Source organism: Marmota monax, unplaced genomic scaffold (assembly GCF_021218885.2).
Source record: "Marmota monax isolate L192 unplaced genomic scaffold, Marmota_monax_Labrador192_F-V1.1 WCK01_AAM20220418_F8-fsc00084, whole genome shotgun sequence".
Taxonomy (NCBI): Eukaryota; Metazoa; Chordata; class Mammalia; order Rodentia; family Sciuridae; genus Marmota; species Marmota monax.
In genome coordinates this window covers 4653333-4719229 of record NW_026694575.1, presented here as the reverse complement: position 1 = coordinate 4719229, position 65897 = coordinate 4653333, and the positions used below count along the sequence as shown (strand labels likewise).

The window sequence follows — 65897 nt, the reverse complement described above, 5'->3', positions numbered from 1 at the left end:
CAAAATTGCTACACTACCAAAAGTGCTATACAGATTCAATGCAATTCCTGTTAAAATCCCAATGACTTTCTTCATGGAAATAGAAAAAAAAAACAGTCCTAAAATTCATTTGGAAAAATAAGAGACCTAGAATAACCAAAGCAATCCTGAAAAAAGAAGAGCAATGCTGGAGGCATCTTAATAGCAGATCTCAAATTATATTACAGAGTTATAGAAAAAAAAACACAGCATGGCATTGACACTAAAATAGACCCAAAGACCAATGGACTAGAAGACACAGACACAAACCCACATACAAACAGTCATTTTTTATTTTTCATTTTTGTATCAGGGATTGAACCCAAGGGTCTTTAACTACTAAGCAAATTCCCAGCCTTTTTATTTTTTATTTTGAGACAGGGTCTTGCTAGGTTGTTTACAGCTTCACTAAATTGCTGAGATTGGCTTTGAACTTGTGATCCTCCTGCCTCAACCTCCCAAGATGCTGGGATTATAGGCATGCACCACCATGCCTGGTTATACAGTTATCTCACACTACATAAAGGTGCCAAAAACGTGTTGGTTAAAAGATAGCCTTTTTAAACCAATGGTGCTGGTATAACTGGATATTCCATGTGCAGACAAATGAAAATTGACCCCTATTTCTCACACCACACAAAAGACAAATCAAGCTGATCACAGACTTAGGAATTAGACCAGAATATGTGCAATTGCTAGAAAAAATGTAGGCCCAACACTCCAACATACTGGCCCAGGCATTGATTTCCTTAACAAGACTCCTAAAGTGTAATAAATAAAATCACAAATTAAAAAGTGGGATGGCATCAAATTAAAAAGCTTCTCCACAGCAAAGGAAACAATGAAGAATGTGAAGAGTCTACAAAATAAGAGAAGATCTTGCCAGCTATTCCCTGGATAGAGGATTAATATCCAGTAAGAAAAAAGAAATTTAAAATCTCAACACACACACACACACACACACACACACACGCCCACGAAAAAAAATAGCCCAATCAATAAATTGGCAAAAGAACTAAACAGACTCTTCTCAAAAGAAGATATATAAAAAATACAAATGGCCCACAAATATATGAAAAATGTTTAATATCTCTATCAATCAGAGAAATGCAAATTAAAACTACATTGAAATTTCATCTCACTCCAGTCAGAATTGCAATTATAAAAAATACAAATAAGAACTGTTGGTGAGGATGTAGGAGGAAAGGTATACTCCAATGTTGTTGGTGAGACTACAAATTAGTACAACCACTCTGGAAAGCAGTATGGAGATCCCTCAAAATACTAGGAATGGAACCAATATATAACCCAGCTATCTCACTCCTCAGTATATCCAAAAGATCTAAAATCTGCATGCTATAGAGATGCAGCCACATCTGTGTTTATAGCAGCACAATTCACAGTAGCCAAGCTATGGAACCAACCTAGATGCCCATCAACAGATGAATGGATAAAGAAAATGTGGTTTATATACATATGAGAGTATTAGCCATAAAGAAGAATGGAATTGTGACCTTTGCCAATAAATAGATGGAACTTGAGACTAATGTACTAAGTGAAATAAGCCAGACCCAGAAAGTCAAAGGCTGAATATTTTCTCTGATATGCAAAAGCTAGTCAAAAAAAAAAGGGAAAAAAGAGAAAAGAAAAGGGGAAGGATTTTATCAAAATAGGAGAAAGATCAGGAAGGGGATTGAGGAAGAAGCAGGAGGGATGGGATAAGTGAAGAGCAGTGGAATGAACAACTTTCCTAGGTACATATATGAATATACCTCAGTGACTCTCACCATTACATATATTCATAAGGCACTAATTGAAAAGAAAAAAATACAAGTAAATAGCAGAAAGATCAGTAAAGAAGAGGGAAGGGAATGGGAGAAGGGAGGATGGAAGGGAAAAGGGGAAATACTAGGGACTGCAAGCAAATTATATTTCAGACTTTTATAGTTACATCAAAACGGATCCTAATGTAATGCATAACTAAAAAGAATTAATAAAACTGAATAAAAATTTCTCCATGTGTTTAGAGCTGCTATAGCTGATTTTTAAAAATTCAACCTGCATTTGATAGGCAACTTTAATAAATTCCATCATTAATTTTAATAGATTATCTACAAAGTATTTTAGACTTTCTACAAAGCATATGCAAATAGTAACACTGAAAAGCTTCTAATTTTAACAGTTTCAGACTTACAGGAAATTTACAAGAACAATGGAGCCTGTAGATTCTTTACGTACCTTTCCCAAATGTTAACATTTCAATATAGTTGCTTTCATGTCTCTTTCAATATATAAAACTACTTTCTTTTCCCTGGACCACTTGTGAATAAAGTGCAGACATGAGAATAAGTAATATTCACTCCTAAATATTTCATTGTACATTTCTTAAAAACAAGGCAGTACAAGAATCAAAATCAGGGAATGAACATTCCCACAATACTATCAGCTAATCAAAGTACAAATTTGCCAGTTGTTCCACTATTCCTATCAAAAATTGCATTCATTAGATAGTATGTCTCTAATCAAAATCAGGTTTCCTACCTTTACTTATCACTCATGCTCTGCATTTTGAAGTATACAAACCAGGAAAGATGCTATTCAGTAATATTCTGAGGCTAAGTAAATATCCTATAACTTATTATACTTTTATCCCACTAATTATAGCATTTATTGGTGATTCTTGTCTAAATGACCTAGTATATGTACCAGAGATTTTTGAAATCTATTATCTCTTCTGAGCTCATGCAATGCAATTCTACTGTGAGCAAAAGGTTTTCTTTATTTATTCATTAGTATTTTAATTTTTTTTTATAATTGTATGGGCTTGTGGTTTCTTATTTTACTCAATGTTATGACCCATTACTATTGTCAACTTACATGCTCAAAATGTCCTCAGATTTGGCCAATGGGAGCCACTTCAAGGTGATAAGTTCATTTCGATGTGCCCCACCATTCTCTGAGCACGTTCTTACTTTTTGGCATAAGATGCTCAAGGCTCAGCTCATTCATTCCCAGCCATACTCCTGGAGTCCACTAATTTTCAAAAAATTCTGGTTCCTTTTTGGTGGAGAATGGTATTAAGAAATCAAGATCTGGGTGCCAAGGGTACTCACCAGTACTCAGGTGATACTGCTGCCAGGACCTCTCAGTAGACATATCCAGGAGTTCATAAAACTCAATTCCAATTCAACACCACAGAGTTTGTTTTAGCCTTCCTCCTTTGCACATTCTGACTCCCGTTATCCATAACACGTGTAGTTATTTTTCAATTTTTCAATCCTATTGCAAAAGTTATTCCAGGCATCTTCTGTTGTGATGATTACACTCTAGGAAATCCCTCCAGGAGGGTTTATGGCTACAAAATTCCCTGAGTTGTAACATATGAAATGATTTTCTTATAGCCTTTATAACTAAAGGATAACCATTTTTATTTTTTACAGTGCTGGAGATCAAACCCAGGGCCTTTCACATGCTGGGTGAGTGTTCTATCACTTTTCTTTTCCTTTCACTTTTTTTAAAAAATATATTTTTTAGTTGTTGATTGACCTTTATTTTATTCATTTATTTACATGTATTACTGAGAATTGATGTGCCTCACACATGCTAGCCAAGTGCTCTACCACTGAGCCACAACCCCAGCCCCTTTTCCTTTTAAAGTAAGAAAATACCAAGGCTTTATTTATAAAGCCTTGGTAATTTTATATATATATATATATATATATTATATATATATATATATAAAATATATATATATTATATATATATATATAATATATATATATATATATAATATATATATATATTTTATATATATATAATCTTCTTATTTTATTCTCTTTTACTGCTGAGTAATATTCTATTGTGCATATATGCCATATCATCTAGGTTGGTTCCACAGTTTAAGCGTGTGTGTGTGTGTGTGTGTGTATGTATATCAGCAATAAAAGAGAATAAAATGAGAAGATAGTACTAAGTGAAGTTAGCCAATCCCCAAAAAACAAATGCTGAATGTTTTCTCTGATATAAGGAGGCTGACTCATAGTGGGGTAAGGAAAGGGCGCATGGGAGGAATAGACAAACTCAAGATAGGGCAGAGGGGTGGGAGGGGAAGGGAGGGGGCATGGGGTTAGAAATGATGGTGGAGTGTGATGATCATTATTAACCAAAGTACATGTATGAAGACACAAATTTGTATACAGACGGATATATGAAAGATTGTGCTCTATATGTGGTAGTAAGAATTGTAATGCATTCACTGTCATATATAAATAAAAAAATAATTTAAAAAATAGCTCTACTTGCTGGGTAAGTGGAAACATTGTACACAGTTCTCATGAGTAAATAAGATTTATCTGCTTTGGGGGTGTATTTCTAATCTAAAAGAAAGCCCCTCTTGTTTTATTGTGATGGAAACTGTTTCTTTTTTAAAAAAATTAGTTTGTTTTTTTTGTAGCAGTTTTGAATTTATAGAAAATTGAGCCGAAAATAGAGTTCCCCTGTACATGTTCTTGCCCACAAGCAGTTTTCCCTATAAAATGGTGCCCTCCACCAACTTCATTGATATATCTAATTAATTAATGATTGTTTACAGTATTCTCTTATGATCTTTATATGTCTATAAAATGGTTAGTATTATTATTTTTGTATTGTCTTTCTGATTTTTTCTTTCCTCCTTCTAGCTTTGAGTTCAATCTTCTTTTTTTCTAGTTCCTTAAAGTTGAGTTATTGGCCTGAGATCCTTTTTAATTTATAGCCATAAATTTCCTGCTGAGTCCTTCTGACTTTGCCACACCTCCTCCTAATTCTATTACATTTTCACTTTCATTCATCTTAAGTATTTAACATTCATCTTTAAAAGTATTTTCTTCGTAATTCTTTGACCCCACTGGTGGTTTAAGCGTGTGCTGTGTAATTGCTACATGGAACATGTTAGAACATGTTAGAATTAATGAATCCATACTGATACATTATCATGGAGTCCACAGTTGACCTTAGGGACTCAGCTTCATGTTGTGCAGTTCCATGAGTTTTAACAAATGACAGACATGAGTCCACCCACACAGTATCATACAGAGTAGTTCCACTGCCCTAAAAACTCCCTGTGCTCCACCTCACCATCCCACTTCCTACCCTCTCCCCTCACTCCTGGCAACCCCTGGTTTCTGTCTTTGTAGTTTTGCCTTCTCCACAATGTCTTGCATTTGGAATCACAGTCTGTAGCAGTTTCAGACTGGCTTCCTTCCCTTAGGAAACCTTAGGTCAAAGGTTCCTCCATGTCTTTTTGTAGCTTGATAACATTTCTTTTTACCACTGAATAAGACTGGATGGTATGGGCATATCCATTTGTTTATCCATTCACCTTCTGAAGGACATCTTGGTTGCTTCCAAGTTTGGATGATTATAAATTTACTGTGAATACTTCTGAGTAGATGCACTGAATGTAGGTGTATGTGTACTATAAACATTTTTGTGAACATTTGTTGTTGTTGTTGTTGTTTTAATTCAGTTGGGTAAATGCCAAGAAAGGAGAGCAATTGCTGGATTGTGTAGTAATGCTGTATTTACCTTTGTAAGAAAACTGCCTTCCAACATAGCTTGTCACTGTGTACTTCTGTCAGCAATGGATAAGAGTTCCTGTTGCTCCCAATTGTCACCAGCATTTGCTGTTTTCAGTGCATTGGGTTTTAACCATTCTAATAGAAATTTAATGGGATCTCATTGTTGTTTTAATTTGCAATTCTCTAATGATACAAATGTTGAGCATCTTCTCATATGCTTATTTATTATTTATCATCTGTAGTTTTGTGTCTATTTAGATCTTTTACCCATTTTTAATTAAAGTTTTTGTTTCTCTCATGGCTTGTGCCTTTGGTGTTGTATCTAAAGGGCCATTACAAAACCCGAAGTATCCTATAAACTTGGTATAATTGCTTATTAGATTCAGCAGATTTTGTTTGGGGGTACTGGGAGTTGAACCCAGCGGCATTCTACCACACTGAACTATATCCTCAGCCTTTTAATTTTTATTTATTTATTTTATACTTTGAGACAGGTTCTCAACAAATTGGTAAGGATGGGCTTGAACCTCCTGCCTCAGCCTCCTGGTTCACTGGGATTACAGGTATGTCCCATGGTGCCCTGCTCAGCATGTATTTTTCTGTTGATTATCTGTGATTTTCTACCCAATGATGTCACCTATAAAACGTTTTACTTCTTCCTTTCAAAGCTGTATATTTTAATTTTCTTTTTCTTGCCTTTTTGCATTAGTTATATATAAACCAAAAACTATTCTAAGCCAGGTATGGTGGTGCACACTTGTAATCCCAGTGACTCAATAGTCTTGAGACCAGAGGATTGCAAACTCAAGGCTAGCTTTAGCAACTTAGTGAGACCCTGTCTCAAAATAAAAAATAAAAAAGGCTGTAGTTCAGTGGTTCAGCACCCCGCGTAACTACCAATAACAAACATACAAAAAAAAAAAATAATAATTTTAAGGTTGGTGTTGTTTTTAAAATGATTAGAAGAATGCATTCAAGTTTTGGGCCTAGAGTTTTCTTTATGGAAAAACATTTAGTTAAAATGTCAATTTAATATCAGGTAATTCAAATTTTCTTATGTTTTTTTTTTTAAATAGTGTTTTTCAAAAAATTTAATCAGTTTATCCTAATTGTCAGATTTGTTGGTGTAACCTGATCATCCACCTGTTATCTTTTAAAAATCAGTAAATTCTGTAATGTATTTTCTTTATTCCTGATATTATCAACTTGTATTTTCTTTTTTACTTCATAAATCTGGTTTGCAGTTTATCAGTTTTATAATCTTTTTAGATTAATCAATTTTTGGCTTTGTGGATTCTCTACTACATACTTATACACTATTTCATTGATTTCTTCTTATTAATGTACTTTCTTTCTCAAAAAAATTTAAAGGTTTAATTGCTAGATTTTCTTTTTACTTTCCTCAAACTTTAAACTGTTAATTTGAGGCCATTCTTTTTGCACACTATACATTCCGAAAGCTGCTTTCTACAAGATTTTAGGAATTTCTGTGACATAGCATAAAAGTCATCATTTTAACTGTTTTAAGGTGTCCAGTTCAGTAGAATTAAGTACATTCAATGTTGTGAAACCATCACCACCATCTAGTTACAACATTTTCTTCATTTCAAATTGAAATTGTGTCCATCAAGCAGTTTTTCCCTTTTCCCTTCTCCTCTCTGTCTCTGCCAACCAGGAAGCTGTTCTCTCTATGGATGAGCCTATCTAGATATGTCACACAAATGGAATTATAAAACAAATGTCTTTTGTGCCAGTTCTCAAGGTTCATCCACATTGCAGCATGTATCTGTCTTGTTTCCTGCAATTCTACAGTGAGTTTTGAAATGGAAATTTGTGAAAGACCTCCAACTTTCTTCTTTTTAAAGTTGAATTTAGCTATTGGGATGCCTTTCAATTCCACTTAAATTTTAGAATTAGCTTTTCTGCAAAAAAAAATGGCCATTGGGATTTTGATAGGAATTGCATTGATTCTGCAGATCACTTGGGTCATCTTATGGACCGAATGTGCCCTCTCCCCAGTCCTATGTTGAAATGCTAACCCCCACTGCCATGGTATGGGGGGGGGGTGCTTCAAGAGGTAATCAGGTCATGAGAGTAGAGTCCTCATGAATGGGACTAGTGACCTTATAAGGAGACATGCACTTACTTTCTCTGTTCTTCACCATATGAGAATATACAATGATTGCTCTGCACACCAGAAAGTGGGCCCTCATGACACTGCATCTATTAGCACCTTCGTCTTGAACTTCCAAGCATTCAGAAGTGTGAAAAATGTTGCTTGAACCACCCAGGATTCAGTAGCCCAAGCTGACTAAGACAGTGAGTACTGCCATCTTAACAATATTGAGCTTTTCAATTCCTGAACATGGGGTAGCTTTCTATTTATATTACATTGATTTTCACTTTAATCCAATCTGAATTCCTGGAACAAATCCTACTTGGCCATTGTGTTAGTCAGATTTTCATTGCTCTGACAAAATAGAACTTGGGGGAGGAGAGTCACTTTGGCTCAGTTTCAGAGGTTTTAGTCCATGGACAGCTTGCTACATTGTTCTGGGCCTGTGGTGAGGTAGGGTATCATGGCAGAAAGGTATGACACAGCAAAGCTGCTCACCTCATGGCAGCTGGGAAACACAGAGGGAGGAAGAGGCCCTGGACAAGATACAGCACTCAAGAGCACACTGCCAAGGACCCACTCTCTCCAACTAGGTCCCATCACTGTCCAATAACCCATTCAGCTATGGATTTATGGATTAACCCATATAGAAGGTCAGAATTCTCCCAATCCAATTACTTCCCCAAAGACCCACATCTGCACTGGGGACAGTCTTCAACCCATGAGCCTTTGGGGGGGCAATTCAGATGCAAGCCCTGACAGCCATGGTATCTATTCCTTTACCTTACAGAGTTCTGCAGCCACAGTCATCATTGATATTGGTCTATAGTTTTCTTCTAAAGTTTTTGTTTGGTTTTGGTATAAGGCTAATACTCTCCTAAAAGAATGAGTTAGGAAATGATCTTCTACTTTTTTGGCAAGGTTTGGAAAACATTTGATAGAGTTTGCTGGTGAAGCCAGCAGGTCCCAGAATCTTATTCTGAAAGTTTTTTAAAAAATATTATTTATTTTTAAAATTATTATTTAAACTATTGACTGTTACAATCTCTTTTTTGTTGTGCCATATTATAATTGTTTCTTCTTAGATTTTGGTAGTTTTTTTTTTTCTAGGAATTTGACAACTTCATTGGTATATCTAATTAATAACTGTTTACAGTAATCTTTTATGATTTTTATGTCTATAAAATGGTTAGTATTGCCCCAATTTCATTTCTAATTTCATCAGTTTGAGTCTTTTCTTCTTTTCCCTTGGTTTGTCTAATTGAGTCTGCCAATTTTATTGATTTTTTTTTTCAAAGAATGAACGTTTTGTTTCCACACATCTTATTATTTTTGTATTGTCTCTCTGATTTTTTCTTTCCTCCTAGCTTTGGATTCAATCTTCTTTTTTCTAATTCCTTAAAGTTGAGTTATTGGCCTGAGATCCTTTTTAAACACAGGAATTTACAGCCATAAATTTCCTGCTGAGTCCTTCTGACTTTGCTACATCTCCTCCTGAGTTCTATTACATTTTCACTTTCATTCATCTTAAGTATTTAAAATTCATCTTTAAAAGTATTTTCTTTGTGATTCTTTGACCCCACTGGTGGTTTAAGCGTGTTCTGTGTAATTGCTACTTATAATATTTGGTAGTGATCATCTGAGATCTCCTTCAATGCCGACACTCAGGCTGATTTTTTCCTTGACTGTTCCCTCACTGCTATACACTCTTGATCAATCTCCAGAGTTCCTACAGTCACATTATGCTTTCTACAATTCCTTAGTTAATTGGCTAATTTTGTAGAGGAACGGGTGGTCCATTGAAGCTCCCTATACACCATTTTTCTCTGACATCTCTCAGTATTCTATTTTTAATCTAAGAAAGGGAGTGAAAAGTCTATCTACCTATATTGTCTACATAAAGGTTAGGGGAGAAAAAGTAAGTCATACACAAGGATAAAAGCAACCTTTCTTATAAATGTATTTTATTTTGTAGATTATGGATCTACATATTATAAATAATTATAAAAAAATAAAATATTAAAAAAGCAATACACAGGAACTATGGTTATAGTTCAGTGGTAGAATGCTTGCCTAGCACGTGTGAAGGTGCTGGGTTTGATCCTCAGCACCACATAAATAAATAACATAAATGTATTGTGTCTACTTACAACTATTAAAAAAAAAAAAAAAAAAAAAAAAGCAATACCCAAAGCAACTGTTCCCAGAGACAAAGTTGCCCAAGTCTAACTTTATGCTGAGAAGTTGAGATTTGGGTTCAGATATCCTAGAATGCTACAATCTTATTATTATGCTAAGAGAAGCAGAACATAAAATATCTAGCAAATCAAACATTAGCTTCCTCCTACTAACACCTTTCTCAAGGAGGCAAAATAGTTTTGCCATCTGTACTCCAGGTTCTGTCTAATAGTGAATAAACCAAGGCTACTTTTTGGAGTAATGATAGGGAGAAATGTGCCTGTTAGAACAAGGCTATATGTTAGTTCACATTTTCCTTTCAAAATTAAGTTTCAATAAAAAAACTTACTTTTGCAAATCATACACACTATGGGTGCTCTACCACTGAGGTACATCCCAAGCTCCTTTAATTTTTGAGACGGTGTCTTGTAATCCTGCTGCCTTAGCTTCCTGAGTGGCTGGGATTATAGGTGTGTGCCATTTTGCCCAGCTCCCTGCATGTACTTGAGTAAAAGTGTCCACCCGAACTGAATCCCTCAACTCCTACATTCTATTACCACCACCATTTATCCACTAATATCTGAGTCCCACATCTCATTTTCAACCCTTACTGACCATTCTGCTCCTTTTAAACTGTATCTTGAATCCAACTCTCATTTTATATTACTGACCTACTGCCTCAGTCTGATTGTGTATTTAACTGTACTATCCAATGACAAACCTTGCCATTTCTGGCCTCCATTCTTAGCTTTTTTTAAAATCCATTTTCCATTATGACTTTGCAAAGCTTGCACTAAAATAAATTGAGTGAGGACACTATTGTTTATATCCATTATTTGTTTCCCATCATCTACAGCAGTGATTTTTCAATATATTCCTAGAAGACTCAAGATCAACAGAATTGCCTCAGTTTCTAGGGATTAAGGCAGAGCCTCAATGTATGAGATTACCTTGTTGGCCCTGTTCTTCAACCTTCAATTGGTTGCTTAATTTCTTTAAATATTTGTGCAAGTCTCTTTGTAAAAAAATTTCCCAAACTCTTTGTGGTGTTGCTCCTACATTTCTATTCAGACTTAATTTACTAAATGAAACATTTCTAATTCAGCACACTGGATTCAGAAATGCTTGTGAATATGAATGAATGTGAAAATATGTAGGTATATGTACATGAAAAAACCCTAATTCACCCACCTATAGAAAATATACATGAAATTGCTATGAACCAATCTATATTCATTTAGGTTTCATTTAGAAAGTTTAGCATTAAATCTTTTTTAATATATAGGTATATATTCACAAAATATAAAGTTATATATAAAATACATATAAATATATGTAAGATCATAGTTATCAAGGAATTGAGAATCCCTGAAGTTTTTTTTTTTTGATCACACCTTTATTCTTTTTTGATAATATCCTGTTATCCACACAGAATAAGAAAACACAAAGAGGAGAAATTGTTGCAATTTTATTTTACATTTAAAAATTATTTGTCTCATATGCTTCAGTCATAAAGTGAATATAAATAAAGATACATATAGGTGCTTTAAACACTGACAAAATCTATAACAATATATATTTTCAAATCAAACTTCCTATTTTTACAATACAGTGAAAAACTAAGTTCATAAAAAGATTACATACGAAAATATAATAGTAAATTAGTTCATTCTCTGAATATATGGCTCTGAAGGTAGGTTAAAGTATTCACTTCACTTGAAAAAAATCCAGACACTACACTGCATGTAGATTTAAATTAAGTATAGTCTTCCTTCCGTTAACAGTTTATTCAGTGTGAATCACAGAAGATCCATGAAGGGTCATCACTTAAGAAACTCTCCTTAGAATCACAATCAAAATTGAAAGCCTGGTTGAGAAGCATGGAAATGCCGGCTCTTGATACAATGTGGAGACAAGAGTATTTCGCACTCTGGCACCACTCTGGCTCTTAACTAAACTCCTCAGTAACCTCAGGGCAAGTAGTACCTCCCTCTGATCAGAGAGAAGCCCTTACTGCTGAGGACACTGGGTCTCCGGAGTGGATTTGGAGGACACGTATACAATAGGGTGTGATTTCTTACAAGGTTCTTTTTCCAATTTGCTTGCAGGTTCTTTCCCTTCATTAACGTCTGTTTGAAGCATTGACTCAGCGGCTAACCTACAGGCATTAAAGCATCCACTCTGAATTCAAATGTAGTTAATGAAAAAAATAGAGAAACAAACCCGTAATATATTGAGCCTCTAAGGAGGAATGGTGCTATTTTTTTTTTAATAAGGAAAAAAATTAGTTGACTCTAGTACCATTAAAATACTAAATGACTCTTGAAAGGAATTATTCTTATCAATAGACTTAATTTTTAAATGTCTAGTAAATATGTTAAGGTTGATAAAAAGGCTTGTTAAGGCCTAGATTAAAGAATTAAATTTGATGAGATATTTATCATGATAAGTACACATAACACAAAAATTGAAATGCTGGAGCAGTATTTTAAAGATAACATGACACACAAAAGGCCCATGCACAAGATGAAAACACCATGGGATCCTGGCTGCACAGATGTCTGTCTCAGACAATGAAAACACACTCAAACTGAGTTTCAACTAGGAGAATAGTTAAAGAAAAATATAAACAGTGGGGAGATACTAAAATAGGCCTGCGAACACTTTAAAGAAGAGCATCAATTAAATTTATAAAGCATGTGACAGTGAAGTTTCCAATAAAAACCACTTTTGTTATAAAATCATCTTCAGATTGTGTATCTAAGTTAAGCATGCAAGACACAAGGTTGGAAATGTCTGCAGTGAGCAGATGGACTCACACGCACGCAAAAAAAAAAAAAAATCAAGTGTTTTGTGGTATTTTATTTGTTTTTGTTTAACTAGCAAGGCAAATAGTTTCCAATATGCAATTTGAGTCAAACAATTTAACTAGATACATTGAAGCAATATTTTTTTCAAGCACAAAAGGGCAGAAGAAGAAATGAAGGCAACATAGCTAGCAAGATATGCACTGATCGGTTCTGGAAATCCACCTCTGGAAGACCATACAGGCCACACACACACCCACACTGTGAGCCACGCAAACCCGCACTGGCCATATGCACACTCCCACAGTGAGCAACACACACACATGCACGGCCTGCGGAACTCGCCTCAGTACAGTTAGCGCTATGGGTACTGTCAGGTAGCATCCATTTGTCATTTCCTCAAGAATATCAAGCTCTTATTTTATGTGACTTACAACATTATACAAAAACTCAAGGAAGGAAATAATTAATTAGTCTTCCTTACAATAACAACAGCAGCTAGAGTTTTATCATTGTTGAGTACATTTAGTAGCACTGAAAATTTAAAGAAAAATCAGATAAAACATACAAGGAAGTTCTTTTACATACGATGGACTGTTTTACTTTTTTGATTAAATGCACACAGAAAATGCCTGATTCTGTTCCCTTCTTTCTAAGAACAAAGTAGCCCTAGTAGCACCTTAAAAACCTCACTTCATTGGAGACAACCCAAGCTGGCTACTGTCACAGAAATAAGTTTGAATTTTACATGTCTAAAAGTGTTTATTTTTAATATACCTGCCATTGCATTACACAACCTTCATCTTGATTTCCCCTCCATTTCCCTCACTCACTTCTATTTATCTTACCCAGATCCTGCTGTGCATGCCCAGAACTCCAGCTGCAGCCAGTTACATCCTCTTCCCTCTGTTCACTTGCTCTTACCTTCTCACTTCTATTCCTTTTAAAGGACAAGGCCCTTCAACTGGTCCTTCAGATACACATATCTGACACTTTCTCTTTTAAGTCACAAATTCAATTATGCAGAAATTGGAGGCTTTGATGTTTTAGAAAAAATGGAAACAAATTACCTTGGATATTTAAAAATGTCAAAATAATTAAAAGTAATGTCTGAAGGACTGGTATAAACAACATCAAAAGCCATAGAAAACTTCACCTACATTTTCTTAACTAAACTGTCTTCAGACTACTGGAAAACCTTTGAGAAGGTAAGTTGATTGTTCCTTCATGGCTACTCCTTTACCAGGAGAAAAGTAATAGCACATTTATTCAAATCAATAAGAGAGATGTGTGGCTTTCTAATGACTCCCTTCTTCAGGAGTCCTTTCCCCTTGCAATCATTTTTGTCTTTTTCAAAGTTTTAGAGAAGTTGAAGGCGGGCAGATGAAACTGGGGGATTAGACTGCATGCAATATTGAGAAGACAGATAAAGAGACAAAGAGCATAGCTCATGCAGCGAGAAGGGAGAGAAAGGGAGGGCTGCTGGCTGCCTTGAAAAGAGGACACTGACCTGAGAGAGCCGGGCGTGTTCTCACTTCTTTCACTTAAGGCTTGAGCAAGCTTCACACATTTCTTCTCCTTCTTTGGCTGCACATCCACGGGCAGATTTTTGTGAGGAGAGAGAGGGGCAGTGGGAGTGTTTGCAGACACTGACTTTTCTAACTGCAAGTCACCTTCTGAAGGGTTAGGACAGGACTGTGTCTCCTTGTGAGGTGGGAATCTAGAAGTTCCTTCCCCGGCAGCACTGCTGGCACATTCGTCTTCAGCAGGGGTCACATCCAGAGGTAGCACCTCCCGCCTCTTTTTGAGTATAGGAACTTCGATTTTCTCTAAGAATGAAAACCATTAGAAAAATCCAGTCAATGAACAAAAGACAGACCAAGGGAGAGCAATTATATATGAAGTCTTTTCCTTTTTTCTATTCTTTCAAAATCCACTCATCTCCTCACTGAAATCTGTTTCTTTTTTTTTTCTTTCTTTTTCATAGATTGCATTAATTAAAGCTTTTATAGGTTATTTTGACCATAAGTCTTTCCTTGGGAACTCAATACAGGAATTCTAGGAATGAATAAAATGTTCTCTTGTAGTATTTTGATAAAAAATTCTAAGGGGAGATGGTTCCTAAGGGAGACCTTGGTGCCATGGACATAAAGATGCAGTGGCCAAAAGTCAGGGAGTTTAGGATCAAGTCTGGCACTTAGCAGCTGGATGACCTTAGGAAAGTATTTAATCATCCTACATTATAAGGTTTCTAAATCTGCAAAATGCAGATTAAAAATACCTACTTTGCTTTGTCTGTTACAAGGATTAAATGAAAAGAACAGGTCAAACTCTGAATATTGGATATCCCTTGCTGCTCCTTTGAAACCCACATCATCTGGATTTACTAACCATCCTCCTGTCCCTTTGCTGTGTTCAGTTCAGCACACTACCCCTGAAATTCCTAATGGGTAATTTTTACTCATAGGAACTTACTAGGATCAGGGAAGAGAAAAAGGACAAAAGAAAGAGAAGTCTTTTAAAACAATATAAAAAACTTATCATCGTTGACATTTTCCCCATTATTGACCACAATGAACAGAGTTCAGCCTGTTAACAGGGTGGGGCAGAAACCTGTTGAGAATCCTTAACCTAAAACATGTTGACAATATCTTTTGGGGAGGGGAGGGAGTTAGGACCATCACATTCATGGACTTCTTTACATTTGGCCTTTTATTTTAAAATTTATACATAGTAAAAATCATTTTTTGTAATATACAAGAGGCAGAGAGTGTATTGGGCTATTTTTTTCTCGGTGATGTGACTTGCTCTAATAACTGTCCAAACATTTTTCCTTAAAGGCTAGAACTGTAAGAGAAGAGGTTGGGTAGAAATCTCCAGTGATAAATCCCCCACAGAACGACCAAACTAAATAACTATATGCCACAAAAATACATTCATAAGAACTCAGAAAACCAGAACAGGTAAGTTAGACTGTGAAGCCCACAAGGGGAAAGGTTCCCTGTTACTGCAACCCCTTGTCCCCAAGCTTTCATGGTACCACCTGCAGAAAGCCCCCAGAACTCAGTGTGTACACTGAAAAAAGTAAGCAAGAAATAGATATTTGACTTCCTCACCACCAGAGTAACTCTGTGGGAGTCTCACTGCATGGGCTCACAGCAAGTACTGAGAACTCCGTGGGATGCTCCTGAGACCAGCTAGAAGGAAGGAGAAGTAGGGCTTGAACTAGCACACAGAACTTGGCACTGGCCCTCCATCCCTGCCAGAGGAGACATGCTAGCAGACAGAATGTTTGGGAATGTTTACTGCTGGAGGCGGGGTCCATAGATCCTCTGGACTCAAGAGCCTGACTGGCTCTCCCACATGCCTTGAGTGTATTCCATGAATCTCCCATGGGTCCATCCAGGTTGGAAACTGCACCAGCAGCAGAGTTGTCAAAAAACCTGCATCTAACCTGAGCTCAGGGTGCCCTCTAATGCTGAAATGGAATACCATAGGCAGTCTGCTAAAAATGTCTAAAAAAGCCCACTGAAGTAGAATAGTCACAAACAAGTCCAGACTGTAAAAAAAAAAAAAAAAAAAAAAAAAAAAAGGAAGAGATACCTAATTCATCAATGCAGAGACAAAGATATATGTTACAAGGACTAAGAAGAGCCAAGGAAAGATATCCTTATCAAATGGACAAAACATATTGCCAAAGATAGACCCAAAAGACATTCATATGCATGATTTGGTAGACAAAGAATTTAAAATATCTGGTTTAAAAAAAAACTCAAGAAACTTCAAGAAGACAGAGGAGCAATTAAGAAAATTTTATAAGGAGACATTTAACAGATTGAAATAATTTTTAAAAATCAAATTCTGGAGCTGATAAATAAATGAAATAAAAAAGCCACTGGTGGGCATTAATAGCAGAACTGATCAAGAAGAGGAAAGAATTGGTGAGCTTGATAATAGGCTATTTGAAAACAGAGGAGAAAAAAGAATGAGAAGGAATGAGGAAAATTCATGAGATCTCTGGGACACCATTAAAAAAGCAAATCTATGTCATTGGTGTCCAAGAGGATCTAGAGAATGACAAAAGGTTAGAATTAAGTTTATTCAAAAATATAACAGAAAACTTTCCAAATCTAAGATACAAACACCCAATTACAGGATAATCAAAGGTTGCCAATCAGATTCAACCCAAATAACTCTCAAAGGTCAAAGACAAAGAGGACTATGAAAGAAGCAAGAGGAAAGAAAGAAGCAAGTGACACAGAAGGGAATTCCAATATGACTGGTGGACTTCTCAGCAAAAACCCAAAGGACATAAGGGAATGAGATGATATCCAAACTGCTGAAGGAAAAACATCTGCCAACCAAGAATAATGTACCCACCAAAGCTTCTTCAGAAGTAAAGGGAAGACAGACCTTCCCAGACAAAACCTGAATGCACTCATGGCAACCAGACCTATCTTACAAGAAAGGCTGAAGGGAGTTCTTCAAATGCAAAGAGAAAAAAATAAAAAGGATGAGAATGTCTAATATGAAAACATCTGAAGGTATAAAAACCCACAGGTAAAAGTGAGCATTCAGATAAATCCAAAATAACATGGGAACTAGGGGATGTAAACCATTTATATCCTTAGTAAGAAGCCTAAAGGACAAAACTAATACAAATACAGTAATCTGCTAAGGGATATGTAATATAAAAAGATGTAAATTTTAACATCAAAAACTCAAAATATGGGAGAGAAATGGAGTTGAAGAGTAGAAGGCTTTTTTCTTTTTTTGCTTTTGAAATTAAGTTGTTGCAGCTCAAAATAACCTGTTGTAATTATAAGATGTTCTGTGAAAGCCTCATGGTAATCACAGAGCAAAAACCTTAAATAGATACACTGAAAATAAAAACCATGGGATCAAAACATGCTGATAGGAAAAAAAAAAAATCACTTAACAACAAAGGAAGACAGGAAGATAAGAACAAAGATGTACAAAACAACCAGAAAACAAGTAATTACATGACAGTACCCAAATCTGACTCTGCTGCCTACAAGACACTCACTTGTAAGGAATATAGAGAGAGAGTGAACAAATGGAAAAAGATATTCCATTCAAATGGAAACCAAAAGAGAGTAGGAGTGGTTATACTTAGATAAAATATGCTTCAAGTCAAAAACTGAGGAGACAAGGCCATTACAGAACAAAAAAAAGAGTATACAACAATTGTAAATATATGTCTAAATACATAAAGCAAGCATTATTAAATGTAGAAAGATAGGCAGCAATTTTTTTGCAGTGATAAGATACTTTAACAGCCCACTTCTAGCAATGGAAGAGCATCTAGCCAGAAAAGCAGCAGAGAAACATCAGATTTAAACTGTACTCCAGACCAAATGGAGCTAACAGAAGTTACAGACCTTTCCATGCACCAGCTGCAGCACATTCCTCTCAACTGCACATGAAATGTTCTCAAGGGTATCATGTCAAGCCACAAAAGAGAACATCAGAAACTGTACAAAGATGTAAAAATTAAACATACTTAGAAGCAACCAATAAGTCAATGAGGAAATTAAAAGATAAATTTAAATATTTCTTTTCACAAGTAAAAATGAAAATATACCAAATATGCCAAAACTTTATGCTTTCAGCAAAAGCAGTTCTAAGAAGGAAGTTTATAGCAATAAACTCCTACTTCAAAAAAAGAAGGAAGAGAACAGCTTAGTGGTGGAGTGCTTGCCTAGCACGTGAGATGCACTGGGTTCAATCCTCAGCCCTGCATATAAACAAAATAAAGGTTCAAAAACAATTTAAAAATTTTTTTTAAAAAAGAAGGAAGATCTCAATATCTCATGTCAATAAACTAGAAGAAATTAAGAAAAAAAAATAAGACCAAAATTAGTAGAAGGAAGAAATGGTAAGGATCAGAGCACAAATAACCAAAATAGAGGAAAAAAAAATAAAAGATAAATGAAGAATTGGTTTTTGAAAAGATAAACAAAATGAATAAATCTTTAGCCAGACCCAAAAAAAAAAAAAAAAAAAGTGACAAAAAACTCAAATAAATTTTAAAAAATCAGAGGTGAAAAAGGAAACATAAACTGACCCCACAGAAACAAAGAATTTTAAGAACTAGTAAATACAAACAAATTGGAAAACCTGAAAAAAAAAAAATTTCTGGAGAGCAGAAGGCAACAGCATATCAAAATAATTAAATACCATGATCAAATGGAATTCACCCTAGGATCTAAGAATGACTTAAAACACAAATCAACAAGCTGATATATCACATTACAGACAAAAGGGCAAACACCATACGATCATTTCAATAGGAAAAAAATTGACAAAACTTAATATTCTTTTTTGATAAAAACTCTGAATAAATTAGGCATAGAAGGAACACATCTCAGTATATTAAAGGCCACAGATGATAAACCCACAGACATCATACTCAACAGGGTCAAAATCAAAGTGTTTCCTTTAGGACCTGGAACAAGACAAGGATGCCACTAGCATTCACTGTTATGACTCAACACAGAACTTGAAGTCCTAGCAGAGAAATTAGATAAGAGGAAGAAATAATAGGCAGCCGAATTGTAAAGGAAACTGTCCCTGTTTTCAGATAATATAATCTTTTACAGAAAATTCTGAATACTCTACTTAAAAATTATTAGAACTAATAAATACAGTAAGGATATAAGATACTAAAGCCAATATATAAAAGTCAGTAGTGTTTCCATTCAACAATAGCAAATTATCTGAAAAAGAAATAAGGAAAGTAATCCCATTTATAAAAGCTATGGTTTTAAAAAAAAAAAAGTGAAATAAAATACCTAGTAAAAAATTTAATCAAGGAGATGAATGAGCTCTACAGTGAAAACCATAAAACACTGGTGAAAATTGAAAAGACAGAAAAACATGGCAAGATATCTCATATTCATGAACTAGAAGAATTAATATTATTAAAATATTCATTCTACCCAAAGCAATCTACAAATTCAATGCAATCCTCATCAAAATTCCATAACTTTCTTTACAGAAAAAGAAAAAAATAATCCTAACCTGTCTTAAACAATAAAATTTCAAATAGTCAAAGAGCAGAAAGAACAAAACTGGAACAATCCTAGTACCTGACTTCAAAATATACTACAGTGCTAAACTGACCAAAATAGCATGGTACGGGCACAAAAACAGTGAAGAGAGCAATGGAGCTCAGAACACACACTGGGGAAAGGACAGTCCTTTAATAAATGGTGCTGAGAAAACTGGATCTCCACATGTAGAACCATGAATATTCATTGTTTCTTCATTGAGAACATTCTCAACTTCTACAAAATCAACCTTTTTTAAATTTCACAGATGAATAGGATCGTGTAGTGTTTGTCTTTTTGTGCCAGACTTCTCTCTTATCATATACAAAAGTCAACTAAAAACTATAAAATTACTTGAAGAAAACATAGGGAAATGCTGCATGACCTCGGTCTGGGCAAAGGTTTTTTAGACAATCCCTCAAAAGCAGGAGAAACAAAAGCAAAAATAAGCAAACCGGATAATATCAAACTAAAAAGTTTCTATAGCAAAGAAAACAATCAACAAAGTGAAGAAAAACTACAGAATAGAAGAAATTGCTTGCAAATTATACAGCTGACAAAGCATTACTATGTAGTATCTATAAGGAACTAAAAGAACTCAATAGCAAAAACCCTTCATATAATCTGATTTTAAAAATGGGCAAAAGACCTGAACAGACATTTTTCTAATGAATACAGAGGTTTACGAAAAAATCCTCAACACCACTAAATCACTAAACATCAGGAAAAATGCAAATTAAAACCACAATGAGATACTATTTCATCCAAGTCAGAATAACTATTATCCAAAAAAAAAAAGAAATTCTGGTGAGGATATGGAGAAAGGAGAACTCTCATATACTGTGAGTGGGTCTATAAATTAGTAGTCATGATGGAAAATAGTATGGAAGTTTCTCAAAAATTAAAAATAGAATTAACATGTGACCCAGCAATCCCAATACTAGGTGTGTGTGTGTGTTTTTCTAGATATCTGAACTCCCATAAATGGAGAAAGAAAATGTGATATGTATAAGTAATAGAATACTATGCATTCATAAAAAAGGTATGAAATCCTGTCATTTGTGACAACTTGAATGAACTAAGGATCTTGTGTTAAATGAAATAAGTCAGGCACAAAAAGGCAAACACTACACGTTCCTATTAATCTGTGGAATCCAAACCAGGTTGATTTTGTAGAAGTTGAGTGTTCTCAATGAAGAATGAATATTTAAGGTGATCACATGCTAATTACCTTCATTTAATCATTACACAATGTATATATAAATAGAAACATAATAAATGTCCAATTATTATGTGTCAATAAAAAATATAGAATTCCCAATATTTAGTTGGAACATGGCCCCTGAGAATCAAGATTGAATTTTCTCAATCTTGCCTTGCTGTGACAGCAAGGCCACACAAATAAACTCTGCTCAATGGGATGGTGGCAGACAACACAAAAGGAGTCTGAATCCTGCAATGCCTCCTCAGACTTTCATCGGGGGAAGAATAATCACAAGCACTTAAACCTAAACTGTGTTTAGATCTTCTATAAATAATCCGAATTAGCATAACTTCCAACATTAGCTGCTTATTTAACTTTTCGGTATGACAATATGCTACGATTTTAAGTGGAAAAGCCTCAAGTGTCAGTATGATGAAGCCTAGACATCCAAAAAAGCCATATATCACATTCATGCATACCTAGTTCCCTTTGAATTTTTCAGCTGTAAATTTCCCTTATTAACTACAGATTGATAACCACAAAATTGGTTTGTAATGAGATTGCTAAAAGCTATAGTTTGAAAAAAATGTTGATACACTTTCTCAGAGCTACTTCGGACTTAAAAGACAAAAACACAGGAAACTTGCATACCTTCAGGTTCATACTTCAGCTTTAATTCATCTAGCTTAGCTCTCAGTTTCATATTTTCACTTTCTGCAAGCTGAAGGCATCTTTCATTTGCAAAAAGTTTTCGCTCGATATCCAGGGCCCGCTGGCTCTCAAACAATGCTTTCCTCCGCTGTATGGACAATTCACTTTTGCTGCTTTCATTTTCTTTGCTACAGTAACAGAAAAGAAGAACCAAGGAATGTTAATATATAATTTTGTGAATAACTTAGTGGGATGAATCTTTAATTTTATATTTGAACACTTGGTTAAAAATATATTTCTTTGGGATTTCTGGTAACAAAGAAACAACAAATAATTAAAGTTTAACAATAGCATCCCCCTCTGCCAAAATTCATGCATTATTCCAAGGTGATTCATGCATAAATTCCTTTTAAGTTATGAGATACTTATTCTTGAAAAATTTGGATTATAAGAATATTTTCTACATGAAAAGTCCTTTTTACTTACCAATCTAAAAAGCTAAACACAAATTATTTACTGAAAGTATTCTTCAGTAATTAGTAGTTATTAAATCTTGCATGCAACTCATGTATTACACAAAGACATGTTATTGACTTTCTTTTCTGTGGAAATTCCTTTTGGCAATTTGAACTTAAAAATTTGTTATTATATGAATACCATCTATTAAAATAAATAAAAAGTCTTTATCTTCCATCTGCCAACCCAGACACCTACTTTAAGTTCTCAAGCTTTAGCTGAAGTAAATCTGTATAATAGGTGTTATCTTCCAGAGCACCAGAGTTGCCTGAAGGTTTTGAATCCATACTTTCATATAAATTCTAAAGAAAGCAAAAATTCTTATTACTTACATAACAAATTAGGTTACTGTATGCTTATTAACAGTGGCAGCAGCCACATGTTAATCTCTCATCCTTTGACAAATACTCTTCAAAGATCCACCCACTTACCTGAGTGCAGTAGGTACAAGAACCACCAGTCCTTCCTCAGGTAAGAAAAGTGGCTCAAGGTACTACCGGTAAGTAAATCAAGAGCTAGATTGTGAATCCAGATCTAACTCACACTCATATCTCTGACTCCAATTATACCTGTCTTAGGATTTCACTCTCCTGGCTTTAAGAATGAGAGAAGCAAATGCTTTTTGGGTTGAATTCTGGTATGACAAAGCTATACAATGGAAAAATACGAAAAAGAGAGGAGATTCTTGAGGTTATTTTTGGTACCCACGCTTTGAATATTCTGATTCACTCTTTGAATATTTTCTTTACTGGAAAAAAAAAAAGCAGATGTTTAAAAACTTGCAAAGAATTTCAGAGATTGCACATTTAAAAATCCTCCTAATTTAAGGTCACAATTTTCAAAGTATAGCACAAAGCCCCAGGGATAGACTACATATACCTGCCAAGTGACACACTGCAAATTTAGCTAAAATTATAATACTTTTAATAGTTTTTAGAAGAAACAGGGATAAAGTCATATAAACAATTTTTTCTTCAAAAATGTCAAAATAAAGAAAGAGAAACTGTTCCAGATTAAGGAAGACTGAAGAGACTTCATAGTAAAACATGCAACCTTGGATTAGGCCCTAGAATTGAAAACACTAGATTTTTTTTTTTTTTCTTTTAAAATTTGCTTAGGGTATGTTTTCATCAGCTTTTTTTTTTTTTTTGGTCTCTGTGACCAAAAGATCTAACAAGAACAATGTAAGGAGAAGTTTATTTGGGGTTCATGGTTTCAGGTCTCAGTCCACAGATGGCCAACTCTATTGCTCTGGGCCCAAGATGATGTAGAATATCATAGTGAAAGGGTGTGGGGGAGGAAAGTACCTTAGAAAATGGTAATCGGGAAGCAGAGAGAGAGAGCTCTCTGCTTACCAGGGACAAAATTCCAGTCACCCCTCCAGTAACTTAACTCCTCTAGTCACACTCTACCTGCCTAAAGTTACTACTCAGTTAATCCATATAAGTGGATCAATCCACAGATCAGGTTAAACCTCTCATAATCCAAACATTTCCCCTCTAAAAATTCTTGCACTAACACAAGAGCTTTTGAAGGACATCTCATATCTAAACCATAACAGGGTATCAATGATAACTGGCAAAATGTAAAAAGTAGCTTGGTTAATAGCATGGTTCAATGCATATCAATGTTAATTTGTAATTTTGACCATTTGCTTATATCTCCAATAACATCATGGTGCTTAGGGGTAAAAGGACATCTGGTTTGGGACTCACTCTCAAAGTTTAAGAAAAAACATATAAAAACAGAAAAAGTTATAAATCAAGCGTACAAATAAGAAATAGGGAGCTCTGAGTCAAAGGCATGTAGGAGTACTTTCACTTTCCTGGAAGGTTGCACTAATTGCAAAATAAAATAAATTTATTAGAATTTATTAAAGACATCCATAAATTCCAGTGGATATACAATGTTGAATTGACAAAGCTCTAAAAATAATGGAACAGATAGCACTAAAAAATAATTACTGATGACATTCAGGCAAGAAATCTCACTGACATAACACTGAGCAGAAGACAGAAACAAGGGTATATATATTACATGATTCAATTTATATGAAGTTCAACAGAATGTTCACATAATGTTGACACAAAGTTAGGAGGTGGGAGCACTTCATTTAAATGGGGCTTTTCTGGAGTGCTAGGAATATTTTATGTAATCTGATAGTAATTGTAAGAATATACATATACAGATATAAATATGTGTGTATATATATAAACATATATATGTTAAAACTCACTGAGTTGTACACTAAAGATATAGGTACTTACAAACAATAACCAGATAATAACAACAAAAATAGAATAGATTGGTTTGTCTTTGCTTTAGTAAAAGAAGCATGGTCAATAATACTGAAAAGCAGAGACAAGAAAAAAATAATTTAAAGATTGAGTCAATATGTACTGAAACTGAAAGTCAATTATACGATGAGAAACCTATTTAAACTGAAAATTTAAGATATTCAAATAAAAATCTAGCCACATCTTTTCAAGATATTATACGTACCTTAAATTTCTCCAGATTTCTAATTTCACCTAAAAGATGTTTTATTTCACCGTTCTTCTGCTCTAACATGGCAAACAACCGTTCCTGCTGCTCAAATTCAGTTTGAGATCCTTTCATCTGTAGCAATGTAGCAATCTGTAACTAGAATTCCCCCACCACAACAAAATTGAGATATTCTGATAAGCATATTTGTGGAACAATTTGTATTTTGTACTAATATTATTTAGAACTTGTTTTGAAAACTAATTAGTTATTTCTAGTCTAATAATTGGAAAATATACATCAATTAGTTTTGTTGTAGACATAACTTTGGAGTACTTCTACTTTTTAATGATATCTGAAGTCTTTAATATAGTTTTACCTAGTTTGTGATACAAAATTGAACAGCATGACTGTGGTCCAGAGGGTGTCATTTAACTGGTAAGTAAGCCTGGACAAATGTGGCCTGCTATTCATCACCTATACTAACTCCTGTTAAAGCGATTTCTCAAAATTCTCCATTAGCTTTACTTTAGTAGGGGAAATTGTTAAGCAGCTCAGTCACAAACATGATATTCACAATGATAAGAATGGGAAGTACCATATGAGTATTTTTCTACACTTTAACCCCAAGACAGTTCTGAGAGGCAAGTTCTATCACCTCTACTTTGTAAATGAGGTATGCCTTTTAGATGCTCTCAGAATATATGTCCCAGGTAACACATCTAGCAAATGACAACTATGCTTCAATCCAGTCCATCTAATTCCAAGTTTGATCAGTGACCTTTCCCATTTCTCTGGTAAAACTGATATCTTGAAAAAAAAATCTAAACTTTCTTCCAAACACCACCTTAGGAACGTCAGGCAGAACAGACCATACATTGGAATTCTAAGGACTGCTATAATCTTGGAATCTTTCTAATTGCCATAAGGTTTTCTGTTACTTCTTATTTGTGTGCAGCAACAACCAACAAAACCCTTAAAATTAAAGGGGTTAATTACATGCTTTGAGGAGCTGCAAGAAAAGGGAACCCTAAATAGTTCAAATTTCCATCTAAAATAAGCCTTCATGAGAAGTGAGAAATGGCAAAAGCTAGTCTCATTTGATGCAGGAACCCAGAAAGACTCAGAATAAGTGAGAAACAAACACTTTTAAATTCCTTTTCCCTATTCTACAAAGATTTAAATCTCCCTGGCAAGGTTAGCGAATGATCATTAAAATAAACAATTAGTAGTTGCTAAACACACTAATGTTTTTCCAAGATTAACTTTTTAAAAACATAAAAGTATCTTATGATCTACCTGGAATTTCTAATTTTTAAAAAAATCATGCAGTTCTAGAAAAAAATATAAAAGTATACCCCTTAAAGGAAAAGATGGCTTTTGTGATATATTTATCTATATAATGCTAATATGAAGTAGATTTAACAAACATTTAAGAGCGGTAATTCCACACCTTCATTCTTTGCATCTGTTCTCTATTAAATGCATTTTGCTTCTTTAGTGACTGATACTTGACTTTCATACCGATAAGTTGGCGTTCCATTGCCGCCCTTCGATCTTCTACCTGGAAAACATTGATATGTTTAATTGTTCTTGTACTAAATGAAATAACAGTTTACACAATTCAATTATTAGAATACTTGTAAGTACCTCTGCAAACAAAGAGTTGCCCTTACTATTGGGATCCAAGGCTTGCTGGAGGGCCTGGCCCAATTGCACCTGCAGATCTTGATTTGCTACACGAGCTTTCTAAATTCAAAAGAAAACAATTTAGCTAATAGAGATTAAATTAGTATGAAAACAATTTAAAAACTGGAAACAATACTACTGTAATCATAATACCTCTAAGGCATTATAGTATGAAACTGCTTCTTTCTCCCGCTCTTCTTTTTCTTCTTTAAGTCGGTCTACCTGGCGCATTAAGTTAGTACTAAGACGTTCTAGTTGTTCCTGTCTGTACTGTAGTTCATTCACTTCTTCCTTGAGAGCATTCTATTCAACAGAAATTGAAAGACAAAATTCTCTTGAAAATGCTTTCATTTAGCAGCTGCTCAGCTAACTTATCTGTAGTGGTTCACATTCAAATTAAAACTACAAAAACCTGTCAAAGTTGTCAGATACCTATTAAAATTTTAAAAATTACTTAATTTTTCAGCAGGGAACCAAACAAAAGGCTCTAGAGACTGCTTCTTCTGACTGTGAATTCAGGGCTTTAATTTTTAATGACTCATAGTCTGAAATGAAAAATCTATGTTCACACAAATTTCAACTTCCACTGTACTAACATTTTATATTATGACACAAACTAGGATCAGAAAATGTCTATGTCCTTTCAGAGCTTTCATTAATCTAAGGTACTGTCTGCCTTATTTAATCAGGTCACCTAATACTATTTTATAAATAAAGTAATTCACCTAAACTACATAAAACATTTTTTGGATAGTTAGATCAAAGTAGATCAAAAAAAATTTCTTCCTCCACATTAGCTCATTAGAATTATTATAAAAACACATAAAATGTATGCAAAAGAAAAATTTAAAAATCTAAGAAAACACATGCCATAAAAATTACCTTCACACTTTCCATTTCAGTCAGCTCGACCTGAAGAGCCAGCATCTCTGAAGACATGCTTTCATGGACTCGCTCAGACATCATCCGTATTTCCTCCGATTTATGAGACAGGAGTTCCTTCTGGTGGTCTACTTTGTGCTTTAGCTGCTTTTCACTAAGCCTAGCTTCATCTAACTCTCCTTTTAGTTTTTCTATCTAAAGTATAAAAAAAAAATCACAATTTTATAAATCAAAAGGTATTTTCTTTCTGTAAAACATCACTGAATGATCCAAACTTGTACAAGAGACTAGTAGAGCTTCCAAGGAAACTCCAATAGTGACCCACCTTGTTTTATAAACAGTCCATTCTAGCCATCCAAGTGGTTTGGATGCATTAAAGCTACCAGAAGCACTGTGTAGCTGTGTAAACGATGCTGTGACCAGCCATGCCGAAGCAGAAGCCTGATTGGAAGGCTACCACAACAGTCTAGGGGAGAGGGGATGGTGGGGACTAGAGCCACAGTAGCCTACATCAAGGTTCTGTTGGCCAAATCCCCACAACAGGCTGATGAATTCAACATGAGAAGTAAGAGAAAGATACTGGGAAAAAAAAAAAAAAAAAGCCAAACTTTTGGCAAAAGTGATTTAAGAACATCAGTAAGACTGAAAATTTTGTATTGATTTACTCTTTGCTCTACCACCTAAGCCATCTCTACAGTTGGTCCTTACTTCAGGCCCTGAAAAAATATCCCCTATACTGCTACATTTGTTTATGTAATGAAAGCTACATGAAAAAAAAAAAAAAAAAAAAAAAAAAAACCCAACAGGAGAAATGAAAATGTATCATTACCAGTCGTTACTGTCTAAAATCAGACTAGTTCCAGACAAGCTAGACTATTTGTCAGTAATGTGCAGGATGAGTATGTATTTCACAAAAGCATTATTTGTTTGTTTTACCATCTATTAGGAAAAAATAAACCAACTCAAATATGTGATTTCATTACTAAAAATAGAAAAACACTTAGAGCTAAATCAATAAAGAATTAAGGCAGCAGTATAGATTGTACACAGACATGGAAAAAAATCTTAGAAGATGTTACAAAAAAAAAAAAAAAACCTAAAAATTGAAAGAGACTTCTGAGAAGACAATAAAAAGTCAAGCAAGTTTTGAAAGAAAGGGTTTGTAAAAGTCTGGATTCCACACGAAGAGGAGCCATGGTGAAGTTCTGGATTCCTAAGTAGCAATCTGAAGGCTGGATGGGTGGGGGTGCTAGAAGGGAATGGGCATTCATGAACAGCTGTTGTCTATTTCGTGTTTATGTATGAAGTAGAGCTAGTATGTAATGTGTCATCAGATTATGTACACACTCAGTGACACAGAATTTGGTGTGAGGAAGACTTGCTTCAATTCACAACTGACAATTTCTAGCTCTCACCTTGTCCAATATGCTTGATCTACCTAAACATTGGTTTTCTCATCAGTAATATGGAGATAACAATAGGATTTCCCTTAAAAATATATTTTGAGAACTGGATCATGTTTTTCCTCAAAAAATAAATTATAAGGTATCAATACTAATATATAGTAATTTATAAGGAACTACTGATTTGTTCTACAGAATTACAAAGCACACCACTAGCTGCAGTAAAGGCTAAGGGACCACTCTTTCTGAAAGGAGACTGCTTGACTATGAGCAAGGATGCCCCAGTAGTTACTAAATAAATGAATCATAAAAAAATTGCTGTTATCAAAATTGGAAAATTATATGTAATTAGAAGGCTATATTGATACAAGTCTCACTTTTATAAGTTATTTTATATGTTTTTGTTTCTCAGTGTTTCTACTCTCAACATTAAAATGACAGAAAACTGATCTATGCTATTTTCACAGTGGTACTTGAGAAAAATCTTTATCACCTTACATTAACAGATGGTTGCATCAACATGGGGTATTTTTGCTCTGAAAACATACATATATTCAAACCTTGTTTTTTAGTTCATTCACTTCCTGTCCATGGCTTCTGCTTAGCTGCTCTTCTAATTGTTCTAGCTGCATTTTTTGTTGTTGCTTAATAGCTTCACATTCACAGCTCAAACTTTCTAACATGCGACTCTTGAGCTCAACTTCTCTCTGAAGAGTATATTTTTCTTGTTCATAATTCTGAAAATAGATTCAATTACATAAAAATCACTTAAAGCTATTACATATAATCAGTTCTCACCTTCAATTGGCTTATTCCTGTTTCATACATTTGCTGCTTTCTGAGGTACAACCACATGTTAAATCCGGAATAACTTTGTAGCTCATCAGTTTTAGTGAATCCCTAAGGTATATTCTGAAAGTACAGTAATGTCAAAAACACTCAGGCTGAAGTTAGTACAGGCATCAACTCTAGAAAAGATGCAAGGTTACCACTTTCCAATCTGGGGCTCTGATGCCCTAGTAACCCACAATGCAAAACATAACTGGGGAGGCATTCTCTGGATTCCAAAATCTGAATAAAACTTTGTATGATGAGTACCATCAGGCTACCTTAAAATGTCCCTGCTTTTGGCTGGAATATCAACTGTCACAGCAGCATGTCTTATCTCATGCTGACCAAAAACTAGGCATTTGTTTGACGATTAGGAAAATAAGCTACTTATTATTTAGTACAGTTTGATAGCACAACCTTCAAATCTGGAGTCCATCTGAGAGAGAACATGAAAAAGTAAAGGGACTTTTGGTAACAAAAGACCAGAAACAAGGTCTTAGGCATTCAACCTTCCATCTATTCCACACATACTTACTAAGAACCCAGCAAATATGCCAGGTAACAGAGAAACTCAGATAAATATAAAAAATGATGCCTGACTTCAAGGAGGATCAATGTCTAGAGGAACAATAAACACACAATTCAGCAATTACATTAAGTCACAGTAACTGGTAAGTGCTAGCTCAGAATACACTTCCTGAAGGAAGTAATGTCTATATTGGTTTTTAAAGTATTAGGATACATGCTTACATACTACGTTCTGATGCAGAGAACATCATAAAGTGAATAACTGTTTAACTAGTCAGATCATTCAGGTGTCTGAGCTCCACACAGGATCAGATATCATTTGCATTTTATATGCAGGGGATGTTCCAAGACCCTGGGTGGATAGCTGAAACCACAAGTTGAACCAAACTCCATATATACATATGTACACACATATCTTGATGAGTTTTAATTTTAAATTAGGCAAGTTAGAGATTGATAACATAACTAATAACAATTATAATAATATGCTGTAATAAAAGTATGTGAATATGATCTCTCTCAAAATATCTCATTGTACTATGCCTAGGTGAGGAGAGGAAGTGAGGTGGAGCAGGTGGGATAAAGTAGGATGGCACCGGATTTCCTCACACTATTCAGAATGGCATGCAATTTAAAATTTATTATTTACTTATGGCACTTTCTATGTAATATTTTTAGACTACAGTTGTCCAGAGGTAATTCACACTAAGAAAAGTGAAACTAGAAATAAGGAGGGGGCCTACTGTATGGTAAAGTCCATGATACAGATATGGTAATTGCTTCACTACCCTGTAGAAGGCATTGACAGAGAAGTATTAGTTCAAACTCCTTCATGAAGCTTTAAAATATAAGATAAAATGAAACTAGAAAAAAGACCTAAAACAAGTAACATTATTTCTCCAAAAGCACTTCCACTTTTGATAAGTTATTTCTCCAAATAATTAGATAAGTTATTTCTCCAAATAATTATATATAACATGGTTTTATTTTCTACTATTAGATTTGTAATTCTTTGCTTTGCTTTATAATTAGGTATTGAGCTCGTGATCAAGAACAGTACCATATGGAAAAACAAGAGCTGTCATTAGTAACTTTTACCTGCTATATTTATAATTTTCAATTTTAGTTTATACCACTGAGGATTTACTAAATTAAACTGATTTATTCATTCTTTCAATAAATATTTGTGTGCAAAGCACTAGAGAATATAGCAGTGAACAAGACAAAATTCTTAAGGACCTTGCAATCCTGGAGATAATTAGAGTTAAGAATTAAGAGTGACTGATGCTACCAGGTGCAGTGGTGCACACCTGTAATTCTGGCGGCTCAGGAGGGAGGCAGGAGGATCACAAGTTCAAAGCCAGCTTCAGCAAAGGCAAGGTGCCAAGCAACTCAGTGAGACCCTGTCTCTAAATAAAATACAAAACAGGGGTGGGGGTGTGGCTTGAGTGCCCCTGAGTGCAATCCCTGGTAACTATACCCCCTGAACTCCCCCCACAAAAGAGTGAGTGATGCCGACTTTACATTAAAGTTAGGGCTAGTCTCTATGAGTGACATTTAACTGAAATCTGAAGATTGAGGATTCAATCTATGAAGAGTGGGTGAGGAACAACTAAGCAGGAGGAAAGAGCTCATATAAACCCATAAGGCAAGACTAGGACAGCCTGAACAAGGAAAAGCAGTTTCCTATGTTTGCAAAAGTCCAGCAGAAGTCAAATCACATAGGGATGTACAAACCCTCAGACTGTCTTTTGTAAATACAATCGAAAGCCTTATGCAGATTGAGAAAGGAGATGACATGATCTCTTGTGCTTTTCCATGAAAAAGAATGATTCTATGTTGAGAAAGAATGATCTGAATGGCAATGATGGAGCAGGCAATCTGGTTAGAAGGCTGGGAGAAAGAAGACAGTGGCCTAGATAGATGTTTTATAAATCATGTCCTAAGAATTTGTGGACTAAATGTGAGACTTCTAGATTTTTGGGTCAAGCAACTGAACGTCATTCAATTTACTAAATAAATAAGCTAAAGACAGAGAATGTTTGATTAGTAGACAGGGAATTAAATATTCTGTTTGTTTATATCAAGTTTGAGATACTCTTAAGTGGGCAATTGAATACATTAATTAAGAGTTCAAGGGAAGACTATTGCTCCTCCCTTGAACTCTTAATTAATTGTTAATTAAACAGTTTAGGTTGCTAAACTACCATGGGGGCATTTAGATGATATTCAGAGCTCCAAAATTAGTGAGGTCACCTATGTAGAGTGTGGACAAACAAAACTTAGTGATAAATATAGTAGGTAAATTGTTGTAGAAAGAGTAAACATAATTGAAACTCAGAACACACTGCTTTGGAAAGAATATCAGGAATTCATTAACTCATTCACCTTTAATGAAAATGGCATAGATAGGAAATTAGATCTTCAGAAAATAAAATAATTACTGCTAGACAAACCTTCAATAGCTATGCACACCCTCATAAACAGAGGAATCCACAGTCTTACCTCAGTCATGGTCATCATTTCATTACGACATTTATCTAATTGATTTTGCAATTCACTTTGGCTCTCCAATAGTTGTAAACCATACTGTGCAGCTTTTAGTCGCTCTTTTTCAACCTCTTTGAGCTTGCTTCGAAGATCTGCAATATCTGCCTCCATGTTCTTTTCCTGTTTTTAGCCTATTATAAATAGAAGAAATACAATTTTTTGAGCTTAAACAAAAAAAACCCCTACAATAAAACCAATAATAAAGGAACCATGTATCCCCAGTGCTACTATCATATAAAAACATAATATTAAGATTTTATTCCTGACTTGTAAGGAGTCAAATTTGCATTCTTGTTCTAAGAGCAAAAATTGTTCTGATAATTTTTTTACTTGAGTTGAGACCAAACCAAAAAGAACAGAAAAAAAAATACACTTAATTGTGCTCCTAAGAAACTCAACATTAGGAAACTATTCAATTGTTATATGTTAAATGTCCATAATTACTAAGGTAGAATTAGTCTCATAACTGTGTTACTGTCAAAATAATCAAAGTAAAAAGAGAGCAATGACAGAAACCAAGAAACTTTATGGTATGCATGCATGACTGCTACTTAAGAGTATAAAAAAACAGTTTTAAATCAGACTTACAAGATAAAGCAAAGAATATCCTGTCTTATTTTTTATAGTAGTACTACTTTGCTGAATGTATTTGTTTCTTTGGAAACAGATTCACATTATTTTTCTAATTACTCTTAACAGAGTATGTAAAATAGAAACTATGTTCACAGCAATTTCCAGGCTAAGCCTTACAACTTTATACATAGGATAACTGTACTTTAACTTAACTTCATTTATTGTCCCTTCCTCTTTGGCCCTATTCCCTTTAAGCCAAACTGAAACTGGACTTTGCTTTCATAGAGCATCAGATGATTCTCTATGTCTTAAGTTTATAGAAATATGCATTTAACAAACATTTACTGAATGCCCCATTAGCTAGGCTTCATTCTGGGCACTTCAGATCATTATGGTGTAAAACTGGCAAAGTTACTCTTTCATTAAACTTACATTCCAAGAGGGGAAAATAATAAGTAACAGCATAATAATTAAATACATTAGAAAATAGAATTGGAAGAAGAAAAAAAAAAGCTCAAAAGAGATACGTGGTGTAAATAGGAGACAAAAGATGGGAAATAGGTATGCATCATTGTGGGGAATAATGTTCCAGGCAGATGGGAAACCCTAATATGGAAAAAGAGTTCAAGATATGAACTAGAATTTAGGTCACAGATAATAAAGGAGCCGGCAGATCAGTCCAATATAAAGAGTTTGGCTTCTAGCGTGTGTGAAATGGGAAGTCACTTCAAAGTCTGAAGTAGACAATTTGGTAAAATTTAAAAGAATCATTTCACTGCTGTGTTGAATAGTTAGGATGGAACAAAACTGGAAGCAGAGAGACCATCTGAGATAATGCCTCATGCTAGGTGGTGGCATAGTAGGTTAGAAATGCCCAGATTCTGCCTATATTTTAAAGGTAAAGCCAAGATGATTTTCTTATATATGGAATATAGCAAAATAAAAAACGCCTTTAAAAAGTAAAAATACCTTCAAGGCTCTGCCCTGAGCAACTAGCAGAATGGAGTTGCCCTCATTTGAGATATTGATGTAAAGTTTTTTTTGGGGCCAGGGGGACCAGGATTTCAAGTTTTGCATGAAAGATGTCAAGCAGGCAGCTGAATGAATATATGTGTAGGAGAGGGGTGTAGGCTAGAGATATAAATTTGGAAGTTATAAGCACAAGTCCTTCAGATTGAGTATCAACAGAGGATGAACATAACAAAGACAAGAGGACGAAGGACTGAACCCTACTAGAAGGTGAGGAAAAAGATGTAAAGTATATTCAGGAGTTAACAGTGAGGTAAGGAGGAAACGAAGAGCATGTGCTGTCTTAGAAGCCAATAAACACAGTGTATTAAGGAGGTAGGAGAGATCATACAAACGCTGCTGCTAAGTCAAATTGGCCACTGGATTTTGAATTTATGGAGGTCACTGGTGACCCCAAGAGAATTTTGGTGGGAAGATGGGATAAAAGCCCACTTGAAATGAGTATGATAGAGAATGGTAGGAGATGAAAAAGTGACAGAAAATACAGTTTTGCTTCAAAAAGCAGACAAATAGAATAAAGATACAAAACAATATGTGTGTATACCCTAGGATAAATTCAGGACAGAAGATGACATAGGAGATACTGGAGAACTGCCAGAGTGATGTCCTTGACTAAAGGATGAGGTCTAATGTACTGAGAATGTAGCATGGATATCTTCTCTAAAATGAAAACAAAGCATACAATATAGATGCTGATTAACTAGGGAGATATAGTAGGGAGTATATTGAAGTAAACCTAGTTGGTTTTTTGTTCATTTATGTTTTGGTAGCAGGGTATTGGGGATTGAACCCAGGGCCTGGCCCATGCTAGGCAAGTGTTATACCACTGAGCTACATCCCCAACCCTAGTGTGACCTTTTAAATGCCTCACTTATCACTGAATTAGAAAACAAAGTTCTTAACTGAGAATCAGTAGGTAGGAGATTTTTTATAATAGGGTAAAATAGATACCATAAACTAACCAGTGCAGATTATTTTTAAATGCAAGACCTTTTCAAAACCTATATACAGTGAAGCTAGCCAGCTAACTGTTGCTTTATTAACAATAACTTATATTTGTTGGGGATTTACCACCTGCTAAAAGAAGTGCTTCAAATACATCATCTCATTTAATGCTATTCATGAGCCCATGTTAAGCCATTATTATTATCTCCATCTATCAAAATAAAAATGAGGTTAACCTCAAGGCCTCCCATCAAGGAATACACAAGGAAGCCAAAACATTAGTTCTGATTCATTCAAAAAATTTGCTGGAATTTTATTACATGTCAGACAATGCGCTTAGTGTTGAGGATAAAATAATGATCCAAACACTAGAAAATATTTTGTCTTCTTGAATTTTACAGTCCATTAGTAGAAAGGCATCAAATCAAATAACTAAACTATAATGTTACAAGTGTGATAAGTGCAAAAGGGAGAGCTGTAACTAAGGTGGTATCTAAGCCTATAACAAGAGGGAACTGTTCCCTGATTACGTGACTTTTCAGCTGAGCTCTAATGAGTGAAAAAGAATTAATCTATCAATCTGCAAAGAGTTAACCTATCCTTTAGCCATGGACGAACTAAAACTAATATGTGCCATACATTTTGCTTGGTACTCTATGTACATTTTCTTAGCAATGTTCTCAAAGATCTCATAGGGTAGAAGAACTTACATTTTAAACATGCAATCTTAATGTGGCACAGAAAGGTTAAGTAACTTGCTCAGGGTTATCAGTCACTCAGGAGCTAAATGAGATGGGAACCAGAGTCCATCTCCAAAGCCTGGTGCTCTAACCACATTTCTGTCTGGCCTCTCAAAACAGCATACAAGCCATGCGCAGTGGCTCACGCCTATAATCCCAGTGACTCGGAGGCTGAGTAAGGAGGATCCCGAGTTCAAAGCCAGCCTTAGCAATGGCGAGCCCCTAAGCAACTCAGTGAGATCCTATCTCTAAATAAAATACAAAACACGGCTGAGGATGTGGCTCAGTGGTTGAGGGCCCCAGAGTTCTATCTCCCTTACACCGCTCCACCCGCACTCCCCCCCCCCCCCGAAAACAGCATACAAAAAAACATTGGAACACAGGAAGCTCTAGAAATCAAAGCTGCCTAGGCCCTTTCACCTCCATCCCTTACTGGTGGCACAAACTCGGACAAGTAACTTAACGCCTTGTTTCATCACCTTCAATACAAGGAGGGTAATGACCATCTTACAGGCCTATTGAGAACATTAAACATGATAATGGATGGAATACAAATAGGGCAGGGAGACACGCATGATTTGAAAGTTTCGAGCAACGTTTTAAAAAAGTAAACAAAGGACAAAAATCATCTTGACGTTTTACTTGACCCAATGCATCCAAAATATCATTTCAACTTGTAATCATAATAATTGCCAGAGATACAGCTCTTGTGGGATACTACCTTTAAAATCCAGTGTATAATTTACATTTAATTCGGGTTGCCACAGTGGCTAGGGGGCCATCGTACTGGACAACGCACCTCCAGGGGCCATCAGTCTGAGGCCCCCAGCAGCCGCCTGGCCTTCCATATTTATCCAGAGTTCCCCAGAGAAGCGAGAACGTCCAACCGAAAACTGGGGCCCGACTGGAAGCCAGCTTATAAGAATTTAGGGTTCCGGAATCGAAGGCGTTCCGGCCAAAGCCTCCGCCAAGACCCCGGCCCCAGGCTTCCTCAAGCCCTGCTCCCCGCCGCCTACCGCTCCTCTCCACTCTCACTAGTCTTTACCTCTGTCGTCCTCACTCCTTCCCCCAGCTGCTGGCAAGAGCTGAGAGGTCCGGGAGTCCAGATCCGTGATGCTAACCTCAGCCTGCCAGAGAGTTGCGGTCCCATTCATTTACCTAGTAGTCCTGTAAGCGCCAGGGCTTTTTGAACACAGTTCCCGCGAGAACTCTCACTTCTCATGAAACGTTCCTCTAACAGCGCGAGAAAAGCCAACGCCGAGGAGCGTTCGGCAGAAGCGCCCCGCCCCCCCCCAACGACTGCGCAGGTGCGGGTGGCGAGCCCTGGGCTGGCGCAGGCGCGGACCTGGCCTCTTGGCGTGTCAGTTTTACCTCAGGTGGTTTTCCAGGCTTTCGTCTAGGTGTCTGCTTAAAATTGCTATGTTTGTGGGGCTTGTGGTTGTTTATGATAGGGCCTTCTGGAGGGACAGTGTCGGTTGGCGGGGATGGGTGGGACTGACCTTGGGGGCCGTTGTCAGCGTTGTCCACCCACCAACGGACTGTGCGCGTGCCCTCGGAGGACCTTCCAGCAGAATCTCTTGTGGTTCTAGGACCCGGAGTCTGCGTGGTGACGTGGGTCCACGGTTACCATGTGGCTTTGTGCCCCAACTTGTAGCGCCTTGGCGCCAAGTTGCACACGATACCTGTCACCAGAGGAAAGCAAAGCCCCAGGAAGAAAAAATGGCTGTCTTAAGTGACAGAATCACAGTATGAACTAATGCAGTCCGATTCCAGAACCCAGGCTCTTGAGAGCATGCGTGTTTAAATAATTTTGTTTTGTTAACCTAGTGTCTATACGTTATTTAAAAATTTAAGCATTCATAAAGAATGGCGTCCAACGTTTAGCGAACACTGCTGAGTCCTAGTAACCGTTATGGGGTCATCTTTTCTTGCCTATTTTAGGACTTGGTTTTTGACTCCCCTCCCTTCCATCATCAGCTTTTTTTCTTTTCTGTTGGACCGTCCCTCTCCACAGAAAAAAATGTTGTAATAACTGCCATTGCAAAGTGATAATAGTAATAATAATAATAATAGATAAAATTTTGTGATAACTGCCATTGCAAAATAACAACAACAACAACAATTTCCCTGACTCCAATCAGGTACAACCCCATTTGTTTGCTTCCCTTTGTAACAAAACACCTTAAAAAAAATTTTGCAATTACTAACTTCATTTTCTTACATTTTATCCCTGCCTGCTCCAACTTCAGCTAGGGTTCAATTCCAACCAATATAGTGAAATGACACCTCAAGATCACCAGTGATTTTTTTTTTTTTTTTTTGGTACTGGGAATTGGACTACTTGCCTTGTATGTGCTAAGCATGTGCTCTACCACTGAGCTACACCTCAATCCACCAGTGATTTGTATCTTGCAACATCAAGTAGTCAATAATTAGTTCTTCCTTCTGCTGAAATTTGTCAAGAGTTGATTGCTTTCATTGAATTTTTGTTTTATGTCTTGGGGTGCCACACTCTCCTTGATTTTTCCTCTTTTCACTTTATTTTGGATACTTTTATTCTGACTGAGTAGACCAGATTACAAAAGACTAATCTCAGTTTTAAGATAAGCAACAAAGATAACAGATGCATCTGGGGCCTGAATGAACCAAATGTTCATTCATTTTTAATCAACCCTTGTGTTCTTTGATAAATGAAATAAATACCATTTCCCCTGTCATTTAACAAAGATTCCTCAACTCAGAAGTCAGGAAGACACTATTCTAGCCTGGACCAGTAATGAAATGAAATAACTAATCTAAAGTTCTTTCTTAACTTTTTTTTTTAACCTCCTTTTACAGGAGAAAGTAAACTCAGTATCATCATTTATGTAAAGGATTGAGTGGCCACCATGAGGTAGACATAGTGGAAGGAATTCAGAGATATGATAACTACTTTCTGGGAGATGCTTACAACATAGTGGAGTATTGAGAAATATAAAAGTAACTATAGGGTTGTATATGAATGCCACTTGCGTGGTATAAGCCTTACAGTAAATATTATATGGACAGATATGTTTTGTTTGGTCATTTAAAACTTCGCAGTGTAGGTGACATTTTAAGAAAAGTCTTGAGGATGGCAGAGCTAAGGAGAAATGAATTCAGGAAGAGGGAACAGCATTATCAAAGTCATAGAAGCTACTCATATAAAAATTGTTAGATAAAATTTGTAGGAGGACATAAATTTGGAGTAGACTCCTGTACAGGGTTCAGTAAACCAAACCAATATGAAAGCACTCTTGCTAAATGTTTAATGAATAGCTGGCCTTCAGTCAATTTCTACGATTGAGCTTCAGTTTACCCTAAGTAGCTACCTGATTCAAATCAGTCAAGGTGCTGAGATGTAACCCATTAAGCTATCAATATGCCTTATTTTTGTTTACTATCCATAAATAACTGTCTGATCATGTTGCTGGAAGGAGGTCTTTGAACTTGTGATCCTGTAGACTGCCCAATTTTAGAGTTGTTAAAGCCAATTATGATTTTTAAATTAGTTGCAATTTGTCGAGGAATGGTCTAATGAGAGTGCTACCAGTACCACCACTAGACACTAGATGTCACAAGTGAAATGAATTCTAAAGAGTCTCCGCTTTTGTTAACATACTTTGGATTTATAGTTCAAGATGCAGATTCCTATACCCAGATAAGGTCCAGATACCATTCCTTAAATGTCAAAGACCAGACAAATAAAAACATAACCTTTTATCTGTAATTTTCAGTTTATATAATGAGAGGCCATTTCCTCCACAGTAGCATAGAAGGGGACTCTAGATACTGGGAAAGAGCAACAAAAAAATCTGGCCTACTTCCCATCATAACTCCTAATATTATAGCTGTTCAAAATGTAGATAGAAAGCTGTAGTGCGCTTGTTATCTTTCCTTCATTGTGACTGCTTTAGACTGTTTAGTTAGCAGAAATGGTGTAGAAGGAGGTGTTGTATTGCATTGACAAGCTGTGTTTATTTTGACACAACTTATTTAATAGTTGCTTTTGGTGCTACAGATGAAGTCTTCATGCTCAAGGAGCTTAGAGTTTAGAGAAGAGGCATTCCCAAACAATGAATTCTTATTTAGGGGATGAATAGTTTCTTGTTCCTTCACATTGGGTAGAGTTGTAAGCCAGTTTTTGGTGGGATCAAGCAAAAACAAGCTCAGGACTCTGCAACACAGAATCTTAAAATAAGAATTAGATGATTTAATAAAGTTCTATGATTCATAGGATGGACTTGGAGGTGATGTTCTGGAAGTTACACTCAAGGCTGTGGTCATTGAAGCCTTCAAAACGGCTGAGATGAAGAAGAGAGAAGAGAGGACTGAGTGCAGGACCTGGGGATTATTCTAATCCATGAAATAGGGGGTGTATAGGATTCAACCAGAGAAACTGAAGAGCCATCTGAGACCAGGAAATTGAATTCTCACAATTCCCACTGTGATAATTAGGTATCAAAACGAATAATTGTTCCAGGCAGGCAAATTTGACTGTTTAATAGCAACAGCGGTAATGAAACCTAGTCTCTTTGGGAGCTGCAGTGTGTAGCACCATCTTCAGCTCTTTAACGAGCTCTATTTTGCTCTTCATAGATGAAGTCCTCACTCAAAGCAAGTGTGTGCTATCCCAATATTGTCAGCATTTGTTGGTTAACTTCCCAACATCAATTTCTCTCACTTACTCCTGCCAAAAGCACTGCATTTGTTCTTTGAGTGATTCATCTTTCATTTTCAGCCATGCTGGTTCCTTACAATTTATTCCACCATTCAGCTCTGGGATACCCATTACCTTGATTCCGTGATTGTTTAAAAGATGGGTATGTGAATGAATCCAAGCCAATGAGATTTGTCACTGGGACTGCAGAAAAGTGGATTTTTTATTAATACCCTGTCTTATGGACTTATTTGTACCCCCAAATTCATATGCCAAAGCCCTAATTTCCAATGTGAATTGAGATAGGGTCTTTAAGGTTAAATAAGGTCATAAGCATGGGACCCTAATAATACAACTGATGTCCTGTAAGAAGAGGAAGAGACACCAGATATGTCTGTCTGTATATGTGTACACACGTAGGAAAGGTCACAGGGAGAAGGAAGCTGTCTACAACCCAAGGAGAGGGTCTCATCAAAAACCAACTCTGCTGACACTTGATCTTCCAGTCCCCAGAACTGTGAGAAAATAGGTGTGTTGTTTTAGCCAATCTGTGGTATTTCATTATGATTGCCTGAGCCGACTAACCCAACTTCCCACATGCTAGGCAGGCCACCTTCTATAGATAAACTTTGTAGCCTACATATTCTAGCCACCATCTTGGGTCCATGAAGGACAGGTTAGCTTGGGAATAGAATCAAAAGCAAAACTGACAAATGGAGAGGGAGGAAAGCATCCCGCTCAAGCCATCTTTGTCCAGTATGCAACCTCTCAAGATGTTAGGGGTGGGCCTGCAATGTTTATTTTTTGCTCAAACAGCTTCCATTTTGAGGTTTTTGTTGCCTGAATCACAGGAGTTCTAATCAATACAGGCAATAATACTTGTGTATGAGCTTGAGTGGTCTAAGCATCAGAAGTTCCTTTTCTATGTTCATGAATTTATGAGATTAACATAATACTAAAAGTTGCTTACTTCCAGAGGTGTAGGATGGCTTCTTTGAGAAAAATGCCTTGGTTGAATGAAAAGGAAGGTTTATTCTAAATTAAGGGGTCTGGGATGAATAGTGGAGGAAAATAAGGATTCAGGTTGTGTGTAATCACTCTTGGTTCCACTTCAGATTACCCCACAACACATTTAAAATGAATTTTTTAGAAGATTCTAGCACCTAAGCCAGTTAGAATTAAGATTGCATGTTATTATCAGATATGGTTTTTACTTGCCAAAAACAGTATCCACTCTTATTAAAGATGTGTATATAACCACAGAGTCCTAATTTTTGCAACTATTCACAAGATTGTAGTTGTCTCTTATGACCTCGTACTTTCTAGTACCCATTATATATTCCTCTTCTTTTCTGACAGTTTTGCAGCTAATTGGTGCTCCTTATCCATTAGAGTGACCCAAATCTTCACTGCTGAATAAAACATAGTCACTAGTTATGAATTATATTATTCCCCATTCTGTTGGTTTAAATTTATTTAAAGTCATAGGGGGTGGGATAAAACTTCAGGTATTAAATCTTACATCTCTCTGAGAAGTTGAAACTACCACACTACTTCTCCTCCCCCCTTCCTCCCTCCCTTCACCTTCTCCCTCCATTCTCTTTCTTTCTCCCTCCCTCTTTCTCTTTGTAAATTCAGTTGAAAGAGATGGTGACTATCTTGATGTTGTAATACTTAATGAATTTCTAGGAAAAGCAACTTGGAATATACATGATACACAGGGAAATTGATGAGTCAGCATCCCTCAATAAGCAGCTAGCTGTTCAACAGTTCAGCCCATGCACTGCTTCCTGCTTGTTGCCACTAGGTGACAGTGTTTGCAAATATTTTTTCTGAACAAAACATATTCCTGGCACAGAAATTAAATTCTGTTGGAAGAGGTAGTTTCAGTTAGATTAGCCAAATGCACATATTTTTTTAAATCCTGAGACTTGAAGTTCTTCAAAATCATAGTTACCCCTCATCTGGAATACTCTTTCTCTACTTAATTCACTTTTCTCATTCTTTCCTCTGAAGAGATCTATGACTAATGTTTAAGTCATATGCATATAACACACATTCAGGAGTCGGGATCTGTGTTCCTACTGCAGGCTCTGTTACTTCCTAGCTGTGGTTTTCTTTAACCAACTAGTTGGTCTTTCAGAGCCTCCATTTCCCTATGTACAAAATGGGATAATCAGTGTACCTGATTTAGTATGTGTGAAGCTTAAATGAGCTAAGTGTTAGCATAGTGTCAGCAAATATTAGTTGTTATTTTTGAGAGCATTGTCTTGACTCAAAATGTCTTTTCTGTTGGGACCCTTTTCTGAATTCCTAGCCTAGGGCTTGTCTTCTACATAGAGTTCACAGCACTCTGTGCTTATCCTTCAAAACACTTATGATAATTTGAGTAGTTTATGTCTGCCGCCTCCACTAAACTGGAAGCTCTTGGAGGATGCTCACCTCACTACAGTTTCTCCCAGCAAGTGCCACATTGTCCAGGACATCCCAGTGATTGAGTTTGATGAGTGAATAAAAAATACATATTCAAAGCACTAATATTAAATGCAATTTATTGATATAAATAATGAATCTATAAACCTTTATATCTCCTTGAGAGATTAAAGTAACTTGTAAAAGAATTATGATTATTTATCCTTAGTGGAAAATGCTGAACATTTGTTAAAAATCAGTTTTCATGAAAAAAAATCTCCCTGGGAGTGTATACTAAATAAGTGTTCGGATTATTTGATATCCTCTGCAATTTGAATTGCTTTATCTACCTATGACAATATAGGTGTTCTTCATTCGAACCAATATTTCCTCACTGAGAATTCAGCCATTAATGTTATGATTCCAATTCAAACATTTTGTTCTTTTTTTTTTTTTCCAGTGCTAGGGAACAAGCTTGGGCTTTGCAGATGCTAGTCAAGTGCTAGATCCCTATCAAGCATTTAAAATGAAATAGTGAACTTAGAATGCAAAATAGCTGTTTTGGAGATGACTACAAAGCAAAGAAACCTTGGCAGAAGTAAATGTTCATTGTGTCTAATACAAAGCTTTACATATTAAGTTCTCTTAAAAGGAGAACTATGCTTGATGAATTTAAAGTTTTACAACTTGTACTTTTCTAATATTTCCTCAGGTCCTGGGCAGGTTTATTTGTATCCTGGTAAAAACATGACCTATTCATTTTCACACATAGAAAATATTTGAGTGTATGATTTCACTAATCCTTAAAATCCCTTAGCTATGAAGGGAGCAACTAAAAAGGCCCAAAAGCACAGTCGTGAGAAATGTTAGTTGTTTTCTAAAATATAATTAAATGTTTCCAAAGTATTCTCAAAATATGAGAAAAGGAGAAAGTGCTTTGTGGGCTTGAGATAGCCCATACAGTCAAATCTTCTTTTTGTTTGTTTGTTTCTTTTTTTTTTTTTCTTGTGGTGCTGGGGATTGACCCAGCACCTTGTGCATGCAAGGCAAGCAGTCTATACCAACTGAGCTATATCCCCAGCACCTCAAATCTTTGTTTCTTCCTACCAGGGTGATGAGACTTCAGGCAATTCTAAAATAGCTGTCTCCTTTCTTTGTACTAATGGTTGTACTTAATGGTCCACCACCTGGCAGACTGCCAGAACTGTGGCTTTATCACAAATGCATCCCATCAACTTGCCTACAACATGCTACATGATGCTGGCAGCACTTGGCCACTTTGATAAATTGGTCAGTCTGGTGAAATACTTTTCTGAAATGAAGTCCTGGAACTCATCAGGTGTCTTCTCTGACAGTCATTTCTTCCTCTGGCTTTCAGATTACCCAAGCAGCTGGGCCAAAGCCCACATCCTCCCACAAAGCATGCTTCCTTGGAAATTCAGATCTTTGCAGTTTTGGCACTAAAGTAATGCTCTTTCATTGTGTGTTAGATCAGGGCTGAATAATCTCTTGGGGTTGAGTAACTTTTAAATTTTAGAGGACAAACAGTTCCAGGGGTCAGTGTGCATTTAGCAAAAGTCAGAGTTTCTTATAAATACATTTAAGCCTAGATTATGTTTTGCTTTCTTGTGTGTTAGTCTGGAGGTTGGTGTCACTATCTTCCCCTCAGAGGAAGCAATCTATACAGAAATGAAGTATGGCTTCTGAATTGAATTGGTGTAATCACCAGGATTTTTATTATATAGTCATGGATTGTTTAACAATAGGGCCATGTTCTGAGAATTGCATCCTTACATGATTTTTGTGGTTGTGTGCATACCATAGAGTAAACTTGCATAAACTAGATGATATAGGTCAATCACTTGATGTGGACTCTTAATGTATTCAAGAGTTGTGGTAAAAATGAGATGGATGAGGCTGCTGTTGTGAAACAGCATGCTGTTATAGTAACTTTTTATAGATAGGAGTACACTCTAAAATAAGGAGAGAAAGCATGGTATTATGAATACATAAACCAGTCACATGGTCGTTTATTATCAAATATCATTACTGTGTTTAATGGTTCTCAGCTTCACTGCTTATTGGTATCATGTGGCATCAGGCAGAATGTAAGTATCAGAAATATTTAGGTGTTCCCTGAGTGACTTTAATTTACTGTGGATAATTATACTTTTATAGGACTGGCAGCTCAGCAGATTTATTTACACCAGTATCACTACAAACACACCAGTGATATGATGCATTACAGCCTTATGATAGCTGTGACATCACTTGGTGACTGAAAATTTTCAGCTCCCTTATAACTTATGGGATACTGTTATACATGCACTATTGTACATCATTGACCAGAGCATTATTATATGGCACATGATGATGTGTGATTAAAGGTGGGGCATTATGGAAGGACCTGTGTGACTGTCATTCTCCCATCCACAAAATTCTTGGAAATGGAATCAGTGTTAGTCTTATGAACAGAAAAATAGGTTTTAAAGGTAACATTTTATTTTATAATATGGTTAGAATCTCATATTTCAATGCTGCTTCCACAAAAAGTAACTAGTCCTGCTCTCATCCTGAGAAGAGTGATTTCCAAGCATCATTCTGTATTAAAAATACCTGAGGGTTTTACAAATTCTGATGGCCAGGCTGTACCCAGCACTAATTTAATCAGAAGATCTGGGGTTGGGTGACAGGCATCAGCAATTGTTTTTTAAATCCTCAAGTGAATCCAATGTGCAGCAACGTTTGGGTACCTGAGTTCAAACAATCAGAAGCTCTCTATCACACTTCAGCTCTTCTTCAGTGCCTCTTTAGTTCAATGGTTCTCAGCTTCACTGCTTATTGGTATCATGTGGCATCAGGCAGAATATAAGTATCAGAAATATTTAGGTGTTCCCTGAGTGACTTTAATATTCAGCCATGGTGGAGAATCACTGGACCAGCTGATCATATAAAGAGGTAGGATCAAGTGAGTCCCTTAGCCTTTTTTTTTTCCTGGCTGTTAAGAGCTTTATGCATTGTTAAAATTCCTATTCAATAGTTTTGTGGAATGAATTTTCTTCTTCAGTTCATTAGGCCCTAAAGTTCAAACATTTTCACAAATCTCTGTGCAATAGTAGTGTTGCCTGATAAAATACAGGATATCCAGTTAAATTTGATTTCAGATAAATGAAACTTTTTTAAAAGTATGCCCAGGCAATGTTTGCAATGAATAATAAAAATTATTTACTGTTTATCTGAAATTCAAATTGAACTGGAACCTTGTTTTTTTTAAATTTCTAATTTTTATTTTTTTAGTTGTTGATGGACCTTTGTTTTATTTATTTATTTATTTATTTATTTATTTATTTATTTATTTATATGCTGTGCTGAGAATCAAAACCAGTGCCTTATGCATGCTTGGAAACACTCATTGGTAGGAGAACATGGTTTATCCTTGGGAAAGACAGCAGTCAAATTTGGATTGGAGAGAGCACCATCCCATTAGTCCTCAGAATCTGGGATTTTTACTTTAGCTCTGACTCATTCTAGTTGCATCAGTGGAAGATAAACATGCAGGGATTGGAGGTGTATGTCAGAGTATGTGTTTAGTATGCATGAAGCATTGGGTTCAATTCCCAGTAACTCCCAGCCACCCCCCCCCCCCACAAAAAAAAGGCATCAGCATATTAAGAATTAAAGACTGCTTAAAATCCCCCAGTGAGCCAAGAAGATTTTCCTTTTGCTAGGGGTGTTGTGAGAAGTGCAGAAGAGGAGGGGTACGGCTATGCAAGGAGATAGGATACAGAAGAGGTGAATACCTGAATCTGGAGTCTAGGATTTGCTTTCAGGAACCCTAGTTGAGTAGTGCTGGGATTTCTTTTTTGTCATTTTGAGTCTTTTCTATGGTTTCAGACTTGTTTTTCCTTATTCTTTTTCTCACATTATAATTCCTTCTTAATCTACCTGAATATCAGATACCTTCTGCCCTAGCTGGAGTTAAGATTATTCCCAGCTGGAACTGTTCTCCTAGCCTAGTGAGTCTGAACTAATGGAAACTTTCAAAGTCCCTGAAAGTCTTGAAAGAACCTTAATCTCAGGAGGCTTCTCAAGCAGTCTGGATGCCTTTTGGCCTGAAACTCAAAGGACTGTTCACCTCTAGCTCATTCCTGATATTTTCTTCCTCCCCTTCATCCCAAGAAGGACTAAGAGTCATGGTTGGTGCATTTCTTGGGCAACAGCAGTATCCACAAAGGAAAAGGAGTGAGATTTCACAACAATTTCCAGAAAGCAGAAGTTGTAGTTATTTTACCAAATTGGTGCCTGACATTTTGATGAACAACTCTTGAGCATCCCCTTATAATTTCCTCCAAGTAGAAGATGGGCAAACAGGTGAAGTGTCAAATCCCTCAGTGCTAGTCCAAGTTAACTAATGGAAGGAGGTGAAACAGGTGAAGCACATGAACTTTCAACCTGATAACAGTGATTTTTTTCAGTAAGCATTAGATGTTTAAAAGATAAATGTCTATTGGCAGCAAGAAGACAAAACAAAGGGGCCATGGGAAGGGCTGAAGCTGGCCCGAATTATGCAACACACTTGCAGATCAACTGGGCCCACTTTGCACAGATGTTTTTATAGGAACAAGAGGAGGGGCAGGTATTGTAACACATATTAGCAAAGTGGTAGAATGACTGTTTCTTCACCATGCTCCTCCTTTCTCATGTGGCTGGAAAAAAGAGGCTTTGGGTTAATTGTCACACCTGAATTCAAGATAATCATATATATTGAGAATAGACCCCCATCGCTTCTCAGCCTTTTGGCTAAGATCAAGTGGAGAATAGACCTTTAAGTCCACATAAAATGGATTAATTTATCTTTTAAAATGCCAACACTGAAAAGCAAAAAGCTGCATCTCTATTTACTTATGAATAAAACAATCATTATCAGCTATTTTATTCCTAGATGAACAAACTCGAAACAATTTGGAGAAAATGCTTCTAAAAATCTATCTTCTTGGGTCTAAATGTTGACATTGTTTTAGCACATTCCAGGATTAATCCTTGTTTTTCCCGATTGTCTTGGTCTTCCAGTTCTTCTGGAATGTTTCAGTACTATCTCTGGGCAACACTTGTTACAGAAAGTGGAGCAAGTTGGGTTTCCATGTAAATTTGTGTACAAATTAGTAGCCCAACATTGCCACATACAGTGTAGGAAATGGAATATGTATGGAATACACACATGCACGCACACACATCTGGATTGTCAGCTTGTTTTGGAAAATCAAAATGTTTCTTTATCCTGTACCCACATTCCTCATCTCAGTAATTCATTCTGATGTTTGTGTTGGTCTGGCTATACTTTTTTTCCAGTTCACCACTGCCTCTTTTCATTTTATTATCATTCAGTAAGGTGAGTCAGATATAAGGAGACAATTATATTACTTTCGTGCATTGTTCCTGTATGAATTTGAATTTGCCAGAAAGATTTGATTATGGTATGGCTCCATTGTCCTCCAACTGATTCTGTGATTTTCTTTTATTCAAATGGAATTCTCAATCCTGCTATAGATAATCTGATATTTGCTTGGGGGAAAGAACTCAGCTATATTGTAGCTATAAAGTTCTGTCATTTCTGTCATATTTCAAATAGTTTGTTTAAGGCTTGAATGAATTTGTGACCAACAGAATAACTCTTAAGTTGATTTTCTTCTTTGGCTATATTTTCATTGATGAAGAATTAATTTTGATCATTTGGATAAGCTCATCTATAAATGGAAAATGGAATTAGCAATTTGAATGTGGCTGCAAGTGGAGGCAAAATATAGAGAAGTAGTTCTCAACTTTTGGATCTTCTTGACTTAGTATCAGACAACTTTAGCACTAGAAGGGACCTCATGGACAATAGCTGGCCCCATAATTTTACAAATAAAACTGAACTTATCATAAGTAACTTGTTCTTGATCACAGTATGGGTTGGTGTCAAAGCTGGCACACAAACTCATCTCTTTTGAATTTAACCAAGGCTGATATTATTTCCATTACCCTTAGTAGCCTTCAATTATATAATAGATACAATTTTAGGCTTATTTATCAGTTTTATTGTTGTTTACTATTTAATTCAGGAAGCATTATTTATAACAAAATTATAACATTGTCACAACTATTTTATAAGTTTCAGAATTATTTGTGATAAAATTATAAATCATTTTGTAGGCTCTTTTCTTAAAAACATTAAGATGACCTCAATAATGAAAAATTTGTAATTCATATTTTAAGAAAAAGGACTTCCAAATAAAAAAGCTAGCAGTAGTTAGTTGTCTTTTCATGACTTTAGATGGCTTCTCCCACTCTTCTCTTTTATTGTCTTGTGTACATGTTTTAATATTACTTTCATAATTGTTACAATTTTTAAGCAGTTATATGCAAGAAGCAAAAGCAAATCCAATCTGATAAAGACATGAAGCATTTATGTGATATTAAAATCTTTTCACATTTCATTCATTCCTGTGAGTGAGATGTGAAGACCATTTCCTGTGACCCAAATACGCAAACACACAGAGAAAAGATTTGACACTTTCCCACAGTAAAAGAAAAATGTCTGGTGGCCGTGACTGCCAGGGGCATGTGCTGACAGCTGTGACCAAGAGTGTATCCCAGGCTGAGTGACACTGTCTTTAAGGTTAAAGTCCCCCAAATCTCTCAAGGATGACCTCCTCATAGTATCTGGCTAATCAACTTTCCCTATATTCTGGTATGGATTTTTATTTTCTCTGAAATTCTGAAAGCTAAAGAGAATTCAAAATTTAGAGTACTGTTGTCTGGTTCTAGGGAACAAAAAGGCATAAAAGTTAGTACCCACGCCCAACCTGTGTCCAGAAGGCAACAGCTGCATGGTTGCCAGGGGAAGATTTTACTTGTAGGGCGAGAGAAAACACTTCTTGATAAATAATGTGTTTTTATGACTTCTGTTTCTGGGAAACCTGATATGTACAATGCACCTACACATATTTGAGGTCAAGTTCCAACTGTGTTTTTATTAAATATTTGACTGTTTTATGTGTTTTTAGACTGAATTTGAGACCTGGGTGATTAAGGAGTATGTCTGTAAAGAGTTTGCCTCTCTGTCTTGTCTCTCTTCTGTCTTTTTTTTCTCTCTCTCTCCTTCCTTCCCTCCACACATACAAACATACACACACAAATACATATGCATATACACTCACACCTACATAGCCCATATACTTTACATATGTCTGTACTAAATTTTGTAATTAGTTGACACCACTTTCTCATGCTCCTTAATTTTATTTCTTAAGAAGGTAAAGCATCAAAAACCACTGATAGCTTGAAGTCAATCAGTGAATCAATATCTTCAGTTCTCTGATATCTTCCCTGAAAAGCTGGGCTGCATGAGAGAATGCTCTTGATAAGCAAATCCTATATTTTGCTTCTGTGAGGAAGGCACCGTTTTACTTATTTCTTCTCAATAATGAAAGAGACACAAGTCCAGATATTCTGTGACCCTGGAGAAATATACTAAATTTCAATAAAATATCATGGCAGGTTTTTTTTTTTTTTTTTTTTTTTGAGTGTGTATGTGGGGGTCGGTATCAGCAGTTAATTCTTAGAAGGAGTGCCTCGTTTGTAAACTTTTGGCATGTTTCTAGATTTCAGGACCCCATCCATCTCTCTCTCTCTCTCTCTCTCTCTCACACACACACACACAACACACACACACCCCTAGCCCTAATCTACATTTACACACCAGTACTGCAATTAGGCTAGAACACTTCTGCTGATTGGAAGAAGCCCTTCAGGCAGAGCCTAGTGACAGTTCACATGACACAGGAGTGAATCCCTTCCTCTGGCTTTTTGGCTTTCTCAGGGTTGAGAATAATGAGCAGTGCCTTCAGCCTGGGGTGACTGATGCTCTGACTCATAGGAGGGTACTCAGAAGTGGCACCTCCACTTAGAAGGAAGAGAATGGACAAATTCCCAGGCTGCTCCATTCAGTTGTTTTCAGGTCGCCCTGGAAAGAAGCTTCATTCATGGTTATTCTTGCTTCTCACTTTACAATGATGCCTCTGAAACCTTACAATTCTCACCTAAAATAAATACATTTATACATTGATAGTTATAAGTATTAGAAAGGAAAATTTCAAAAAGGAATTTTACCATAAGATTTGGCTTCTTTGGAAAGTCTTTAAAATAAATTTCAAATGATTTTGGTTTACAACACTATGTGCGTTGGAAAATGAGTGAACCTTTTATCAGACCTCACAGTATGGAAAGTACTAATAGACACATTACATTATTTATAGGAAGAAAACAAGGGCATTATGTGGAACAATTTAGTTAAATTTCTGATTAAGTGTGGGTGATTGGGATATTTAGGAGAATACTACTGACAAGTAAATCCATCCAGTCTTGCAATGAACAAATTTGGGAGAGGAAACATAGACAAGTCTTGGACTGAAGGATATGATGGAGGAAGCACCCAGCTTTAGAGGTCCCAAGCTGGCACTGTAGAATGGGAATCATACAAAGCTTGATTTTAGTCTCAGCTTAACTTCTTTACAGAATAAGGGCTTTGGAGCCACATTTCTTGGATCTAAATCATACTTTCACCACTTATTCTGTGAACTTAGAAAGGTTTTCTTATCTAAGAAATGGATATAATAATACCATCTGTGGCTGTTGTGAGGATTATATAGGATGTGATATTCAGTGTGCTTGGAAAGATGCTGGTGCTTCATTCATTATTAGCTACTCTTATTATATGAGTGACCTTAGCAAAGACTAGTCACTCGGCTGCCCCTATCTCAATATCCCCATATGTAAAAGGAGAGGAGAAAAATACTGTAAGGATTAATTGAGAGGGTATGTTTTATTAGCTTATTTTATCCTTTTTATTTAAAAAATTATAAACACATATGAAAGTAAAGAGACTAATGTGAATAATCCCAATGTGTTCACGGTCAGACTTCAACAATAATTTTTTTGAGATTTTTGTTTTAACAATTTTCCCATTAAATTTTTTTTGGGGATGTTTGTAATCACATCACAGATGATATACCATTTTTCAGTATGCAAGTGTGGTATTGTTTGAAAGATGTTCACAATGATGCTTCTGTGTGGAGCCTCTTCACAATCTTATTTTCGCTCCTTTCATCAGGGGATGAAGTCTGTTTTTGAACCCTCTTCAACCTAGGCTGGCCTTCTAGCATGTTATGTGTAATAGATATGACAAAAGTGATGTTGGGAGATTCTAAACTCAGGTTTTGTGATTTCTAGGCAGAAGAATCATTGAGCGAAACCCAGCCCTTAGTGCTGACTTTACAGAATTGTAAGTAAACACCTCCACAATGTTTGAAGTGGTTTATTATCAATTGATAGAGAATTAGCACAGTGATATGTTTTCTTAAAGTGCCTAAAGCAAGTCTTCAATAATGAACATGAAGCTTTTACCACCCTGTGCAAAGGACTTAACTCATAAGGCATGAGGCATTTTACAACTCTCAGGGAGGATGTCAGTGTTGTAGGGTCCATGTGGAAAAAGCCTTTCGTGACAGTCATCCTAACTAGAAGCCTTCTGAAGTGGAATTATGTATTTCATCTTAAGGTCTATAGGATGCTGCTTCTTGGTCCTGAGCTTTATTGGGTTATAGTTCACTTTAGTGAAATATATGGAACATCTTAGAAAAAAATGCACAGTGCTCTTTGCTCCCCTGCCCTCTGCAAACACATACATAGAAGATATGCTTACTTCAGGGGGTCGTGGACCAGTAAATGCATGGATACCAGTTAAGAATCTCTAATCTGAATTCTCAGGGCTACACAGACAACTCTAACTGCCAAGGAATATGTTTATGACTGTTTCCAGCTACTTCTGACAGAGGCGGATCTGTTGGTATGGGTTTCTGGCTGAATGTCAGGTTTAGAGTCTTAAAACTTCTTGCCCAGTGATTTGTTTCAAGGTCTTTCAAACCTTTCGATTTATCTCTCTAGATCACACCCCTAGACCTCTCTTTACTCCAAGCATGAGTGAGAATGCTCAGTAAGCTCATCTTCCCAGCAGAGCCTCAGCAACTGCTGGTGCTACCCATTGTGCTGGATGCCTCCAAGTGCCATGGCCTGTACATTTCTTGAAGATTCTGGCAAACATTTATTAGGCTTGGGTGGACTATCATTGTTGCCTTGGTTCATATTTTGCCACTGCTTTACTATTGTCTATCCTGTGTACCACACTTAATTTGATAATGATCTTGTTATGGAGGTGGCTGGCCCTTTGGCCTTTGAATCCATCTTTTTCTAATACTCCATAGGGCCAGTAGTCTGTAGGACTACCTCACCGGTAGGTGAGGACAGAAGGAAGCAAGCACATGTTGTGATAGAGAACAGCCCCAACTCAAGTGAATTGAGAAATTGGAATGTCACTAAGTTTGATATTAGAGTAACTTTATTGTCTACAGAAGAGACCAATGAAAGTTTGATTCTTGATCAATATATAAAGAATATAAAGAAGAACCTACCGCACATCTCCTTCCTTTTTCTTTGCTTTATTCTTTGTAATAGCACTTACCACTGTGGGTAATAATATACATTTACTTGTCTGTTGTTTGACTTTCTTCATTATAAAGTAAGCTCTATTAGAACATGGACTTTTTTTTTTTTAGTTCAGTGTTTAATTTCCTGAATAGTTACTGGCACATAGGTACTTAGTAATGATTTTCATTATTTTTTTAAGAAATAGATGTTATTAAACTGGCATTTTCCTAAATTCTTCCAACATTGGTATTTGTAAGAATCTCCTGGGAAGGGTCTTTAAAATATGTAGCTGTCTGGCCTATATCTTTGGAGACTCTCATTCTTAGTGTGAAAGTTAAGCTCCAAAATTGGGTATGTATATAATTAAACTCCAAGTGATGTTAAGGTAAATGGAAGCTTTTTGAAAAAGGTACTCTATGTGACTTATATTCCCTCCAAATAAGGACTCCAAGAATACTTAGCAAACAAGTTGAGGCTCATTTTAGCAATTTGGGACAGATCAAAATAATGGTAAATCAAATCAAAACATATTCAAAGAAAATAAATAAAGCAGATAATTCAATACCTCATTCTCATTAAAAACAGTTTTCTTCCTGCCCCTGCTATCTTTTCACTTTTTCCATTTTTATAGGTTTTACTAAAGAGATGTGTCTCACAAATGTAGAAAATTTGCCTTTACTATACATTTCTTTCAAACTGAGAAGAATTTGGTAACAGTCACTGAGAATGCAAAAGAAAATGCTTGGAAATGGGCAAATTCACTTGTCATTGGAATTTTTTCTTTAAACATCATATCAGACAATTAACACCTATAACAAAAAAATCAGTTAATTTCTGGGGGAAATAATCAAAATAATCATTAAAATATGAATTTTATTGGTTCTTTTTAGTTATACATGACAGCAGAACCCATTTTGATATAATTATACAAGCATGGAATATATCTTATTCTAGTTAAGATCCTATTTTTATGGATGTATATGATGGTGGGATTCACTGTGTTGTTTTCATATATGTACATGGGAAAATTATGTCATATTCATTCCATTGTCTTTCCTTTTCCTATCCTGCTCCCTTTCCTCCAGTCTCCTTTGTCTAATCTACTGGACTTCTCTTCTTCCTCTCACACTCCTCCTTATTGTGGGTTAGCTTCTACATATCAGAGAAAACATTTGCCCTTTGATTTTTTGTGGATTGGCTTATGTCACTTAGCACGATAGTCTCCAGATCCATCCATTTACTAGCAAATGTCATGAAGTCTTTCTTTTTTATGGCTAAGTAATACTTCATTGTGTACACATACCACATTTTCTTTAACCATTCATTTGTTGAAGGGCACCTAGGTTGGTTCCATAGTTTAGCTATTGTAAGTTGAGCTTCTATAAACATTGATATGGTTGCATTAGTATAGTGTGCTGATTTAAAATACTCTGGATATATACTGAAGAGTGAGATAACTCAGTCGAATGTGGTTCCATTCCAAGTTTTCTGAGGAATCTCCGTACTGCTTTCCAGAGTGGTTGTACCAATTTGTAGTCCCACCAGCAATGTATCCCCACATCCCAATCAATACTTATTTTTTGCTTATATTCTTGATAATTGTCATTCTGACTGAAGTGAGATGGAATCTCAGTGTAGTTTTGCATTTTAAAAAATACATAAATGGTTAAAAATATTTAAATTTTTAATTCTTTTTGCTAATCAAAGAAATATAAATTTAAAGATGGAATTTTTTTCCTCTAAGTTTGGAAAATTAATATTTTGTGTTAGAAAAGGTGTGGGAAAACAGGTGTTCTTGTACACAAAAACCAGCACTCCCTACATGGCCTGGAACAAGTTTTCTGATGAGAAACTCAGAAATAAGTCTCAGAATTTAAAATGTGGATGTTTTTTGGTCCAGCAACTACGTTTGAGGGACTGTATCCTTAGGAAATAATTAGACAAGTATACCTTCAAGTATATTAATGGATGGACTATTTATAAAAGTCAAATATTTTTAAAAATTTTAATATTTATCAATTCAGTATTAATAAAACTGCTTGACATATATCCATATAATGAAAATAGCTGACATTAATTGAACACTGTTATTTGGCTGTCACTGTACTAAGTGTCTTATAAGGATTAACTCACTTAACTTTTGTAACAGTCCTCTGATAGATGGTATTAACTCATTTGAAAGATGGAAAAATTGAGCCCTAAGGAGGTTGAGTGACTTGTTTGAGATATCAGCAGTTAAGAGTTGTATTGAGATTGACATCTGACAGCCTGGCTTGAATCTTTGCTCTTACCACCAACACGTCATAATGATCTAACACAGCAACTGTGCAGATAGGGTAAGGGTAAATTCAATAGAGGAAAGCAGATCTCAGAAGGACCTATCATAATGGAGCAGAGGAAGAAGGAAAATATACAGAATGCTTGGAAAGAAAGATTTTATAGAGCAATTTATTATATCAGGGGTTATTTTGGGGGTCACTTTTGCTCTCTTTATGATTCTTTATACTTAAAAGTCTTATTGGGTATAAACCAAAGAGTGGGATAGCTGGGTCAAATGATGGTTCCATTCCCAATCTTAGAGTAGTTTTGATTTTCATTTCTCTAATTGCTAGAGACATTGAATACTTTTCATATATTTGCTGATCAATTATATTTCTTCTTCTGTGAAGTGTCTGTTCAGTTCCTTAGCCCATTTATTGATTGGGTTATTTGGGTTTTTTTTTTTTGGTGTTAAGTTTGGACTTAAAATCAGCATACTGTGATGCAGCCACATCAATGTTTATAGCAGCTCAATTCACAATAGCTGGACTATGGAACCAACCTAGGTATTCCTCAATAGATGAATGGATAAAGAAAATGTGGTATATATACTCAATGGAATATTATTCAGCTTTAAAGAAGAGTAAAATTATGGCATTTGACAGTAAATGGTTGGAGTTGGAGAATATCATGCTAAATGAAATAAGCCAATCCCACAAAACCAAAAGCTGAATTTCTCTAATATGCAGATACTAATTCACAATAAGGTAGGGGGCACTAGGGAAGAATAACATTACCTTAGGTTAGATAGAGGGAAGTGATGGAAGGGAAGGGGAAGGGATGTGGGGATAGGAAAGACAGTAGAATGAAACAGACATTATTACTGTATGTATATATGTGACTACATGACCAATATGATTCTGTCAAATGTATACTCAGAAAAATGAGAAATTATATCCCATCTATGTATGATATATCAAGGTGCATAAATGCATTCTACTATTATGTATAACTAATTATAGCAAATAGGAAAAATTTTAAAAAGATTCTTATTCAACCTGTATTTCCAAAATTTAGAAAAAAAAATCTTTTTAAAAAACTGTTCAACCATTAGACTTGGTTTGTTTTGACAGCATTGAGGACTTCCCATTTGACTCCCTTGGTTTTAGTTTTCCCAACTCATGTTTCCTATAGCCAATGACTTCACAAATTTAAATTCTTCCATCATTTAGTATTGGTTCCATGCCTATATTTTGGTGTGATATCCTGGGAGTTATAATTAAGGAGACAGAAATGAACAGAGAGGGAGTTATAATTAAGGAGACAGAAATGAAATAACTGTAGTAGACTGAATGAAGAAAGAGGGATCTCCACTCTTCAGGCTGGAGATACAAGATACCCAGCTCTGCAGCCACCCTTGGGTTTATAGTTGCCTAGGTGACCCATAAAACCAGAGGTTCTGGCTGCTGCAGGGGCTTCTATAAAGCATTTGTTTTCTAGATAGAACCATAGATCTGGCTGGCATTGTTCCCTTCTCCCCCAGTCTTCCAGTTATTCAGTACATTTATGAGGATGTGATTTTTACAATTATTGGAGCCAGTTTGTGAACTTGAGGCTACAAGATGGGGAAAGACCACTAGATAGTCTGGCCTGAACATTGTGGTATTGCTCAACCAAAACCTGTTGAAGTCTACCTCTAGGATTTTTATTATGTGGGAAAACCCAACCTATTTGTTTAGGCTACTGTTAATTTTTTCATTGATTACCACCAAGCATATTCTCAATGGATACAGTACTCAAAATCTTCAGATATTATTTCTTTAAAATTAGAACTTAGAATTTGTCTGGTTTAATATCTTCTTTTTACATATAAAATTGATTTTAGGGAGAATAATTGATTGGCATAAGGTTATATGCCTAGTTTTTTTTTCTCTTATAACTTTGCTTGGGGACACCTTCAGAAGGCTCTCTCTGTTGACTACAAGTCATAAGCAATATGACTTATGGTATATGAAGTCCAAAATGATAGATGAATAGCATCCTACAGCATCTCAATAGATAAACTGCCTGGAAAGAAATATGTCTGCTCCTTACCCTGTGCATGGGAACTGCTGGCTGATGAATTCACAGAAGATATGAATGTAAGAATGTTTGCCTGCATGTGTTGGTAACTGCTCTTCATCATAAGCACTTACAGATTCATTTTGTTGGATGATTATGGTCAGTGATAGAAGTAGAGATGTGTGTGTCTAGGGCAGCTGGTGGAGCAATAAATTCATTATTTTTGTCTACAAGACCAGTTCTGTTCCCACTGGAATATCTTTTGTGGATTTTTATATCAATTATAGCTAATGGGTCTAGGTTTGCCACTTTCATTTCTAAAATGAATTCCAGTGATATAATAGCATTTGAGGGTGAAGCTTAACAAGGAAGTAGATAGAAGCTGAGCATATTGAGAGTGAAGATTTTAAAAGGAAGTAGACTAAGTGTGTACTGTACAACCACATCCACAAGATGTATATTCAATAACTTTATTTAAATGTGTGTTAAGAAGATCTTTTTCTCATGACCAAGTCATAAGATGACCCCCCAAAATAAGATCATGATGCTGTAACCTAAACCCCTATATTTCAAGTCTCAGCTCAGAAGTGACCTCCTTTGGAATGTCCCCTGGACCCTTGGTCTGGTGCAGTACCAACCAGTCTATGACATTGCTCCATGTTTGTTCCTTCTTGGCTCATATCACCGTCTGACTGTTATTTTATTAATGTCATTCCCTGTTCATTGCTTCTATCCCCTGACTAGCATGTCACTGTGGCATCCTCAATGAAGATGGCAGGCCAGGCCACAGAGAAGGAGTTCAAGAAATATTTGTTGAATGTATGAAAAGTGGCTAAAATACTCTAACAACTCAACCACTTAGTCAAATCAGTAAATTATCTCTTAAAGGTGAGATGGAAGATGGGTTCTCTCTTCAATTTGGTGCTGGTATTTATTAGTTCGTCAGCCAATCACTTTGCACCTCAGTCCACAGAGTAACAACATACATGCATGGCGAAGATGCTAGGTGACAAGAACTGCATGTGCCTTAGTCACAATAAAATTCATATTTATATATGCATATCTAGGTCAGGTGTACTTAACATGCTTTTGCCTGAGTGATCAATGGTCTGGGTTACTGTGGTAAAGATACAATTTTAACTGTCTTATAATGATAATATTTTTACATTTCATGGAAAAATATATTATACAGATATTTTCACAGCTTTTGGTTGAGCCTGTCATCTATGCATACATATACTTTGGGCTGTGACACCAGTGTAAAAGGCATCAGAAATCAGGGAAGTGTTAGCTTAGCTTGGGAAACCCACAGGGAGAGGAATTGAAAGGAAATTTAGGCAACCGTTAATAATAAGAGCAAGAGCTTGACTTTGTGCCCAAGAGAGAAGAGTCCCTAGGGAGCCCCAGAGCACCCCACCCCACCCTCAGTCATTTGGGATGTGGTGTAGCAAGATCATTATTCAGTTTAGAAGAACAGTTAAGCTAAGCTGCTAGCAAACTAAATTTTCAGAGTCAAATAAAACGTTAATTACAGATGTCAAGATTAGAGTTTTCTTTTCCTGCAAATTCCATGGGGTCTCTAAGCAACTTGATCTTTGAATCCCTGAGGTACTAGACATCTATAGAGAAGAGATCATTATCTTAATGTTGCAAGAATCCTCACCTTGAGTGCTGCCATGTAAAAATCTAGCTTAACAACACAAACTACAAGGAATATTTCTTGTTTTTTTTTTTTTAAGGCTGACATTTAAAACACAAGTTGATGATTGTAACTGTAAAATCTTCTAAAATTCTGCAACTATATATATAAGGTGCCTTGTCTGACTTAAAGAAACAACTATGTAATCATCAAGATTAGATTTTAATTTTATGAAACCTTTCTATGCTCTACTGTACTGGTTGCTTTAAAAGTGTTTGTGATTTTACCAGAGAAGCACTTCCCAAAAGAGGAATTTTATGGCTGTAAGACAAAATGCTGAGTCTTCATGTTCGGTATTCATATACATGAATTCATCTCCTCCCTTCTTGTCTCAGTCTACTAATCCTGATCACAGGGGATCCTAGTGACAAAATACAGATTAAATGACCAATGCCCAAGGCAGAATAAATTGCTAACATTCAAGCTATCTTTGCTTGTTAGCACTTATTGTTGTGGCTACAGAAACACAGGTATACAAGAAATGTACAACTTCACATTTTTCTTAAGCACCAAACCTCACATCAATATTCAACCCTCATTCTCTTGAGTAGAACTAAACCTAAAGTTAGTCCCTTGTGGATAAACTCAGTCTTTACTGATTTAAACTCAGCAGGCTGAGCATCCCTTCTCTCCATTCTTCCTGAGTGGCAGGTAGCATCCTGGCATTAAGAAGGTGAGTTATCTGCCAGAAACTCATATATCTGTCTGCAGCCAAGGAAACAATGCACAGCTCATTGCCTTGCCGTGCCTTGGGTGATGTGCCTGGCCAGTTTGGATTCTCTTGGCCCCACAAATCCATGCAGCCCTTCTCGCCTATCCCTTCATGCAATGCTACTTGCCTCCCCAGATCTAGGTGGGCAGTGTGTGTGTGTGGGGGGGGGGAGTCCCCTCTCCTATCTCATCATCACTCTCCTTTCACAGTTAACACTAGCCTCCTTTCTGACTCCCTGACCAGAATATCACTATGTTGTCTTTTTTTTCCTGATTCTATTTTTGTCTATCTACAAAAGTGTTCAACTAAAAGAAAACAGACCTCCTTTGTTACATGTTCTCCACCATAATGTTCTGCCTTGCCACAGGCCCAAAGCAACAGAGCCAAGAGACCACGGAAGCAAAGTTCTGAAATTTTTCAGAATCAGGAGAACTTAAATATGATGCTGCTGGCTGATGATTGGCTCACAGCGGCCCCAGCAACATCTAGCTGATTGGCTCCTCTGCGGTGATGCTCATTGGGCTGTTTCCCTGCCCTTTCAGACCACGGAGCTGCTCATTGGGGGACTTTTTTGGCTCCGCCCATGTGACCCAGCCAATCGGCCTCAAGAGCAGGAGGATTGTGGGAGGTGGGGAGAAGCTTGTGTGGGAGAGAGAGGCTTGTGGAAAGCCGGTGGTGGCAGTTGAGGCTCTAGAACTTAAATATGATGCAGAGGCTATCTCCAGGATTTCCAGCTTGGTGTTATAGTTAGGATCACTAGGCAATGCTGAGCTGACTTGGATCTGGGGTGAACAGTCTGGGCCTCTCAGAACACACACCGAACCCAGATCGGCGGAATTCAAGCTCCCGTTCGCCTGCTTCTCGCAGACAAACTGCTGTGACTCAGCACTAAATGATCCCGCTGAAACAACTGGTCGGCCCTTCTGAATCTACGGAGGTTAATGCCAACCGAGCCTTCATAGGCAGTGGCCACAGGATTGAAACGGGGCTTGGGAGAGCCAGTCAGGACCCACCCATTGCATTGGTCACCCGGCAAAGGGAACGAACTGTTGCCATTTGCATGGGATACCACCATGGCAGAGAACTGACGTCACCAGAATGCGGCAGAGGAGATAACTCCATTGAAACCGGCGGCGACAGGAGTAAACAGTAACTCAGCAGTCAAACAGAACAAGAAGTAACATGAGCAGCATGAAAAAGCAAGGAAGAAAAGGAGTACAAACAATGCAGGACAGCCTAAATATTCAGGAGGACCTAGAGGCATCAGGAAAATGGTCAAATAAAGAACTCAAGGATTACCTTAGACAGATGGAATGGAACCTTAAAGAGGATATGAGACAGCAAATTCAAACAGTGAAAGAACACATTAAAAATGAATTACATAAACAGATAAAAGAAGAAATTAAGCATCTTTATCAGGAGATAGGGATTATAAAAAAATCAAACAATAATTCTAGAAATGAAGGAAACTATAAACCAAATTAAAAACTCAAATGAGAGTATCACTAACAGAGTGGAGCAAGTAGAAGCCAGAACGTCAGATAATGAAGACAAAATATATCATCTTGAAAAGAGTCTAGCCAACTCATGAAGGCTGGTAATGAAAGGTTAATAAGATAGGTACTTATCACTCCGTTTTTCTGTATGCTTAACAAAACACTGTTGAAATCCTGAGAACTGTTTGCTAATCTTGTTCCCAGAATGTGCTGTCCCCAACTGCCAAACTGCAGAATGCACTCCCTCACTCGGTTGCAGGCAAACTGCCCACTCGCCCTGACCCGTCAATGAACTTCCCTCCCTGCCCTCTCCAAGAAAAGTATATAAGCTCTGCTTAAGCTGTTCCCAGGGCTCTATCTCTCTTTGCTCTAGTGAGCTCTGAGCCCCAGCATGCTGGTCCCCAAATAAACCCTTTTGCTGTTGCATGAGACAGTCTCTTGGTGGTCTCTTCCTCCGACATTTCGCTGGTCCCTTACATTTGGTGCATTGGCTGGGAAGTGCACATCGCCGGACAGGGAGACCCCCAACAGACTCCTTTGGGGGTAGGTAAGGCGCCTCTTCTTCTCCTCCTCCTCCTCCTCCTCCTCCTCCTCCTCCTCCTCCTCGTTTTTCCTTTGCGATCGCTCAGAGCTTGGTTTTTGGCTTAGTGGAGAGCGTGAGCTCTCAGAGCCTTTCTGGTTTTTCGGTTTGGGTTGGCAGAGTGTGGTTGCCAGTGGAGAGCGTGAGCTCCCCCTGGCGGTGGTGGATAGACGTGTCCTGAAGCCACAGGCCACGTCCTTCAAGGGATGCCTTGGAGGACTCTGGGAGGGATGGAAGTGCCCTCATCTGGTATATTCTGCTGCCAACCCGTCTGGTCTTGCCGGCAATTCTTTCTCTCAGGTTGAATTCACTGTCTGTTTTTAATCTTTGCCTCTGAACTTGTGTTACACGTTTACTGTGTGTGTCCGTGTTTGTGTCACGTTTGTATTGTCCCTGTCTTTGTTCAAGTAACTTTCATTATGGGACAGAGCCATTCCACACCTCTGTCCCTGACCCTTGATCACTGGACTGAAGTCCGCTTAAGGGCTCAGAATCTTTCTTTTTCAGTAAAACGCCGGACCTGGCAGACTCTCTGTGCCTCAGAATGGCCCACCTTTGGAGTCGGATGGCCTCCAGAAGGATCTTTCTACTCCCCACTAATTCAAAAAGTCAGAGATATTGTTTTTCAGCCGGAGCCACATAGCCATCCAGATCAACAGCCTTATATCTTAACTTGGCAGGACCTCTGTGAATCTCCTCCTCCATGGGTGAAGCCTTTTCTTGTCCCTGTCCCCGCTCCTACTCCTCCCCCCACGATTCTCTCTCTCAAACCCTTTGTTCCTCCTCCTCCTCCACCCTCTGTTCTCCCTGAGTCTCAAGATTTGACTCTACTGGACTCTCCTCCCCCTCCTTATCCCCTGCCCTCGTCCCCCAACCCCCAACACCCTCTAAGTGATTCCCCTGCTGCTGACTCAGCCTCTCCACCATTGGAGGAAGCTAAGCTGGCCCAGTGCCCTCCAGATGACTCCCCCATGGCATACACAGCCCCTCCTCCCCTGGAGGAAGCTGGCCCGGCTAAAGGAACTCGCTGGCAGCGAATGATTAAAAACCCTGAAGCCCCCGTGATACTTCCCCTCCGCCCTTATGGGCCAATGATAGAGGATGGCCATGGTGGAGAAATGCAAGCCTACCAGTATTGGCCTTTCTCCTCTTCAGATCTATATAACTGGAAAAATAACAATCCCCCTTTTTCCGAGGACCCCACCCAGCTCACAGGTCTGATTGAGTCATTGATGTTTTCACACCAGCCTACTTGGGATGACTGCCAACAATTCTTAGGCACTCTCTTCATGACAGAGGAATGAGAGAGAATCCTCCTGGAAGCTAGAAAAAATATCCTCGGACCAGATGGGTGACCGACACAACTTCCCAACATAATCGAAGCCGGCTTCCCCTTGAACCAACCCAACTGGGACCCCAACACCTTTGAAGGTAGGGAGCATCTGTCCACTTATCACCAGGCTCTAATAGCAGGTCTCCAAGCAGCCGCTAGACGGCCAACTAATTTGGCCAAGGTAAGAGAGATCCAAGGATCTAATGAATCTCCCTCTATGTTTCTGGAGAGAATTATGGAGGCATATAGGAGATATACTCCTTTTGATCCTCAGGCAGAGGATCAAAAGGCATCTGTCACAATGGCCTTTATTGGGCAAGCTACCCTGGATATTAAAAGAAAGTTACAACGCTTAGATGGATTACAAGATATGACTTTGAGAGATTTAGTCAGAGAAGCCGAGAAGGTATGCTATAAGAGAGAAACTGAGGAAGAGAAGGAACAAAGGAGGGAGAAAGAAAGGGAGCAAAGGGAGGATGAAAGAAGCAAAAGACAGACTGAGGCATTGACTAAGGTCCTGGTCACAACAACAAATAGGCCAGAAGTTAAGAGACAGGGAGACAGAAAGGGATACCTGGGCCCACGCCAGAAGCCACCACCTCTGGCCTCAGATCAATGTGCCTACTGTAGAGAAAAAGGACACTGGGCCAAAGAGTGCCCTAGAAAGAAACAGCCACGCCAGCCAGCCATTCTAACTCTGGAGGATGACTAGGAAAGTCGGGGCTCGGATCCCCTCCCCAAGCTCAGGGTAACTTTTGAAGTGGAGGGGACCCCAGTAAACTTTGAAGTGGATACAGGGGCAGTATACTCAGCCCTTAAGGCCCCATTGGGCCCTCTATCAACTAAAAGGTCTCTAGTTCAAGGGGCTAACGACAGTAAATATCGGGCTTGGACAACTAAGAGGACCATAGACCTGGGGAAAGGAAAAGTCCATCACTCCTTCCTAGTGATCCCAGAATGCCCGGCCCCATTGATGGGCAGAGATCTGCTCACCAAGCTCAGGGCCAAAATAACTTTTAACCCTGACGGCCCCCAAATGGAATTTCTAAATCCTTCAGTAAAAACTCCTATAGTCATGGCTTTAACTATGTCAGTAGAAGATGAACATCAACTCCTCACACCCCCCAAGACTGATCAAACAGGCAAGCTATCCCAGAAATGGATAACAGATTACCCAGATGCCTGGGCAGAAACTGCTGGGTTAGGCCTAGCCGTAAAACAACCTCCAATAACAGTGGAGTTAAAAACCTCAGCTTCCCCAATTAATATTAAACAATATCCTCTGAGCAAAGAAGCTAAAGATGGGATAAGGCCCCATATTCAGAAATATCTGGCCTTGGGGGTCCTAAGGCCCTGTCAATCGGCCTGGAACACTCCCCTGCTACCAGTAAAAAAGCCAGGAACTGGGGACTATTGCCCCGTTCAAGACCTAAGAGAGATCAACAACAGAGTGCAGGACATTCACCCCACAGTACCTAATCTGTACAATCTGCTTAGCACCCTGAACCCTGAGCGAAAATGGTATACTGTTCTGGACTTAAAAGATGCTTTCTTTTGCTTGCCTCTGCATAAAGATAGTCAGTTGCTGTTTGCTTTCGAATGGGTAAACCCAGAAACCGGAACGTCTGATCAACTAACTTGGACCAGACTCCCACAGGGGTTCAAAAACTCCCCCACTCTCTTTGATGAAGCCCTCCACAGAGATCTCAACAACTTCAGAACTACGCACCCCTAGGTCACCCTGCTTCAATATGTGGATGACCTGCTACTGGCAGCCGATACCAAGGAAAACTATACATTTTCAGGATGGATGAAGCCTTCCCCACACAAAAAAAGAAATGGCACAAATGGTGGTCAAAAAGATCCTGGAAGATATTTTTCCAGGATACGGCCTGCCTAAGGTAATAGGGTCTGATAATGGACCGGCGTTCGTGGCCCAGGTAAGTCAGGGGTTAACCAGGACCCTGGGGATTAATTGGAAATTACGTTGTGCTTATAGACCCCAGAGCTCAGGACAGGTAGAAAAAATGAATAAAACCATTAAAGAGACCTTAACGAAATTAAGCTTAGAGACCGGCATAAAAGACTGGACTATGCTCCTGCCTTATGCACTGTTTCATACAAGAAGTACTCCCTCTGTTTCTTTGTGTAACCTCACCCCCTATGAAATTCTCTATGGTGCCCCTCCTCCAGTAAGGGACCTAACCCCAACTCTAAGACATAACGATCCCTTCCACACCCCCTTGCTTGACAGAGTTAAAGCTCTTGAAAAAACTCAGTGATACCTGTGGAAACAGCTGGCCACTGCCTACCAACCTGGGGACGAAGGAACTCCACACCAATATCAAGTGGGAAACTTCATCTATGT

The 65897-nt window shown here is 37.0% G+C and overlaps 1 protein-coding gene and 1 long non-coding RNA gene across 7 annotated transcripts in view; one reads left to right on the top strand and one right to left on the bottom strand.

Annotated features, from left to right (window-relative positions):
- Nucleotides 1–11337: 11337 nt before the first annotated feature.
- Nucleotides 11338–37404, bottom strand: Spdl1 (spindle apparatus coiled-coil protein 1). 6 transcript variants are annotated; one of them, XM_046421398.2, is made up of 12 exons: nt 36821–37037; nt 32444–32619; nt 29140–29316; nt 27177–27371; nt 26448–26597; nt 26256–26354; nt 26059–26169; nt 24624–24764; nt 22320–22423; nt 21606–21793; nt 14188–14506; nt 11339–12028 (listed from the first exon to the last, which is right to left on the bottom strand). In XM_046421398.2, exons 2-12 carry the CDS (start codon nt 32597–32599, stop codon nt 11881–11883), a joined length of 1788 nt encoding a protein of 595 aa, XP_046277354.1. In that variant the 5' UTR covers nt 32600–32619; nt 36821–37037; the 3' UTR covers nt 11339–11880. The 6 variants fall into 6 exon arrangements, with proteins under 6 accessions (XP_046277355.1, XP_046277354.1, XP_046277353.1 ...); XM_046421399.2 differs by lacking the exons at nt 29140–29316; nt 36821–37037 and adding an exon at nt 29378–29491 and having other exon boundaries at nt 11338–12028; nt 32444–32580; XM_046421397.2 differs by lacking the exons at nt 11339–12028; nt 36821–37037 and adding an exon at nt 37275–37404 and having other exon boundaries at nt 12037–14506.
- A 24318-nt stretch (nt 37405–61722) lies between these two features.
- LOC124077097 (uncharacterized) overlaps nt 61723–65897 on the top strand; it is a 6200-nt gene continuing 2025 nt past the window's right edge. Inside the window, exons 1-2 of the long non-coding RNA XR_009224630.1 lie at nt 61723–62163; nt 65784–65897. The exon at nt 65784–65897 is cut by the window's right edge and continues 2025 nt beyond it. This is a non-coding gene — a long non-coding RNA (uncharacterized LOC124077097). The remainder of the gene's footprint in view (nt 62164–65783) is intronic.

Excerpts from the sequence above, each read along its gene's own strand:
- Spdl1 (XM_046421397.2), bottom strand. The coding sequence starts at position 32,599 with ATGGAGGCAGATATTGCAGATCTTCGAAGCAAGCTCAAAGAGGTTGAA. Across the intron at positions 29,317-32,443 it reads AAATGATGACCATGACTGAG|AATTATGAACAAGAAAAATA; the intron begins GTAAGACTGTGG and ends ATCTATTTTCAG. Across the intron at positions 26,355-26,447 it reads CATACTATAATGCCTTAGAG|AAAGCTCGTGTAGCAAATCA; the intron begins GTATTATGATTA and ends TTTTGAATTTAG.